Here is a 54084-nt window from a genome sequence, read left to right as displayed (position 1 = left end):
GCGGCAGCTCACAGGAGCGCCTTGCTGGGTTTATCTCCTTCCCCCTCCAGGAGCAGCGGTGGCAGCCACCAGGGGATGGAGGCGGCGGCGTAGCCAGACTGGCAGTCCCGCAGCGGGAGGGAAGGGCCACGGGGGGAGGGGAGGCGTGCCAAACAGTGGCACGTGCTGCAGGGGAGCTTGATGCTCTGGACACTGCGTGCCACAAGCAGCGGTCTTGGGTGCCTGCACAAAGCAGTAAGGGAGCTGCTTCCATGCTGGCTAGAGGGGGGGGATGGCGGTGCTGTTTGTAACTGGATCCCAACGGGTTTTCCGGGACATTTACCGGCTTTAGCGGGATACCGGGACAGAACCCTTAAATTCGGGACTGTCCTGGAAAAAAGGGGCGTATGGCCACTGAACTCCCCACAAGCTTCGCTTTTCCTGCCTGGCACCCGTGCCTCAGTTTCCTCCTCTGAAATCATTTTATTGCCTGCTGCCTCCCCCGATCCAGCCCCTGGTCTCCCCTCCCCGCCCATGGACTCAGGACTCAGGCTGCGCCTCGACCCACAGGAACCCCAAACTGCCAGAGCCCGCCCCGAGCTGCACAGTCACCGGGCGGGAAGGGAGCTCGGAGGGGCGGAGGGAGCCGGCCTCCGTCTCCCATCAGCCCCTGCGGGGCCAGCGACACGTGAGCAGGGCAGGGTCCGGCGCCTGCTGTCCCAGCGGCCAGTGCGGGCTCTGGCGCTTCCTGATTGGGCGGGGGAGCTTCTGTTTGCAAGGAAACTGAAGTGGGTGGAAGAGGAAATGACGTCAGTGGGCCAGACGCGTCCTGGGACTTGTAGTTTCTATAGTGCTACCTGCGCCGGTGAGTTTCTTCTTGGCACATCCCGGCCAGAGCCCGCTACCCCTCCCCCACCAGCCTGGGCCCCTCAGCCCCCCCGCCTGGGCCCCTCAGTCCTCCCGCCTGCTACCCCTCCCCCACCAACCCGGGCCCCTCAGCCCCCCGCCTGCTACCTCTCCCCCACCAACCCGGGCCCCTCAGCCCCCCGCCTGCTACCCCTCCCCCCCAGCCTGGAGTCCCTCCCCCACGGCCTGGCCCCTCAGCCCCTCCCCCACCAGCCCGGGCCCCTCAGTCCTCCCGCCTGCTACCCCTCCCCCACCAGCCCGGGCCCCTCAGTCCTCCCGCCTGCTACCCCTCCCCCACCAGCCCGGGCCCCTCAGTCCCCCCGCCTGCTACCCCTCCCCCACCAGCCCGGGCCCCTCAGTCCCCCCGCCTGCTACCCCTCCCCCACCAGCCCGGGCCCCTCAGTCCCCCCGCCTGCTACCCCTCCCCCACCAGCGTGGGCCCCTCAGTCCCACAAGTTGCCTCAGGAGCGGCAGGGCGGCGGAATGCAGCTGCCAGCATGCCGCACAGCGTGGCTGGGGCCATGGGACTCCAGGAGTGTGGCTCAGCTACAGGAGGAGGCAAGGCAGCAGGAGAGTGGGATGCGGAGCAGAAAAGAGGCACAGAGGAGAAAGAGATGGGGGAAAGGAGCCTGCAGGGGGGAGGGCATTAAGGACTGCACATGCCATGAAGGAACCCCAGGAGGGCAAGGAGTCTGGTGAGAAGGGGGGGAGGAAGCGACCCAGGGAAGTGAGGGTGGGTGGCCACACAAATTCGTTTAGCATTTTAGGGGGTGGTGGTATCACAAATGTTGAGAACCCCAGCTCTAATCCATGTTCCAGCAATCACCTGCGTGAGTTTAACATCACGTTTTTATGTATGTTTTACCCTAGAAACACTTTTTTAATTTTGAAATAAATCTAAATGCCTGGTGTTCTGTTGATATTCTTTTGAGCAGGTGTTGCAGGTTATTCATGTTTAACATCTTATGGTTTAATTTATTGCTCACCATTTTAGAGTAAGACATTATCACTGGCTTTTTAGCTGTTCTGTTCCCAGCACTTACCAGCTCAGAGGTATTGCTCGCTGCTGGCTGGTTAGGGCCTAAGCTCTCCACACCAGATTTAGTGGTTTTCCCTAGGAATGTCAATGTACAGACGACTACACGATTAACCAATAAGCCTAAACTTATTGGTCAATCCTGTCGATTACACGCATTCTCCCCTCTCACCCGCTGTCTCTGTCAGAGGCAGCAAGGAGGGAGGAGGCGTGAGCTGATACCTGTGGGAAGCCAGCTTTTTAGTCAGCTTGTCACAAAAGGGCACAGTTGTACAGTTGATCAGCGCCCCACAAGCATTGGATCGGCCTGTTCCCCCACCTCTGTGCTGCTGCCTCTGATACAGAGGAAGCAGTATGGTGGGAGGAGGCAGGCGGGAGCTGATATGCATGAGCACTGTGTGTGGTGGCTTCATGGACCCACCTGTCAATCCCCTTGCTGTCTCTTCTAGAGGCAAGAGGGGGAGACAGGAGCTGGTGCTGGCTTCGCAGAGCTGCCTGCCTGCCTGCCCACGCTGCTGCCCGTATCAGAGGCGGCGGGGGGGAGGGGGCAGGGGAAGCTGCTCCACATTCCATGGAGCCCAAGCGGCAGCAGCCCCTCTCAGGGGGTCTCTTGTTTTGACAGTTCACACATGGGAACCCCACTCGGTCTCCCATGATGCACTGATGCAGGTGGGGGGATTGTAACTCCCGTGGCGCGTTCTGGCATGAGGCAGGAGCTGTGCGTCTCGCATCCCTCACAGGGCCACAAACAGCAGTCACGTGGGGCTGTGAGCTCTCACAATGTAGTGTCATGCCAGCACATGTGGCGCGGTGGACACCCGCACCCTGTCCCATGGACTGGAAGTGACATTTGCTCGGTCCACGGCCTGACAGCAACCGACTGGGAACCGTGACCGGAAGGTGCCCAGGTACGTGCTCCAATCGCGTCCCTCGGGAACAGGGCCCGGAGTGGATTGGCTCCGGCGAGCGCTCAGCTGATGCCGGGTCTGCGAGTGACAGGCAGAGGGAGACACGGGGCCAGGCGGGACGGGTTCAGACTCGGGGTGCCTGGCTGGGACAGCGACTGGAGTCGGAGGTTTCCTGCGGCGGTGCAGCCAGTCTAGCCCCCTCAGCTCCTGTGGTATGGGGGGGTCGGAGGGGGGACACCAGAGACCGTAACCGAGCGGCTATGGAGGCTGGAATCACTCCGACAAGGCACCACTCTGCTTATGGTTGCCAGGTGACTGGCTTTGAACTGGACGGTCCAGTATTTCAGCTTTTTCTTCGGGAAACAAAATAAGCTCTTCCAGATGAGTTCCAAGCTGGGGACCAACCAGCTAAGTAGCAGTTCTGCAGAAAGGACCTGGGTGCTACAGTCAGTTTCCTTGCGCAAGCGCACGCGGCCAGTGTAGACAGGCAGCAAGTTTCTGCACAAGAGCAGCCGCTTTGGCGCCAGTTCGTGCCAGTGTAGACACAACCTCAGTGTTTTCAAACCGGATGCAGCAGAGGCAGCCCCCCCCAACCTGCCTGACGCTGCCCTTTGTAAGGCAACAGCAGCATCAGCCTGTCCCGCCTGTCCTGCACAAGCCGGCTGCCCCCGGTGCATTATACACCGTCAGCCCAACCCACACCCCCTTTCATCCCACCCCGAATCCATCACACCCCCAGTCCAACAGCACCCCCACTACCTCTACCTCAGCCCAACCTGACCCCCCCACTATCTATGCTTCAGCCGAACCGGCACCTCCCCTCCCTCACTTCCCCAGTGTATTACAACACCCCCAAGCCAATCTTATCCCCCATGCGTGCTCTCCCTCGCCTCAACCATATTTTATCCTTCTGGTCCCTCGGTTTCCTTCCTCTCCACAACGCCCAAACCAACATGTACCCCCCCACCCCGTTTCTCCATTCATGGGGTCTATCGGTCCCCCATTTTGCTCCCTACAACACCCCCAAGCTCACCCCGACCTGCGCCCTATTCCTTCCCATCCCCCGTACATGGGACCTCTCAGTTCCCTGTTGGCTTCCTTCCCAACCCACACACCCCTGTCTCGTCGGGCCTGGGACCTGTCAGCCTCTCTTATTCCTTCGTTCGCGCTCTCAAGTTGCACTCCTACCCCCTCAGTCCTCCTCCTTCCCAACACTGCCAGCCTGCCATATCCTTCCCTAATCTGCTCCCCGCCCCAGTTATCCCTCCATTCCTGGGATCCCTTAACCCCCAGCTCTCCCCAATTCCAATTATTGTTCTCCATGAACTTGCTGAGTTGGCTTTGCCCGCCAACCAGGGGCCCTCAAACACTCCTCCATGCTATTCTTCAACTTTGGGGCCTCTAAATCCCCCAAACTGTCAGTGTTCCTGGGATCCTCAGACCTCTCCCCTCCACAGTGCAGCCCCCAATATCATGTATTCAAGACAGTCATACTTAGGGGCTGCGTCTAGACTGGCATGATTTTGCGGAAGTACTTCTAACGGAAAAATTCTTCCATTAAAAGTATTTCCGCAAAAGAGCGTCTAGATTGGCACGGATGCTTTTGCACAAAAAGTGCTTTTAGCCATCGGGGCTTTCTTGCAGAAAAAAATACGGTGCCGGTCTACACTAGCCTTGTTGTGCAAGTATTCTTGCGCAAGAGGGCTTATCCCTGAGCGGTAGCGTCAAAGTGTTTGCACAAGAAGCACTGAATTTTTCCATTAGAACGTCAGTGCTCTTGCGCAAATTGAAGCGGCCAGTGTAGACAGCTGGGAAGTTTTTGCACAAAAGCTACCGCTTTTGCGCAAAATCTTGCCAGTCTAGACGCACCCAGGTAGAGACCAAAATAGGAAATGAACTTCTCCACTGACCAGCCCTTTTGAGACTCTATTCTTCGCAGTCCTGCTGTCTCCCTCCACAGCACATGGGCAGATCTGCTGGGTGAGCATCTCCACAGATGTGGTCTTGGGAGCCTTCAAAAAAGTAGGGGACAACTAGTAGTCGGTTTCATCACAGGCCATGAGCTTCCTTTTGGATACGACGAATTCTACTGGATCTGCTCTGTAAGGAGACTATTTGGATGTCGGCTCAAAGTGCTCTTCTCCACTGGTATTTCTGCAGTGCCAGGGAGAGGCGGAGTGGGAGGGTAGAAGACAACAGCATAATTTATATGTGAGAAGAGGTTACGTGACATTACGGACTGAGATACCAACATATTCCCTTTTACAGTATCAGTGGTTTGCCTGGTACACGGAGACTGAAACGTAAGTTGTTTGTTTGGTTTCCCACCACTGCTGGGTTGGGTAGCGAGCGATAAGAAGTCAACCCTCCCGGAGTCCTCCCGTCTGGGGATGGAACGAAAACAAGAACAGCGAGCTCGGGAGCTTGGTCGAAGCGAGGCGAGAACCGTCCCGCTGGGAGCGGAGCAGCCGTCGCTGACACGGAGATAAGTGTCGGGTCTGGAAATCTCTCGGCTTCCGGCCCACTCGGCTCCAGGAAGGGAAGTCACGTTTGCTTAGACAGCGAGTCCGAGCGGAGGTTCCCGAGGTGCTTCCTTGGTGATGGGAGAAACAGGGCTCCCGTTTGTCAGGGGTGCTGGTTTCTGTGGAACACGGTGTCCTTCTCAGCAGACGCTTGGCTGGAGGAAGAAGACGCAAGGTGGTAAGGTTTCTGGCTGCCTCTCATGGGTTTCTCTCTTGTTGCTCTCTCGTATTGGCCAATACGTTCTGTCTGTCTGTTTCTGTCTGTGTCTTTGTCCTTGCTCTGCTTCTGCCGTGTCCTTGTACAGCACACGTGCAGGCATTCCAGGTGAGCATCTCCACGGGTTAAGGGCTCAGGAGCCAACGGGAATTGTGCAGGTAAGCCAGTCGCGCAAGGGAGAGCGGTGGTGCGTCATGGCTGACTGACTCAGAGTTCTTGTAGAGGGCCCGATACAGAGGGCAGAGGGGGGAAAAGGGCTAAAGGATAGAATACCCACAGCCACAGACCTTAGTGAGTGAGAGCTCACGCTGGGCTTATTTTGCCGCCCTCGTAGAGGAATCAGTGCGGGGCCGTGGGCGGAGAAGAAACCGTCCGAGATGGACTTGAGCTTCCTGGACGTGATTCTCCGGACACGTGAAGGGTCTTCAGCGTTCGGCCTTCCCGTGGCTCCGTGTGAGTAGGAGATGCGTGCTTTGAAATCTTCAAGCGTCCTGGCAGTAGGTTTCTTCTGAGGCGGAGAGCTGCTTGCTGGTGCACGGAGCCTGGTGGCTTGGGGACCGGTGAACGGGGAATTGGCGGTTCAACAGAGCGCGGATAGAGATTCAAGGCCTCCTTTCTCTCCGCGTTCCTGTAGTGGCAGCGGGAGGGGGTGGCCGATGGTGGGAGGCTGCGGTGCGATGGTGGGAGGAGAAGCGATGCTGCGTCCTTGCGGACTGAAACGCTAAGTTGTTTGGTTGGTTTTCCCTCTCTGCTGTGTTCGGTAGCGAGCGATAAGAAGTCAACCCTCCCGGAGTTCTCCCGTCTGGGGATGGAACGGAAACGAGAACAGCGAGCTCGGGAGCTTGGTCGAAGCGAGGCGAGAACCGTCCGTCTGGGAGCCGAGCAGCCGTCGCTGACACGGAGATAAGTGTCGGGTCTGGAAATCTCTCGGCTTACGGCCCACTCGGCTCCAGGAAGGGAAGTCACGTTTGCTTAGACAGCGAGTCCGAGCGGAGGTTCCCGAGGTGCTTCCTTGGTGGTGGGAGAAACAGGGCTCCCGTTTGTCAGGGGGGCTGGTTTCTGTGGAACACGGTGTCCTTCTCAGCAGACGCTTGGCTGGAGGAAGAAGACGCAAGGTGGTAAGGTTTCTGGCTGCCTCTCATGGGTTTCTCTCTTGTTGCTCTCTCGTATTGGCCAATACGTTCTGTCTGTCTGTTTCTGTCTGTGTCTTTGTCCTTGCCCTGCTTCTGCCGTGTCCTTGTACAGCACACGTGCAGGCATTCCAGGTGAGCATCTCCACGGGTTAAGGGCTCAGGAGCCAACGGGAATTGTGCAGGTAAGCCAGTCGCGCAAGGGAGAGCGGTGGTGCGTCATGGCTGACTGACTCAGTGTTCTTGTAGAGGGCCCGATGCAGAGGGCAGAGGGGGGAAAAGGGCTAAAGGATAGAATGCCCACAGCCACAGACCTTCGTGAGTGAGAGCTCACGCTGGGCTTATTTTGCCGCCGTTGTAGAGGAATCAGTGCGGGGCCGTGGGCGGAGAAGAAACCGTCCGAAATGGACTTGAGCTTCCTGGACGTGATTCTCCGGACACGTGAAGGGTCTTCAGCGTTCGGCCTTCCCGTGGCTCCGTGTGAGTAGGAGATGCGTGCTTTGAAATCTTCAAGCGTCCTGGCAGTAGGTTTCTTCTGAGGCGGAGAGCTGCTTGCTGGTGCACGGAGCCTGGTGGCTTGGGGACCGGTGAACGGGGAATTGGCGGTTCAACAGAGCGCGGATAGAGATTCAAAGCCTCCTTTCTCTCCGCGTTGCTGTAGTGGCAGCGGGAGGGGGTGGCCGATGGTGGGAGGCTGCGGTGCGATGGTGGGAGGAGAAGCGATGCCGCGTCCTTGCGGACTGAAACGCTAAGTTGTTTGGTTGGTTTTCCCTCTCTGCTGTGTTCGGTAGCGAGCGATAAGAAGTCAACCCTCCCGGAGTCCTCCCGTCTGGGGATGGAACGGAAGCGAGAACAGCGAGCTCGGGAGCTTGGTCGAAGCGAGGCGAGAACCGTCCGTCTGGGAGCCGAGCAGCCGTCGCTGACACGGAGATAAGTGTCGGGTCTGGAAATCTCTCGGCTTACGGCCCACTCGGCTCCAGGAAGGGAAGTCACGTTTGCTTAGACAGCGAGTCCGAGCGGAGGTTCCCGAGGTGCTTCCTTGGTGGTGGGAGAAACAGGGCTCCCGTTTGTCAGGGGGGCTGGTTTCTGTGGAACACGGTGTCCTTCTCAGCAGACGCTTGGCTGGAGGAAGAAGACGTAAGGTGGTAAGGTTTCTGGCTGCCTCTCATGGGTTTCTCTCTTGTTGCTCTCTCGTATTGGCCAATACGTTCTGTCTGTCTGTTTCTGTCTGTGTCTTTGTCCTTGCTCTGCTTCTGCCGTGTCCTTGTACAGCACACGTGCAGGCATTCCAGGTGAGCATCTCCACGGGTTAAGGGCTCAGGAGCCAACGGGAATTGTGCAGGTAAGCCAGTCGCGCAAGGGAGAGCGGTGGTGCGTCATGGCTGACTGACTCAGAGTTCTTGTAGAGGGCCCGATGCAGAGGGCAGAGGGGGGAAAAGGGCTAAAGGATAGAATACCCACAGCCACAGACCTTAGTGAGTGAGAGCTCACGCTGGGCTTATTTTGCCGCCCTCGTAGAGGAATCAGTGCGGGGCCGTGGGCGGAGAAGAAACCGTCCGAGATGGACTTGAGCTTCCTGGACGTGATTCTCCGGACACGTGAAGGGTCTTCAGCGTTCGGCCTTCCCGTGGCTCCGTGTGAGTAGGAGATGCGTGCTTTGAAATCTTCAAGCGTCCTGGCAGTAGGTTTCTTCTGAGGCGGAGAGCTGCTTGCTGGTGCACGGAGCCTGGTGGCTTGGGGACCGGTGAACGGGGAATTGGCGGTTCAACAGAGCGCGGATAGAGATTCAAGGCCTCCTTTCTCTCCGCGTTGCTGTAGTGGCAGCGGGAGGGGGTGGCCGATGGTGGGAGGCTGCGGTGCGATGCCGGGAGGAGAAGCGATGCCGCGTCCTTGCGGACTGAAACGCTAAGTTGTTTGGTTGGTTTTCCCTCTCTGCTGTGTTCGGTAGCGAGCGATAAGAAGTCAACCCTCCCGGAGTCCTCCCGTCTGGGGATGGAACGGAAACGAGAACAGCGAGCTCGGGAGCTTGGTCGAAGCGAGGCGAGAACCGTCCGTCTGGGAGCCGAGCAGCCGTCGCTGACACGGAGATAAGTGTCGGGTCTGGAAATCTCTCGGCTTACGGCCCACTCGGCTCCAGGAAGGGAAGTCACGTTTGCTTAGACAGCGAGTCCGAGCGGAGGTTCCCGAGGTGCTTCCTTGGTGGTGGGAGAAACAGGGCTCCCGTTTGTCAGGGGGGCTGGTTTCTGTGGAACACGGTGTCCTTCTCAGCAGACGCTTGGCTGGAGGAAGAAGACGCAAGGTGGTAAGGTTTCTGGCTGCCTCTCATGGGTTTCTCTCTTGTTGCTCTCTCGTATTGGCCAATACGTTCTGTCTGTCTGTTTCTGTCTGTGTCTTTGTCCTTGCCCTGCTTCTGCCGTGTCCTTGTACAGCACACGTGCAGGCATTCCAGGTGAGCATCTCCACGGGTTAAGGGCTCAGGAGCCAACGGGAATTGTGCAGGTAAGCCAGTCGCGCAAGGGAGAGCGGTGGTGCGTCATGGCTGACTGACTCAGAGTTCTTGTAGAGGGCCCGATGCAGAGGGGGGAAAAGGGCTAAAGGATAGAATACCCACAGCCACAGACCTTAGTGAGTGAGAGCTCACGCTGGGCTTATTTTGCCGCCCTCGTAGAGGAATCAGTGCGGGGCCGTGGGTGGAGAAGAAACCGTCCGAGATGGACTTGAGCTTCCTGGACGTGATTCTCCGGACACGTGAAGGGTCTTCAGCGTTCGGCCTTCCCGTGGCTCCGTGTGAGTAGGAGATGCGTGCTTTGAAATCTTCAAGCGTCCTGGCAGTAGGTTTCTTCTGAGGCGGAGAGCTGCTTGCTGGTGCACGGAGCCTGGTGGCTTGGGGACCGGTGAACGGGGAATTGGCGGTTCAACAGAGCGCGGATAGAGATTCAAGGCCTCCTTTCTCTCCGCGTTGCTGTAGTGGCAGCGGGAGGGGGTGGCCGATGGTGGGAGGCTGCGGTGCGATGCCGGGAGGAGAAGCGATGCCGCGTCCTTGCGGACTGAAACGCTAAGTTGTTTGGTTGGTTTTCCCTCTCTGCTGTGTTCGGTAGCGAGCGATAAGAAGTCAACCCTCCCGGAGTCCTCCCGTCTGGGGATGGAACGGAAGCGAGAACAGCGAGCTCGGGAGCTTGGTCGAAGCGAGGCGAGAACCGTCCGTCTGGGAGCCGAGCAGCCGTCGCTGACACGGAGATAAGTGTCGGGTCTGGAAATCTCTCGGCTTACGGCCCACTCGGCTCCAGGAAGGGAAGTCACGTTTGCTTAGACAGCGAGTCCGAGCGGAGGTTCCCGAGGTGCTTCCTTGGTGGTGGGAGAAACAGGGCTCCCGTTTGTCAGGGGGGCTGGTTTCTGTGGAACACGGTGTCCTTCTCAGCAGACGCTTGGCTGGAGGAAGAAGACGCAAGGTGGTAAGGTTTCTGGCTGCCTCTCATGGGTTTCTCTCTTGTTGCTCTCTCGTATTGGCCAATACGTTCTGTCTGTCTGTTTCTGTCTGTGTCTTTGTCCTTGCTCTGCTTCTGCCGTGTCCTTGTACAGCACACGTGCAGGCATTCCAGGTGAGCATCTCCACGGGTTAAGGGCTCAGGAGCCAACGGGAATTGTGCAGGTAAGCCAGTCGCGCAAGGGAGAGCGGTGGTGCGTCATGGCTGACTGACTCAGAGTTCTTGTAGAGGGCCCGATACAGAGGGCAGAGGGGGGAAAAGGGCTAAAGGATAGAATACCCACAGCCACAGACCTTCGTGAGTGAGAGCTCACGCTGGGCTTATTTTGCCGCCCTCGTAGAGGAATCAGTGCGGGGCCATGGGCGGAGAAGAAACCGTCCGAGATGGACTTGAGCTTCCTGGACGTGATTCTCCGGACACGTGAAGGGTCTTCAGCGTTCGGCCTTCCCGTGGCTCCGTGTGAGTAGGAGATGCGTGCTTTGAAATCTTCAAGCGTCCTGGCAGTAGGTTTCTTCTGAGGCGGAGAGCTGCTTGCTGATGCACGGAGCCTGGTGGCTTGGGGACCGGTGAACGGGGAATTGGCGGTTCAACAGAGCGCGGATAGAGATTCAAGGCCTCCTTTCTCTCCGCGTTGCTGTAGTGGCAGCGGGAGGGGGTGGCCGATGGTGGGAGGCTGCGGTGCGATGCCGGGAGGAGAAGCGATGCCGCGTCCTTGCGGACTGAAACGCTAAGTTGTTTGGTTGGTTTTCCCTCTCTGCTGTGTTCGGTAGCGAGCGATAAGAAGTCAACCCTCCCGGAGTCCTCCCGTCTGGGGATGGAACGGAAACGAGAACAGCGAGCTCGGGAGCTTGGTCGAAGCGAGGCGAGAACCGTCCGTCTGGGAGCCGAGCAGCCGTCGCTGACACGGAGATAAGTGTCGGGTCTGGAAATCTCTCGGCTTACGGCCCACTCGGCTCCAGGAAGGGAAGTCACGTTTGCTTAGACAGCGAGTCCGAGCGGAGGTTCCCGAGGTGCTTCCTTGGTGGTGGGAGAAACAGGGCTCCCGTTTGTCAGGGGGGCTGGTTTCTTTGGAACACGGTGTCCTTCTCAGCAGACGCTTGGCTGGAGGAAGAAGACGCAAGGTGGTAAGGTTTCTGGCTGCCTCTCATGGGTTTCTCTCTTGTTGCTCTCTCGTATTGGCCAATACGTTCTGTCTGTCTGTTTCTGTCTGTGTCTTTGTCCTTGCTCTGCTTCTGCCGTGTCCTTGTACAGCACACGTGCAGGCATTCCAGGTGAGCATCTCCACGGGTTAAGGGCTCAGGAGCCAACGGGAATTGTGCAGGTAAGCCAGTCGCGCAAGGGAGAGCGGTGGTGCGTCATGGCTGACTGACTCAGTGTTCTTGTAGAGGGCCCGATACAGAGGGCAGAGGGGGGAAAAGGGCTAAAGGATAGAATGCCCACAGCCACAGACCTTCGTGAGTGAGAGCTCACGCTGGGCTTATTTTGCCGCCCTTGTAGAGGAATCAGTGCGGGGCCGTGGGCGGAGAAGAAACCGTCCGAAATGGACTTGAGCTTCCTGGACGTGATTCTCCGGACACGTGAAGGGTCTTCAGCGTTCGGCCTTCCCGTGGCTCCGTGTGAGTAGGAGATGCGTGCTTTGAAATCTTCAAGCGTCCTGGCAGTAGGTTTCTTCTGAGGCGGAGAGCTGCTTGCTGGTGCACGGAGCCTGGTGGCTTGGGGACCGGTGAACGGGGAATTGGCGGTTCAACAGAGCGCGGATAGAGATTCAAGGCCTCCTTTCTCTCCGCGTTGCTGTAGTGGCAGCGGGAGGGGGTGGCCGATGGTGGGAGGCTGCGGTGCGATGCCGGGAGGAGAAGCGATGCCGCGTCCTTGCGGACTGAAACGCTAAGTTGTTTGGTTGGTTTTCCCTCTCTGCTGTGTTCGGTAGCGAGCGATAAGAAGTCAACCCTCCCGGAGTCCTCCTGTTTGGGGATGGAACGGAAACGAGAACAGCGAGCTCGGGAGCTTGGTCGAAGCGAGGCGAGAACCGTCCGTCTGGGAGCCGAGCAGCCGTCGCTGACACGGAGATAAGTGTCGGGTCTGGAAATCTCTCGGCTTACGGCCCACTCGGCTCCAGGAAGGGAAGTCACGTTTGCTTAGACAGCGAGTCCGAGCGGAGGTTCCCGAGGTGCTTCCTTGGTGGTGGGAGAAACAGGGCTCCCGTTTGTCAGGGGGGCTGGTTTCTGTGGAACACGGTGTCCTTCTCAGGAGACGCTTGGCTGGAGGAAGAAGACGCAAGGTGGTAAGGTTTCTGGCTGCCTCTCATGGGTTTCTCTCTTGTTGCTCTCTCGTATTGGCCAATACGTTCTGTCTGTCTGTTTCTGTCTGTGTCTTTGTCCTTGCTCTGCTTCTGCCGTGTCCTTGTACAGCACACGTGCAGGCATTCCAGGTGAGCATCTCCACGGGTTAAGGGCTCAGGAGCCAACGGGAATTGTGCAGGTAAGCCAGTCGCGCAAGGGAGAGCGGTGGTGCGTCATGGCTGACTGACTCAGAGTTCTTGTAGAGGGCCCGATGCAGAGGGGGGAAAGGGCTAAAGGATAGAATACCCACAGCCACAGACCTTAGTGAGTGAGAGCTCACGCTGGGCTTATTTTGCCGCCCTCGTAGAGGAATCAGTGCGGGGCCATGGGCGGAGAAGAAACCGTCCGAGATGGACTTGAGCTTCCTGGACGTGATTCTCCGGACACGTGAAGGGTCTTCAGCGTTCGGCCTTCCCGTGGCTCCGTGTGAGTAGGAGATGCGTGCTTTGAAATCTTCAAGCGTCCTGGCAGTAGGTTTCTTCTGAGGCGGAGAGCTGCTTGCTGATGCACGGAGCCTGGTGGCTTGGGGACCGGTGAACGGGGAATTGGCGGTTCAACAGAGCGCGGATAGAGATTCAAGGCCTCCTTTCTCTCCGCGTTGCTGTAGTGGCAGCGGGAGGGGGTGGCCGATGGTGGGAGGCTGCGGTGCGATGCCGGGAGGAGAAGCGATGCCGCGTCCTTGCGGACTGAAACGCTAAGTTGTTTGGTTGGTTTTCCCTCTCTGCTGTGTTCGGTAGCGAGCGATAAGAAGTCAACCCTCCCGGAGTCCTCCCGTCTGGGGATGGAACGGAAACGAGAACAGCGAGCTCGGGAGCTTGGTCGAAGCGAGGCGAGAACCGTCCGTCTGGGAGCCGAGCAGCCGTCGCTGACACGGAGATAAGTGTCGGGTCTGGAAATCTCTCGGCTTACGGCCCACTCGGCTCCAGGAAGGGAAGTCACGTTTGCTTAGACAGCGAGTCCGAGCGGAGGTTCCCGAGGTGCTTCCTTGGTGGTGGGAGAAACAGGGCTCCCGTTTGTCAGGGGGGCTGGTTTCTTTGGAACACGGTGTCCTTCTCAGCAGACGCTTGGCTGGAGGAAGAAGACGCAAGGTGGTAAGGTTTCTGGCTGCCTCTCATGGGTTTCTCTCTTGTTGCTCTCTCGTATTGGCCAATACGTTCTGTCTGTCTGTTTCTGTCTGTGTCTTTGTCCTTGCTCTGCTTCTGCCGTGTCCTTGTACAGCACACGTGCAGGCATTCCAGGTGAGCATCTCCACGGGTTAAGGGCTCAGGAGCCAACGGGAATTGTGCAGGTAAGCCAGTCGCGCAAGGGAGAGCGGTGGTGCGTCATGGCTGACTGACTCAGTGTTCTTGTAGAGGGCCCGATACAGAGGGCAGAGGGGGGAAAAGGGCTAAAGGATAGAATGCCCACAGCCACAGACCTTCGTGAGTGAGAGCTCACGCTGGGCTTATTTTGCCGCCCTTGTAGAGGAATCAGTGCGGGGCCGTGGGCGGAGAAGAAACCGTCCGAAATGGACTTGAGCTTCCTGGACGTGATTCTCCGGACACGTGAAGGGTCTTCAGCGTTCGGCCTTCCCGTGGCTCCGTGTGAGTAGGAGATGCGTGCTTTGAAATCTTCAAGCGTCCTGGCAGTAGGTTTCTTCTGAGGCGGAGAGCTGCTTGCTGGTGCACGGAGCCTGGTGGCTTGGGGACCGGTGAACGGGGAATTGGCGGTTCAACAGAGCGCGGATAGAGATTCAAGGCCTCCTTTCTCTCCGCGTTGCTGTAGTGGCAGCGGGAGGGGGTGGCCGATGGTGGGAGGCTGCGGTGCGATGCCGGGAGGAGAAGCGATGCCGCGTCCTTGCGGACTGAAACGCTAAGTTGTTTGGTTGGTTTTCCCTCTCTGCTGTGTTCGGTAGCGAGCGATAAGAAGTCAACCCTCCCGGAGTCCTCCTGTTTGGGGATGGAACGGAAACGAGAACAGCGAGCTCGGGAGCTTGGTCGAAGCGAGGCGAGAACCGTCCGTCTGGGAGCCGAGCAGCCGTCGCTGACACGGAGATAAGTGTCGGGTCTGGAAATCTCTCGGCTTACGGCCCACTCGGCTCCAGGAAGGGAAGTCACGTTTGCTTAGACAGCGAGTCCGAGCGGAGGTTCCCGAGGTGCTTCCTTGGTGGTGGGAGAAACAGGGCTCCCGTTTGTCAGGGGGGCTGGTTTCTGTGGAACACGGTGTCCTTCTCAGCAGACGCTTGGCTGGAGGAAGAAGACGCAAGGTGGTAAGGTTTCTGGCTGCCTCTCATGGGTTTCTCTCTTGTTGCTCTCTCGTATTGGCCAATACGTTCTGTCTGTCTGTTTCTGTCTGTGTCTTTGTCCTTGCTCTGCTTCTGCCGTGTCCTTGTACAGCACACGTGCAGGCATTCCAGGTGAGCATCTCCACGGGTTAAGGGCTCAGGAGCCAACGGGAATTGTGCAGGTAAGACAGTCGCGCAAGGGAGAGCTGTGGTGCGTCATGGCTGACTGACTCAGTGTTCTTGTAGAGGGCCCGATACAGAGGGCAGAGGGGGGAAAAGGGCTAAAGGATAGAATGCCCACAGCCACAGACCTTCGTGAGTGAGAGCTCACGCTGGGCTTATTTTGCCGCCGTTGTAGAGGAATCAGTGCGGGGCCGTGGGCGGAGAAGAAACCGTCCGAAATGGACTTGAGCTTCCTGGACGTGATTCTCCGGACACGTGAAGGGTCTTCAGCGTTCGGCCTTCCCGTGGCTCCGTGTGAGTAGGAGATGCGTGCTTTGAAATCTTCAAGCGTCCTGGCAGTAGGTTTCTTCTGAGGCGGAGAGCTGCTTGCTGGTGCACGGAGCCTGGTGGCTTGGGGACCGGTGAACGGGGAATTGGCGGTTCAACAGAGCGCGGATAGAGATTCAAGGCCTCCTTTCTCTCCGCGTTGCTGTAGTGGCAGCGGGAGGGGGTGGCCGATGGTGGGAGGCTGCGGTGCGATGCCGGGAGGAGAAGCGATGCCGCGTCCTTGCGGACTGAAACGCTAAGTTGTTTGGTTGGTTTTCCCTCTCTGCTGTGTTCGGTAGCGAGCGATAAGAAGTCAACCCTCCCGGAGTCCTCCTGGCCGGGTGATGCAACGGAAACGAGAACAGCGAGCTCGGGAGCTTGGTCGAAGCGAGGCGAGAACCGTCCGTCTGGGAGCCGAGCAGCCGTCGCTGACACGGAGATAAGTGTCGGGTCTGGAAATCTCTCGGCTTACGGCCCACTCGGCTCCAGGAAGGGAAGTCACGTTTGCTTAGACAGCGAGTCCGAGCGGAGGTTCCCGAGGTGCTTCCTTGGTGGTGGGAGAAACAGGGCTCCCGTTTGTCAGGGGGGCTGGTTTCTGTGGAACACGGTGTCCTTCTCAGCAGACGCTTGGCTGGAGGAAGAAGACGCAAGGTGGTAAGGTTTCTGGCTGCCTCTCATGGGTTTCTCTCTTGTTGCTCTCTCGTATTGGCCAATACGTTCTGTCTGTCTGTTTCTGTCTGTGTCTTTGTCCTTGCTCTGCTTCTGCCGTGTCCTTGTACAGCACACGTGCAGGCATTCCAGGTGAGCATCTCCACGGGTTAAGGGCTCAGGAGCCAACGGGAATTGTGCAGGTAAGCCAGTCGCGCAAGGGAGAGCGGTGGTGCGTCATGGCTGACTGACTCAGAGTTCTTGTAGAGGGCCCGATGCAGAGGGGGGAAAGGGCTAAAGGATAGAATACCCACAGCCACAGACCTTAGTGAGTGAGAGCTCACGCTGGGCTTATTTTGCCGCCCTTGTAGAGGAATCAGTGCGGGGCCGTGGGCGGAGAAGAAACCGTCCGAAATGGACTTGAGCTTCCTGGACGTGATTCTCCGGACACGTGAAGGGTCTTCAGCGTTCGGCCTTCCCGTGGCTCTGTGTGAGTAGGAGATGCGTGCTTTGAAATCTTCAAGCGTCCTGGCAGTAGGTTTCTTCTGAGGCGGAGAGCTTCTTGCTGGTGCACGGAGCCTGGTGGCTTGGGGACCGGTGAACGGGGAATTGGCGGTTCAACAGAGCGCGGATAGAGATTCAAGGCCTCCTTTCTCTCCGCGTTCCTGTAGTGGCAGCGGGAGGGGGTGGCCGATGGTGGGAGGCTGCGGTGCGATGGTGGGAGGAGAAGCGATGCCGCGTCCTTGCGGACTGAAACGCTAAGTTGTTTGGTTGGTTTTCCCTCTCTGCTGTGTTCGGTAGCGAGCGATAAGAAGTCAACCCTCCCGGAGTCCTCCCGGCCGGGTGATGCAACGGAAACGAGAACAGCGAGCTCGGGAGCTTGGTCGAAGCGAGGCGAGAACCGTCCGTCTGGGAGCCGAGCAGCCGTCGCTGACACGGAGATAAGTGTCGGGTCTGGAAATCTCTCGGCTTACGGCCCACTCGGCTCCAGGAAGGGAAGTCACGTTTGCTTAGACAGCGAGTCCGAGCGGAGGTTCCCGAGGTGCTTCCTTGGTGGTGGGAGAAACAGGGCTCCCGTTTGTCAGGGGGGCTGGTTTCTGTGGAACACGGTGTCCTTCTCAGCAGACGCTTGGCTGGAGGAAGAAGACGCAAGGTGGTAAGGTTTCTGGCTGCCTCTCATGGGTTTCTCTCTTGTTGCTCTCTCGTATTGGCCAATACGTTCAGTCTGTCTGTTTCTGTCTGTGTCTTTGTCCTTGCTCTGCTTCTGCCGTGTCCTTGTACAGCACACGTGCAGGCATTCCAGGTGAGCATCTCCACGGGTTAAGGGCTCAGGAGCCAACGGGAATTGTGCAGGTAAGCCAGTCGCGCAAGGGAGAGCGGTGGTGCGTCATGGCTGACTGACTCAGAGTTCTTGTAGAGGGCCCGATGCAGAGGGGGGAAAGGGCTAAAGGATAGAATGCCCACAGCCACAGACCTTAGTGAGTGAGAGCTCACGCTGGGCTTATTTTGCCACCCTTGTAGAGGAATCAGTGCGGGGCCGTGGGCGGAGAAGAAACCGTCCGAAATGGACTTGAGCTTCCTGGACGTGATTCTCCGGACACGTGAAGGGTCTTCAGCGTTTGGCCTTCCCGTGGCTCTGTGTGAGTAGGAGATGCGTGCTTTGAAATCTTCAAGCGTCCTGGCAGTAGGTTTCTTCTGAGGCGGAGAGCTTCTTGCTGGTGCACGGAGCCTGGTGGCTTGGGGACCGGTGAACGGGGAATTGGCGGTTCAACAGAGCGCGGATAGAGATTCAAGGCCTCCTTTCTCTCCGCGTTCCTGTAGTGGCAGCGGGAGGGGGTGGCCGATGGTGGGAGGCTGCGGTGCGATGGTGGGAGGAGAAGCGATGCCGCGTCCTTGCGGACTGAAACGCTAAGTTGTTTGGTTGGTTTTCCCTCTCTGCTGTGTTCGGTAGCGAGCGATAAGAAGTCAACCCTCCCGGAGTCCTCCCGGCCACGTGATGCAACGGAAACGAGAACAGCGAGCTCGGGAGCTTGGTCGAAGCGAGGCGAGAACCGTCCGTCTGGGAGCCGAGCAGCCGTCGCTGACACGGAGATAAGTGTCGGGTCTGGAAATCTCTCGGCTTACGGCCCACTCGGCTCCAGGAAGGGAAGTCACGTTTGCTTAGACAGCGAGTCCGAGCGGAGGTTCCCGAGGTGCTTCCTTGGTGGTGGGAGAAACAGGGCTCCCGTTTGTCAGGGGGGCTGGTTTCTGTGGAACACGGTGTCCTTCTCAGCAGACGCTTGGCTGGAGGAAGAAGACGCAAGGTGGTAAGGTTTCTGGCTGCCTCTCATGGGTTTCTCTCTTGTTGCTCTCTCGTATTGGCCAATACGTTCTGTCTGTCTGTTTCTGTCTGTGTCTTTGTCCTTGCTCTGCTTCTGCCGTGTCCTTGTACAGCACACGTGCAGGCATTCCAGGTGAGCATCTCCACGGGTTAAGGGCTCAGGAGCCAACGGGAATTGTGCAGGTAAGCCAGTCGCGCAAGGGAGAGCGGTGGTGCGTCATGGCTGACTGACTCAGTGTTCTTGTAGAGGGCCCGATACAGAGGGCAGAGGGGGGAAAAGGGCTAAAGGATAGAATGCCCACAGCCACAGACCTTCGTGAGTGAGAGCTCACGCTGGGCTTATTTTGCCGCCCTTGTAGAGGAATCAGTGCGGGGCCGTGGGCGGAGAAGAAACCGTCCGAGATGGACTTGAGCTTCCTGGACGTGATTCTCCGGACACGTGAAGGGTCTTCAGCGTTCGGCCTTCCCGTGGCTCCGTGTGAGTAGGAGATGCGTGCTTTGAAATCTTCAAGCGTCCTGGCAGTAGGTTTCTTCTGAGGCGGAGAGCTGCTTGCTGGTGCACGGAGCCTGGTGGCTTGGGGACCGGTGAACGGGGAATTGGCGGTTCAACAGAGCGCGGATAGAGATTCAAGGCCTCCTTTCTCTCCGCGTTGCTGTAGTGGCAGCGGGAGGGGGTGGCCGATGGTGGGAGGCTGCGGTGCGATGGTGGGAGGAGAAGCGATGCCGCGTCCTTGCGGACTGAAACGCTAAGTTGTTTGGTTGGTTTTCCCTCTCTGCTGTGTTCGGTAGCGAGCGATAAGAAGTCAACCCTCCCGGAGTCCTCCCGTCTGGGGATGGAACGGAAGCGAGAACAGCGAGCTCGGGAGCTTGGTCGAAGCGAGGCGAGAACCGTCCGTCTGGGAGCCGAGCAGCCGTCGCTGACACGGAGATAAGTGTCGGGTCTGGAAATCTCTCGGCTTACGGCCCACTCGGCTCCAGGAAGGGAAGTCACGTTTGCTTAGACAGCGAGTCCGAGCGGAGGTTCCCGAGGTGCTTCCTTGGTGGTGGGAGAAACAGGGCTCCCGTTTGTCAGGGGGGCTGGTTTCTGTGGAACACGGTGTCCTTCTCAGCAGACGCTTGGCTGGAGGAAGAAGACGCAAGGTGGTAAGGCTTCTGGCTGCCTCTCATGGGTTTCTCTCTTGTTGCTCTCTCGTATTGGCCAATACGTTCTGTCTGTCTGTTTCTGTCTGTGTCTTTGTCCTTGCTCTGCTTCTGCCGTGTCCTTGTACAGCACACGTGCAGGCATTCCAGGTGAGCATCTCCACGGGTTAAGAGCTCAGGAGCCAACGGGAATTGTGCAGGTAAGCCAGTCGCGCAAGGGAGAGCGGTGGTGCGTCATGGCTGACTGACTCAGAGTTCTTGTAGAGGGCCCGATGCAGAGGGGGGAAAGGGCTAAAGGATAGAATACCCACAGCCACAGACCTTAGTGAGTGAGAGCTCACGCTGGGCTTATTTTGCCGCCCTTGTAGAGGAATCAGTGCGGGGCCGTGGGCGGAGAAGAAACCGTCCGAAATGGACTTGAGCTTCCTGGACGTGATTCTCCGGACACGTGAAGGGTCTTCAGCGTTCGGCCTTCCCGTGGCTCTGTGTGAGTAGGAGATGCGTGCTTTGAAATCTTCAAGCGTCCTGGCAGTAGGTTTCTTCTGAGGCGGAGAGCTTCTTGCTGGTGCACGGAGCCTGGTGGCTTGGGGACCGGTGAACGGGGAATTGGCGGTTCAACAGAGCGCGGATAGAGATTCAAGGCCTCCTTTCTCTCCGCGTTCCTGTAGTGGCAGCGGGAGGGGGTGGCCGATGGTGGGAGGCTGCGGTGCGATGGTGGGAGGAGAAGCGATGCCGCGTCCTTGCGGACTGAAACGCTAAGTTGTTTGGTTGGTTTTCCCTCTCTGCTGTGTTCGGTAGCGAGCGATAAGAAGTCAACCCTCCCGGAGTCCTCCCGGCCACGTGATGCAACGGAAACGAGAACAGCGAGCTCGGGAGCTTGGTCGAAGCGAGGCGAGAACCGTCCGTCTGGGAGCCGAGCAGCCGTCGCTGACACGGAGATAAGTGTCGGGTCTGGAAATCTCTCGGCTTACGGCCCACTCGGCTCCAGGAAGGGAAGTCACGTTTGCTTAGACAGCGAGTCCGAGCGGAGGTTCCCGAGGTGCTTCCTTGGTGGTGGGAGAAACAGGGCTCCCGTTTGTCAGGGGGGCTGGTTTCTGTGGAACACGGTGTCCTTCTCAGCAGACGCTTGGCTGGAGGAAGAAGACGCAAGGTGGTAAGGTTTCTGGCTGCCTCTCATGGGTTTCTCTCTTGTTGCTCTCTCGTATTGGCCAATACGTTCTGTCTGTCTGTTTCTGTCTGTGTCTTTGTCCTTGCTCTGCTTCTGCCGTGTCCTTGTACAGCACACGTGCAGGCATTCCAGGTGAGCATCTCCACGGGTTAAGGGCTCAGGAGCCAACGGGAATTGTGCAGGTAAGCCAGTCGCGCAAGGGAGAGCGGTGGTGCGTCATGGCTGACTGACTCAGAGTTCTTGTAGAGGGCCCGATGCAGAGGGGGGAAAGGGCTAAAGGATAGAATGCCCACAGCCACAGACCTTAGTGAGTGAGAGCTCACGCTGGGCTTATTTTGCCACCCTTGTAGAGGAATCAGTGCGGGGCCGTGGGCGGAGAAGAAACCGTCCGAAATGGACTTGAGCTTCCTGGACGTGATTCTCCGGACACGTGAAGGGTCTTCAGCGTTCGGCCTTCCCGTGGCTCTGTGTGAGTAGGAGATGCGTGCTTTGAAATCTTCAAGCGTCCTGGCAGTAGGTTTCTTCTGAGGCGGAGAGCTTCTTGCTGGTGCACGGAGCCTGGTGGCTTGGGGACCGGTGAACGGGGAATTGGCGGTTCAACAGAGCGCGGATAGAGATTCAAGGCCTCCTTTCTCTCCGCGTTCCTGTAGTGGCAGCGGGAGGGGGTGGCCGATGGTGGGAGGCTGCGGTGCGATGGTGGGAGGAGAAGCGATGCCGCGTCCTTGCGGACTGAAACGCTAAGTTGTTTGGTTGGTTTTCCCTCTCTGCTGTGTTCGGTAGCGAGCGATAAGAAGTCAACCCTCCCGGAGTCCTCCCGGCCGGGTGATGCAACGGAAACGAGAACAGCGAGCTCGGGAGCTTGGTCGAAGCGAGGCGAGAACCGTCCGTCTGGGAGCCGAGCAGCCGTCGCTGACACGGAGATAAGTGTCGGGTCTGGAAATCTCTCGGCTTACGGCCCACTCGGCTCCAGGAAGGGAAGTCACGTTTGCTTAGACAGCGAGTCCGAGCGGAGGTTCCCGAGGTGCTTCCTTGGTGGTGGGAGAAACAGGGCTCCCGTTTGTCAGGGGGGCTGGTTTCTGTGGAACACGGTGTCCTTCTCAGCAGACGCTTGGCTGGAGGAAGAAGACGCAAGGTGGTAAGGTTTCTGGCTGCCTCTCATGGGTTTCTCTCTTGTTGCTCTCTCGTATTGGCCAATACGTTCTGTCTGTCTGTTTCTGTCTGTGTCTTTGTCCTTGCTCTGCTTCTGCCGTGTCCTTGTACAGCACACGTGCAGGCATTCCAGGTGAGCATCTCCACGGGTTAAGGGCTCAGGAGCCAACGGGAATTGTGCAGGTAAGCCAGTCGCGCAAGGGAGAGCGGTGGTGCGTCATGGCTGACTGACTCAGTGTTCTTGTAGAGGGCCCGATACAGAGGGCAGAGGGGGGAAAAGGGCTAAAGGATAGAATGCCCACAGCCACAGACCTTCGTGAGTGAGAGCTCACGCTGGGCTTATTTTGCCGCCCTTGTAGAGGAATCAGTGCGGGGCCGTGGGCGGAGAAGAAACCGTCCGAGATGGACTTGAGCTTCCTGGACGTGATTCTCCGGACACGTGAAGGGTCTTCAGCGTTCGGCCTTCCCGTGGCTCCGTGTGAGTAGGAGATGCGTGCTTTGAAATCTTCAAGCGTCCTGGCAGTAGGTTTCTTCTGAGGCGGAGAGCTGCTTGCTGGTGCACGGAGACTGGTGGCTTGGGGACCGGTGAACGGGGAATTGGCGGTTCAACAGAGCGCGGATAGAGATTCAAGGCCTCCTTTCTCTCCGCGTTGCTGTAGTGGCAGCGGGAGGGGGTGGCCGATGGTGGGAGGCTGCGGTGCGATGGTGGGAGGAGAAGCGATGCCGCGTCCTTGCGGACTGAAACGCTAAGTTGTTTGGTTGGTTTTCCCTCTCTGCTGTGTTCGGTAGCGAGCGATAAGAAGTCAACCCTCCCGGAGTCCTCCCGGCCGGGTGATGCAACGGAAACGAGAACAGCGAGCTCGGGAGCTTGGTCGAAGCGAGGCGAGAACCGTCCGTCTGGGAGCCGAGCAGCCGTCGCTGACACGGAGATAAGTGTCGGGTCTGGAAATCTCTCGGCTTACGGCCCACTCGGCTCCAGGAAGGGAAGTCACGTTTGCTTAGACAGCGAGTCCGAGCGGAGGTTCCCGAGGTGCTTCCTTGGTGGTGGGAGAAACAGGGCTCCCGTTTGTCAGGGGGGCTGGTTTCTGTGGAACACGGTGTCCTTCTCAGCAGACGCTTGGCTGGAGGAAGAAGACGCAAGGTGGTAAGGCTTCTGGCTGCCTCTCATGGGTTTCTCTCTTGTTGCTCTCTCGTATTGGCCAATACGTTCTGTCTGTCTGTTTCTGTCTGTGTCTTTGTCCTTGCTCTGCTTCTGCCGTGTCCTTGTACAGCACACGTGCAGGCATTCCAGGTGAGCATCTCCACGGGTTAAGGGCTCAGGAGCCAACGGGAATTGTGCAGGTAAGCCAGTCGCGCAAGGGAGAGCGGTGGTGCGTCATGGCTGACTGACTCAGTGTTCTTGTAGAGGGCCCGATACAGAGGGCAGAGGGGGGAAAAGGGCTAAAGGATAGAATGCCCACAGCCACAGACCTTCGTGAGTGAGAGCTCACGCTGGGCTTATTTTGCCGCCGTTGTAGAGGAATCAGTGCGGGGCCGTGGGCGGAGAAGAAACCGTCCGAAATGGACTTGAGCTTCCTGGACGTGATTCTCCGGACACGTGAAGGGTCTTCAGCGTTCGGCCTTCCCGTGGCTCCGTGTGAGTAGGAGATGCGTGCTTTGAAATCTTCAAGCGTCCTGGCAGTAGGTTTCTTCTGAGGCGGAGAGCTGCTTGCTGATGCACGGAGCCTGGTGGCTTGGGGACCGGTGAACGGGGAATTGGCGGTTCAACAGAGCGCGGATAGAGATTCAAGGCCTCCTTTCTCTCCGCGTTGCTGTAGTGGCCGCGGGAGGGGGTGGCCGATGGTGGGAGGCTGCGGTGCGATGGTGGGAGGAGAAGCGATGCCGCGTCCTTGCGGACTGAAACGCTAAGTTGTTTGGTTGGTTTTCCCTCTCTGCTGTGTTCGGTAGCGAGCGATAAGAAGTCAACCCTCCCGGAGTCCTCCCGTCTGGGGATGGAACGGAAGCGAGAACAGCGAGCTCGGGAGCTTGGTCGAAGCGAGGCGAGAACCGTCCGTCTGGGAGCCGAGCAGCCGTCGCTGACACGGAGATAAGTGTCGGGTCTGGAAATCTCTCGGCTTACGGCCCACTCGGCTCCAGGAAGGGAAGTCACGTTTGCTTAGACAGCGAGTCCGAGCGGAGGTTCCCGAGGTGCTTCCTTGGTGGTGGGAGAAACAGGGCTCCCGTTTGTCAGGGGGGCTGGTTTCTGTGGAACACGGTGTCCTTCTCAGCAGACGCTTGGCTGGAGCAAGAAGACGCAAGGTGGTAAGGTTTCTGGCTGCCTCTCATGGGTTTCTCTCTTGTTGCTCTCTCGTATTGGCCAATACGTTCTGTCTGTCTGTTTCTGTCTGTGTCTTTGTCCTTGCTCTGCTTCTGCCGTGTCCTTGTACAGCACACGTGCAGGCATTCCAGGTGAGCATCTCCACGGGTTAAGGGCTCAGGAGCCAACGGGAATTGTGCAGGTAAGCCAGTCGCGCAAGGGAGAGCGGTGGTGCGTCATGGCTGACTGACTCAGTGTTCTTGTAGAGGGCCCGATACAGAGGGCAGAGGGGGGAAAAGGGCTAAAGGATAGAATGCCCACAGCCACAGACCTTCGTGAGTGAGAGCTCATGCTGGGCTTATTTTGCCGCCCTTGTAGAGGAATCAGTGCGGGGCCGTGGGCGGAGAAGAAACCGTCCGAGATGGACTTGAGCTTCCTGGACGTGATTCTCCAGACACGTGAAGGGTCTTCAGCGTTCGGCCTTCCCGTGGCTCCGTGTGAGTAGGAGATGCGTGCTTTGAAATCTTCAAGCGTCCTGGCAGTAGGTTTCTTCTGAGGCGGAGAGCTGCTTGCTGGTGCACGGAGACTGGTGGCTTGGGGACCGGTGAACGGGGAATTGGCGGTTCAACAGAGCGCGGATAGAGATTCAAGGCCGCCTTTCTCTCCGCGTTGCTGTAATGGCAGCGGGAGGGGGTGGCCGATGGTGGGAGGCTGCGGTGCGATGGTGGGAGGAGAAGCGATGCCGCGTCCTTGCGGACTGAAACGCTAAGTTGTTTGGTTGGTTTTCCCTCTCTGCTGTGTTCGGTAGCGAGCGATAAGAAGTCAACCCTCCCGGAGTCCTCCCGGCCGGGTGATGCAACGGAAACGAGAACAGCGAGCTCGGGAGCTTGGTCGAAGCGAGGCGAGAACCGTCCGTCTGGGAGCCGAGCAGCCGTCGCTGACACGGAGATAAGTGTCGGGTCTGGAAATCTCTCGGCTTACGGCCCACTCGGCTCCAGGAAGGGAAGTCACGTTTGCTTAGACAGCGAGTCCGAGCGGAGGTTCCCGAGGTGCTTCCTTGGTGGTGGGAGAAACAGGGCTCCCGTTTGTCAGGGGGGCTGGTTTCTGTGGAACACGGTGTCCTTCTCAGCAGACGCTTGGCTGGAGGAAGAAGACGCAAGGTGGTAAGGTTTCTGGCTGCCTCTCATGGGTTTCTCTCTTGTTGCTCTCTCGTATTGGCCAATACGTTCTGTCTGTCTGTTTCTGTCTGTGTCTTTGTCCTTGCTCTGCTTCTGCCGTGTCCTTGTACAGCACACGTGCAGGCATTCCAGGTGAGCATCTCCACGGGTTAAGGGCTCAGGAGCCAACGGGAATTGTGCAGGTAAGCCAGTCGCGCAAGGGAGAGCGGTGGTGCGTCATGGCTGACTGACTCAGTGTTCTTGTAGAGGGCCCGATACAGAGGGCAGAGGGGGGAAAAGGGCTAAAGGATAGAATGCCCACAGCCACAGACCTTCGTGAGTGAGAGCTCACGCTGGGCTTATTTTGCCGCCCTTGTAGAGGAATCAGTGCGGGGCCGTGGGCGGAGAAGAAACCGTCCGAGATGGACTTGAGCTTCCTGGACGTGATTCTCCGGACACGTGAAGGGTCTTCAGCGTTCGGCCTTCCCGTGGCTCCGTGTGAGTAGGAGATGCGTGCTTTGAAATCTTCAAGCGTCCTGGCAGTAGGTTTCTTCTGAGGCGGAGAGCTGCTTGCTGGTGCACGGAGCCTGGTGGCTTGGGGACCGGTGAACGGGGAATTGGCGGTTCAACAGAGCGCGGATAGAGATTCAAGGCCGCCTTTCTCTCCGCGTTGCTGTAGTGGCAGTGGGAGGGGGTGGCCGATGGTGGGAGGCTGCGGTGCGATGGTGGGAGGAGAAGCGATGCCGCGTCCTTGCGGACTGAAACGCTAAGTTGTTTGGTTGGTTTTCCCTCTCTGCTGTGTTCGGTAGCGAGCGATAAGAAGTCAACCCTCCCGGAGTCCTCCCGGCCGGGTGATGCAACGGAAACGAGAACAGCGAGCTCGGGAGCTTGGTCGAAGCGAGGCGAGAACCGTCCGTCTGGGAGCCGAGCAGCCGTCGCTGACACGGAGATAAGTGTCGGGTCTGGAAATCTCTCGGCTTACGGCCCACTCGGCTCCAGGAAGGGAAGTCACGTTTGCTTAGACAGCGAGTCCGAGCGGAGGTTCCCGAGGTGCTTCCTTGGTGGTGGGAGAAACAGGGCTCCCGTTTGTCAGGGGGGCTGGTTTCTGTGGAACACGGTGTCCTTCTCAGCAGACGCTTGGCTGGAGGAAGAAGACGCAAGGTGGTAAGGCTTCTGGCTGCCTCTCATGGGTTTCTCTCTTGTTGCTCTCTCGTATTGGCCAATACGTTCTGTCTGTCTGTTTCTGTCTGTGTCTTTGTCCTTGCTCTGCTTCTGCCGTGTCCTTGTACAGCACACGTGCAGGCATTCCAGGTGAGCATCTCCACGGGTTAAGGGCTCAGGAGCCAACGGGAATTGTGCAGGTAAGCCAGTCGCGCAAGGGAGAGCGGTGGTGCGTCATGGCTGACTGACTCAGAGTTCTTGTAGAGGGCCCGATGCAGAGGGGGGAAAGGGCTAAAGGATAGAATACCCACAGCCACAGACCTTAGTGAGTGAGAGCTCACGCTGGGCTTATTTTGCCGCCCTTGTAGAGGAATCAGTGCGGGGCCGTGGGCGGAGAAGAAACCGTCCGAAATGGACTTGAGCTTCCTGGACGTGATTCTCCGGACACGTGAAGGGTCTTCAGCGTTCGGCCTTCCCGTGGCTCTGTGTGAGTAGGAGATGCGTGCTTTGAAATCTTCAAGCGTCCTGGCAGTAGGTTTCTTCTGAGGCGGAGAGCTTCTTGCTGGTGCACGGAGCCTGGTGGCTTGGGGACCGGTGAACGGGGAATTGGCGGTTCAACAGAGCGCGGATAGAGATTCAAGGCCTCCTTTCTCTCCGCGTTCCTGTAGTGGCAGCGGGAGGGGGTGGCCGATGGTGGGAGGCTGCGGTGCGATGGTGGGAGGAGAAGCGATGCCGCGTCCTTGCGGACTGAAACGCTAAGTTGTTTGGTTGGTTTTCCCTCTCTGCTGTGTTCGGTAGCGAGCGATAAGAAGTCAACCCTCCCGGAGTCCTCCCGGCCGGGTGATGCAACGGAAACGAGAACAGCGAGCTCGGGAGCTTGGTCGAAGCGAGGCGAGAACCGTCCGTCTGGGAGCCGAGCAGCCGTCGCTGACACGGAGATAATTGTCGGGTCTGGAAATCTCTCGGCTTACGGCCCACTCGGCTCCAGGAAGGGAAGTCACGTTTGCTTAGACAGCGAGTCTGAGCGGAGGTTCCCGAGGTGCTTCCTTGGTGGTGGGAGAAACAGGGCTCCCGTTTGTCAGGGGGGCTGGTTTCTGTGGAACACGGTGTCCTTCTCAGCAGACGCTTGGCTGGAGGAAGAAGACGCAAGGTGGTAAGGTTTCTGGCTGCCTCTCATGGGTTTCTCTCTTGTTGCTCTCTCGTATTGGCCAATACGTTCTGTCTGTCTGTTTCTGTCTGTGTCTTTGTCCTTGCTCTGCTTCTGCCGTGTCCTTGTACAGCACACGTGCAGGCATTCCAGGTGAGCATCTCCACGGGTTAAGGGCTCAGGAGCCAACGGGAATTGTGCAGGTAAGCCAGTCGCGCAAGGGAGAGCGGTGGTGCGTCATGGCTGACTGACTCAGTGTTCTTGTAGAGGGCCCGATACAGAGGGCAGAGGGGGGAAAAGGGCTAAAGGATAGAATGCCCACAGCCACAGACCTTCGTGAGTGAGAGCTCACGCTGGGCTTATTTTGCCGCCCTTGTAGAGGAATCAGTGCGGGGCCGTGGGCGGAGAAGAAACCGTCCGAGATGGACTTGAGCTTCCTGGACGTGATTCTCCGGACACGTGAAGGGTCTTCAGCGTTCGGCCTTCCCGTGGCTCCGTGTGAGTAGGAGATGCGTGCTTTGAAATCTTCAAGCGTCCTGGCAGTAGGTTTCTTCTGAGGCGGAGAGCTGCTTGCTGGTGCACGGAGCCTGGTGGCTTGGGGACCGGTGAACGGGGAATTGGCGGTTCAACAGAGCGCGGATAGAGATTCAAGGCCGCCTTTCTCTCCGCGTTGCTGTAGTGGCAGTGGGAGGGGGTGGCCGATGGTGGGAGGCTGCGGTGCGATGGTGGGAGGAGAAGCGATGCCGCGTCCTTGCGGACTGAAACGCTAAGTTGTTTGGTTGGTTTTCCCTCTCTGCTGTGTTCGGTAGCGAGCGATAAGAAGTCAACCCTCCCGGAGTCCTCCCGGCCGGGTGATGCAACGGAAACGAGAACAGCGAGCTCGGGAGCTTGGTCGAAGCGAGGCGAGAACCGTCCGTCTGGGAGCCGAGCAGCCGTCGCTGACACGGAGATAAGTGTCGGGTCTGGAAATCTCTCGGCTTACGGCCCACTCGGCTCCAGGAAGGGAAGTCACGTTTGCTTAGACAGCGAGTCCGAGCGGAGGTTCCCGAGGTGCTTCCTTGGTGGTGGGAGAAACAGGGCTCCCGTTTGTCAGGGGGGCTGGTTTCTGTGGAACACGGTGTCCTTCTCAGCAGACGCTTGGCTGGAGGAAGAAGACGCAAGGTGGTAAGGCTTCTGGCTGCCTCTCATGGGTTTCTCTCTTGTTGCTCTCTCGTATTGGCCAATACGTTCTGTCTGTCTGTTTCTGTCTGTGTCTTTGTCCTTGCTCTGCTTCTGCCGTGTCCTTGTACAGCACACGTGCAGGCATTCCAGGTGAGCATCTCCACGGGTTAAGGGCTCAGGAGCCAACGGGAATTGTGCAGGTAAGCCAGTCGCGCAAGGGAGAGCGGTGGTGCGTCATGGCTGACTGACTCAGAGTTCTTGTAGAGGGCCCGATGCAGAGGGGGGAAAGGGCTAAAGGATAGAATACCCACAGCCACAGACCTTAGTGAGTGAGAGCTCACGCTGGGCTTATTTTGCCGCCCTTGTAGAGGAATCAGTGCGGGGCCGTGGGCGGAGAAGAAACCGTCCGAAATGGACTTGAGCTTCCTGGACGTGATTCTCCGGACACGTGAAGGGTCTTCAGCGTTCGGCCTTCCCGTGGCTCTGTGTGAGTAGGAGATGCGTGCTTTGAAATCTTCAAGCGTCCTGGCAGTAGGTTTCTTCTGAGGCGGAGAGCTTCTTGCTGGTGCACGGAGCCTGGTGGCTTGGGGACCGGTGAACGGGGAATTGGCGGTTCAACAGAGCGCGGATAGAGATTCAAGGCCTCCTTTCTCTCCGCGTTCCTGTAGTGGCAGCGGGAGGGGGTGGCCGATGGTGGGAGGCTGCGGTGCGATGGTGGGAGGAGAAGCGATGCCGCGTCCTTGCGGACTGAAACGCTAAGTTGTTTGGTTGGTTTTCCCTCTCTGCTGTGTTCGGTAGCGAGCGATAAGAAGTCAACCCTCCCGGAGTCCTCCCGGCCGGGTGATGCAACGGAAACGAGAACAGCGAGCTCGGGAGCTTGGTCGAAGCGAGGCGAGAACCGTCCGTCTGGGAGCCGAGCAGCCGTCGCTGACACGGAGATAAGTGTCGGGTCTGGAAATCTCTCGGCTTACGGCCCACTCGGCTCCAGGAAGGGAAGTCACGTTTGCTTAGACAGCGAGTCTGAGCGGAGGTTCCCGAGGTGCTTCCTTGGTGGTGGGAGAAACAGGGCTCCCGTTTGTCAGGGGGGCTGGTTTCTGTGGAACACGGTGTCCTTCTCAGCAGACGCTTGGCTGGAGGAAGAAGACGCAAGGTGGTAAGGTTTCTGGCTGCCTCTCATGGGTTTCTCTCTTGTTGCTCTCTCGTATTGGCCAATACGTTCTGTCTGTCTGTTTCTGTCTTTGACCTTGCTCTGCTTCTGCCGTGTCCTTGTACAGCACACGTGCAGGCATTCCAGGTGAGCATCTCCCAAATTTTAGGGAATATCCACTGCCACCACCCAAGTAGTCCAAGAAAACTAGGGATGAGATCACTTGGGAAACCTCCTCCTTAAAACCTCAGGGGTACCTCAAGCTCTTTGTCCCCTCCAAGCTTGAAAAAGAAAAGAGAAAAACAAGCTGCAGTCTGTGGTAGCTGACTCCCAGTCAGTCAGACAGACAGAGAGCTTACAGATAAAACTAGGACACCAAAATAAACCTATAGCAGCTTAATTAGAAAAGAAAACAAACTTTTTATTATCAAAACAATACTACCGTTGCAAGTATAGTTAAGGTGGCTAGATGGTAAGGGCTACCAATTTGTATACTCAGAGGCTGTGTCTACACTGGCCAGTTATTCCGGAAAATCAGCCGCTTTTCCGGAATAACTTGCCAGCTGTCTACACTGGCCGCTTGCTTTTCTGGAAAAGCACTGACGATCTCATGTAAGATTGTCAGTGTTCTTGCGGAAGTACTATGCTGCTCCCGTTCGGGCAAAAGTTCTTTTGCGCAAAAGGGCCAGTATAGATAGCTCAGCTTTGTTTTCCGCAAAAAAGCCCCGATCGCCAAAATGGCGATCGGGGCTTTTTTGCGGAAAAGCACGTCTAGATTGGCACGGACACTTTTCCGCAAAAAGTGCTTTTGTGGAAAAGTGTCCGTGCCGATCTAGACGCTCTTTTCCGAAAATGCTTTTAACAGAAAACTTTTCCATTAAAACCATTTCCGGAAAATCATGCTGGTCTAGACGTAGCCAGAGACAATTCCGTGGGTTAGAAAGCTTCATTACAAAAGAGAAAAAAAAACTTTTAACATCAATTTGAAATTGCCGAACCATAAAACTATTAAAAACCTGATAGATTAATTAAACTTTGCCCTACTTACATATTGTGAAAAGACTTTTCTTAGAGTGAGACGGCCTCACAGATCCCTGTTACCTGGAAGAACCCACTCTGCCTCAGACAGAGGAGGAAAAAGTTAAAAATTCCTTTGTTCCCAGTTTGAAATCCCTACCTGCATTGTTATTGGCTGACCAAATATCTGGCTAGGATACCCCCTTAACCATGAGGGCTGACCAGCAGCCTGGTGGCTATGACAGGGAGAGTAGGAATGAGTGTTATGCTTTTGGGATCTGCATTTGGACCACTGCTATTAAACGTCTCACAAATGTTCTTGAAAAATGAGAGACTAAAGGGATAAATAGTGACTAAATCAAAGTAGGGATGTTAAATGCAGTTAATTGACTAGTTGAGTAGTCTATGGAATTTCCATCGACTGCTCAACTAGTCGATAGGCACTTCCCCATTCCTCCTTTGAAAAGTACAAGAGCACAGCAGGGACTCTTGTGCATTTCAAAGTAATGGAGCTTGGGTTCGGCTGGGGACTCTGAGTCCCCCACTGACCCCAGGCTCCATGCCGTGCTGCATGCCATGAGGAGCCCTGGGTCATGCCGTGTGGAACCTGGGGCTAGCTGGGGAAATGCCACGCAGAGCTGGGGATCAGCTGGGGAGTTCTCAGCTGACCCCGGGTTCCATGACTGCCCCTTTAAACGCGTGGAGGTGGCTTTTCAAAGGGGCAGCTGCCGCACAGCTGATCTCCAGCTCAGCCATGCAGTGCTGCCACTTAGAAAGCGGGGGCGGGGGGGAAGGAGTACTCCTATCTCATAGAGGCAGCAACGTGGGGGGAATCGACTAGCTGACTAGTCAACAGACTACCCCCATAAGCAAATGCTTATGGGATAGTTGACTCGTCTTTAACATCCCTAATCCAAAGCTGGTAGGAACGAGTTAAAAAGGGATCTCACAAAACTGGACGTTTGGGCAACACAAGGGCATATGAATCCATGTTAGCCAACACAACAGAAAAAAGAGAGGAAGCGGTATGTGAGGTGTGTTTGCATTCTTACTGGCTTGGACTCGAGTGCATGGAAGATGAGCGGGTCTCTTGGTATAATCCTGATGTCAGCGGGGAGCTACAGCCAACCGACCCATCGGTGTTCAGTCCGTGTCTTGTAGCGGAACAGCCATGTTATAGAAAGGGTTGGAGAGGGAGGCAGGTACTGGACAGTCTCATGCAGTTGTAGCATTGTTGGCAGTGATAGTTCTTCCATGGGTTATTTGCTGTTCTTGCAGAGGCCTGCTGTAGGCAATCGGAGCCACTCTGGAGATCCAGCTAGATGAGCATCTGCCTGAAGTGAGTCTGAGTCACCTGTTGTTCCTATTGACAGTGGAGCTGAGGAGCTCTCTCATGAGGGTGTAGGAGCTGGTGTATGTTTTGTGAAATTATCTTCAGCCAGTGTCTGTGCAGCGAGGTGCCTCCTTGCGAGCAGAGAGATGCTTGTGATTTCCATGGGACGGATCCTGGGGAAGCCAGAGCTCTGCCTGTGGCTGGTAATTGTCTGGGATTGTCCTTTCCTCTCCGTAAGTAGCTGCACGTGGGTCGCCGTCCTTCAAATACAACGATGTGGAGGAAGGGAGGGACGATAAACTACAGAGCATCTGTCTGTGTAATCACTGGACATCATCACATTGTTCTCCAGTTGCTTGCTCAATCATCACGTCCCTCAGAGGACCAGAGTATTCTGGGTAGGGTGTGAGTATAGTGGACTGAGGGTGTGGTGAGGTGGAGATGGTCGTAGTTTCTTATAAATTATGAGCATTTTAGGACCTGGATAGGCCAGAGAGGAATAAAGAAGGGGTCTCCAGTGACCAGCAGTTAGGTGATGCACATGTTTATGTCTGTGTTTTGACCACTAGTGGTGGTCGAGTTTACAAGTCTCCTCTCGTTCTCTTTTCAGTTCTCAGTGGCATTGGATTCATGAAAGAATGGCTGACTTGTGGCAGAGACTAAAGCCTTGAGCCCATCACTAGGGCTGGAAGCCAGCTAGCGCAATGTAAACTAAGAGCAAATGGAAATTTGCAGTTTTCCCTCAGTACTTATGTCAGAATAAGCTAAGTGTGTAACGTAGACATTATTCCAAATAACTTTAAAAGATTCAAGGTATAACTACTTTGAAATAGAACATCCAAACTACAGGGAAGCCTTGAAATCAGTCGGAGTCAGGCTCCCCTAATGTTGACGTACTACATTGATTTAGAGCCGTGGTCCCCAACACGGTGCCCGTGGGCGCCATGGCGCCCGCGGGGGCATTTCAATGCGCCCGCCAGGTGCTCGGGGCTGGCCTGGCCCCGGGCACATGGTGCACGGGCGCTTGCGGGGGGAGCGTCGGGCGCACGGCACTCGGCGGGGGGGAGTGCCGGGCGCACGGCACTCGGCGGGGGCGGGTGCCGGGCGCACGGCACTCGGCGGGGGGGGGGAGCGCCGGCCCCGGGCGCGCGGCCCTTGGAGGGGGCCCTGCCCCCAGGCACGCAGCTGGGGGGGCCCGCCCCCGGGCGCGTGGCAAGGGGGGGCCCGCCCCCGGGCATGCGGCAAGGGGGGGCCCGCCCCCGGGCGTGCTAGTGTCCCCGCCCCCTGGCGCCCGGCGGGCAAATGGCCACGCCCCTTGGTGCCCGACAACCTCAAAAGGTTGAGGTCCACTGATTTAGAGTCTCAGGAAGCACTGGGGAGTCATTACTTTGAATGACTCTGGGGAGTAGTTATTTCTAAATAAGAACAGCCGAGCATATATACTGAAGACATTTCAAAATAACAATTTCTAAATGAGGGTTATTCCTCATCACAAACAGGAGTCATTAGCCTGTTATTTCATAACTCCTAACTGCCTAGTGTAAAAATGCCACAACAGAGCAACAGTGATACTCGATGGCCACTTTTGGCAATGCATGCACAATTCTGTAATGCAGCAACTCTGACACTCGGGGTGTGTCTAGACTACAGGGATTGTTTGAAAAATGTGTACCTGCGTCTAGACGGCCGCCGCGTTCTGTCGACAGTAAATCAACAGAATGCAGCGGTTTGTCGACAGCGGTAAATCTCGTGTCACATTACCGAATTGGAGGGAAGCAGCCAGATCGCTGCTGCACCCCTAGGTGGGGGTGTTGGCCCCAGAAATTGGTATAAAAGGGAGCCATGTGGGGTATTGAATGGGAGCTTATTGTTTGCTGATCTTATGCACGCTATTTATGTGAGTGTATAATGTCTGTGTGTGTAGGTAGGAATCTGTAATCTGTGTGGAAGCTGAATATTTCTCTGAATGTGGTTAAGCATTGCTATGGACAGGCTGATTAGCCAGGCCCTGTAGGACAATGGCACTTGATGGGCCAAGGACACACCCAAAGAATGGGGGCTGTCACCTGAGAGCAGCCAGCAGGAAACACGGAGATTGGCCTCTGACCAGGTGACCTGCTGCATATAAGAAGGAGCCAGGAAGGAGGTATAAAGAGGCCATGTGGTCGATGCCATTTGGTTCTCAGCTCAGCACTTCATCCCAGAGGCAGCAGTGCAGGGATCGAAGAGCCCGGAAGACCTGTGAACCCATCCTGATCTTAGGATGCGCAATAAGAACTTTTAAACCAGCAGCTGTAACATCTCTGCTAGAGCCTGCATCGAGGGCTGGGAGATTCGGTGCATGTAACGTACTATTCTTTAACAACCTTACTCTCATGCTTTTCTTTATTGTAATAATAATAAACCTTTAGATATAGATTCTAAAGGATTGGCCCAGCGTAATTTGTGGGTAAGGTCCAGAGGGTAAATTGACCAGGGATCTGTGGCTGGTTTTTTGGAACCGGACAGAACTTGTTCGGGGTAGGTGGGATTGGGTGCTAGGACCCCCCCACCTGTGTATAGGCCCGGGGCCATCTGGGGCACGGATATTGCTGGGGTGTCGGAGGGGTTTTGCTCAGGAGGCTTCAGGCAGGTTGCTGAAGCGCTCTGTGGGACTGGTTTGTGGCCTGTTTGGAGAGGTCACCAGTCTGGGGGCTGTAAGGAGCCCCGGATTTGAGCAATTCGCCCTGAGCGGACGCCCTCAGCTATGCCCAGACACGGCCCGGTCCGTCACATCTCGTTTTAGGTTTTATGAGGAATAACACTATTTTTGACAGAGATCTGTCAAAAAAAGGGAAGTGTGGACGCGGGGAAGATTTTTTTGTCGAAAATAAAGGCTTCCGGGTAGAAGCCCTGGTGGACACTCCTGCCAGACCTTTCATCTCTATTGTTCCTGCCCAGACAACTTTGGGCACCGGGGAGGGAACATCAGGTGAGTGCTGTGAGGGTCCAACACACACAGGGCAGGGGAGACGGGAGCAAAGTGGATGGTGCAGTACTGTGACATGTCATGCTGATCACATCCTGGGGGGAGGGGGGCACACACATGGCCGACCTCAGGGAGGGCCGTCCTTCCCCTGCACCCGCATGGCTGCAAGGAACCACCTGCTCCTACAGACACTGATGCCAGGTACAGGCAGGGGTTTGGGACCCTGGGAATTGCCACACAGCTTCAGGCCTCTTAGCAACCTGCGGGAACCCCAACTGTGGCCTGGCACTTGTCTGTGCTGCTTGGCCATGGGGTGGGGGGAGGGAGGGCAGGATGGCAGCCTGCACACTGTCTGGGCTTCAGGGAGGCCGTGGCTGCTGTTCAGTGTTGCTGAGACCACATGAGCATCTGCTGATCCTAGAGGACAGGCACTGATTGCTGAGGAGGACATGCCGTCTCTCAGGGAAAGTGTGAGCATGCATGACTGATGACTTTTCCCTCTTGTCCTCCACATCCAGACCAGCTGTCCAGGAGGGTGGGGGGCCACACCTCTCCCACCTCCCAGATGGCTGCAGGAAACCCATCGGCACTGGTGCACGTATTTGGACCTGGTGCGCCAGCACATCTCGGCCCTGCAAGGGATGCAGGAGACATTTAATCAGAGGATGCAGGCAGAGTGGCGCAGTCGCTTGCTGGACGAGTTTGTGCAGCAGCTATGGGAGAAAAATCCAATAACTCCAATTGTGTCTAAGGGGGGACTGTGCAGGAAATCAAAACTCTCTAAAAGAAAACTGCTGTAAGGGTTAAAAGTTTTCCAGGCCTCTCTCCCTGTAACAGAGAGAAATCATCTTAACTCTAATCAAGACCCTTACAATGCCTATCTCAAGTTCATGGAGACTCCTAGTCTGTCACAAATAGTCATGTAAACTCTTATCTTTGTCACAGTTTGCCTTGTAGACTCCTCACTCAGGTTCTCATGTGCCTTTGTACTGTAAACTTACTTCTAGCACTTCTGGTGTGAACAGAAATGTCTCAGAGTACTTCTGCTGAGACTGTTTTCTTTAACATATCAAAATCAACAACTAAACTGTCTGAACACACTGTATAAAGGATTCCTGTAACTCTCTCTCAGGGCTGCTGCTGCTGCTCTCACTCTGGTAGCTGTCAGCCTGCATGCATAATAAAATTTTCCTTTTGGATTTCTCTCCTGCCTCGCTGCTTTGACCTCCAGCCTCGGACCCTTCTGGGGACTCTGTACCCCAGGGGAGTGAGATTTCCCCAACACAGCGCACTGCTATCCGGGAGGCCACAGCCTTCCCCGGTCCTGTGTCTGTTCCTGCTCCTTCTGCTCAGCCTGCCCTCCCCTCCACCGCCTCCCCCACCCCTCCCTTCACCCCCTGCCATCCCAGACTCAGGTACAGCCATACCTCCTGCCCAGCCCCAGCCTGCATGCACAGCCATCTCCAAGCAGGTCTCCGCAGCCAAGGTGGCAGGGGCTCGTCATCCAGGTGGCACCCTCAGCCCTGAGCCTCCCTCCTCCCTTCCAGGTTGACATCCCCCTTCCCACGTGTGAGAGTCAGTAAGGGAAGCACTTTACTTTGTTAACAAACAATTTATTTTTGGGACTGGTTTGTGGCCTGTTTGGGAAGGTCACCAGTCTGGGGACTGTAAGGAGCCCCTAGTTTGAGCAATTTGCCCAGAGCGGACGCCGTCAGCTGTGCCCAGACCCGGCCCGGTCCGTCACAACCTGTCTCTGTTCTCAGTGTGAATGTGGGGCCGGGAGGGGCTTTGGACGGGGGGGGAGGGGGGGGGAAGGCACTGGAGGCATGGGACAATCCCACATTTGGAAGGCCCTGGGGAAACTCATTGGGCTCCTTGGGAGAATCGCTCCCTCAGGGCTTCCCGAATGTGCAATCCCAGCTGGTGGGCTTGCCGGATGGCAGCTGTCCGGGGCTGCTCAAAGTGCCTCCCCTCCACAGCAGCCCGTGTCCCCCATGCTGGGAGGAAGGCCTCCTCTTTTCTCTCCACTAGGTTGTGCAGCACATAGCATGCAGCAACCACATAAGGGATGTTGTGTTCCCCCGTGTCCAGCCGAACGAGAAGGCATATAAACCTGCCCTTCAGACGGCCAAAGGCGCACTCCACCTCCAAGCGAGCCCGATTCAGGCGGGAGTTAAAGAGGTCCCTGCTCGCATCCAGGTGTCCAGTGAATGGCTTCATGAGCCAGGATATAAGGGGGTTCGCTGCATCAGCCACAATGCACGTAGGCATCTGCACATCCCCGAATGCATAGTTTCGCTCCGGAAAGAATGACCCAGCCTGCAGGCTGCGGTACAGGTATGAGTTCCGGAAGATGCGGGCATCGTGTGCCCGGCCTGACCACCCGACGCAAATGTCTGTGAATTCTCCCCAATGGTCGACTAGGGCCTGCAGCACCATAGAAAAGTAGCCCTTTCTGTTAATATACTGGGCTGCTCTATGGGGCGGGGTGCGGATCGGGATGCGTGTCCCGTCGAGTGCTCCATCGCAGTCCAGAAATCCTAGCCCTGAAAATCCGGCCATGATGGTATCCAGGACTCCGAGGCGGACAGTCCCGTAAAGCAGCTCTGAATTGATGGCCGTCACCAACTGCAGAAAGGGACAAATAGAAACACACAGAACAAGATATTAGAGGAGTTGCATGAGCCGATGAAAGGTACTTCCCCACCCCTCCCCTCCCAGACCCCAGGAAGCCCCCCCCCCCCACCATGGCAGGGTGAAGCCAGGAGGTCTTCTAACTTCTACCGCTGCCACCCCATTCCCTCTGCCCGGTCCTGACTGCCCCCCTTATCTGTCCCCCCCCCATGGACTGTCCCCAGAGAGTGACTTACCTCCATCAAGACGGCCCCAACAGTAGATCTCCCCACGCCAAACTGGTGTCCCACGGAGCAGTAGCTGTCGGGGGTGCCAGCTTCCAGAGGGCAATAGCGACCCACTTCTCCAGGGGGGATGGCGGGCCACAAGAGGGTGTCCTGGCATTGTAGGGCAGGGCGAGCCAGGCACACAGCTCCTAGAAGGTAGACTTACGCATAAAGAAGTTTCAGAGCCAAGCCTCGTGGTCCCACTGCTCCATAACAAGCCGGTCTCACCAGTCTGAACTGGTGTCCAGACTCCAACTCGCCTCTGCAGGAATAAGTTCGGCGGAAAGGGCAGTGGGACTGCAGCCTGAGTAAGGGGCTCAAAGCTGGGCTCTGAATCCAGCTCTGCCACAAACATCATGATGGTCTCATGAAGATGCAGCAGAACTTCCAGCATCACAGTGTGGAGCCATCGCCTGCCCGGGGCAGCTCAGGCTCCATGGCCAAAAACACAGTGAAAAGCAGAAAAAAAACCCTGAAAATAAACTGCTGTGGTGTCCGAGGAAGCAGGGCAACCAGAGCAAGCACTGCAACAGCTTTGCTTTCCCTCCAGGAGGAAGACAAGCCAGAAGCAGGAGCAGAGCAGCGGCTTTCCGGGGATCCCTTTAAGCATGCATCTCTGCAAAGGGCATGCAGCAGCACCTGGAAATAAAGGCTACCCCCATGCCCTGCCAGAAGCACTTCCGGCTGCCTTTTTTTTTTTTTTGAAAGAGCATCCGGCAGTCTGGACGCTCTTTTTTGAAAAAGCTCATTGATTATTTTGCTCTGCATCATGCTATCTAAAAGCTTTTTCAACAGAGGCTTTTTTGAAAAATACTTTAGAACAAGCCTGTGTTGAAAAAGGCGTGTAGTCTAGACGCACCGTCAGCGGCCATTTGCTGATCGACAGGCACAAATCTCTAAGGGTGTGTCTCCACTACAAAGTTAATTCGAACTAACAGCCGTTAGTTGGAATTAACTTTAATAGCGGCTATACATACAAACCGCTAGTTCGAATTTAAATCGAACTAGCGGAGCGCTTAATTCAAACAAGGTAAACCTCGTTCTACGAGGAATAATACCTAGTTTGAATTAAGCAGTTTGAATTAAGGGCTGTGTAGCCCCTTAATTCGAACTAGTTGGAGGCTAGCCCTTCCCAGATTTCCCTGGTGGCCACTCTGGGCCAAACCAGGGAAACTTTTCTTCTCCCCTCCTGGCCCCGGAGCCCTCTGCCTCTTCCCAGGACCAGGCTGGCGGCTCCCAGGAGCCTGTCTGGGGCCATAAGAGGCGGGCGCCCGCCTGGTCTAGTGCGGAGATCGTGGACCTCATCAAGGTTTGGGGGGAGGCCTCCAACATCCACAACCTCCACACTAGGCACAGGAATGTGGCCATCTAGGGCAGGATAGCTGTCAGCCTGGCCACCAAAGGTCACATGCGAACCCAGGAGCAGGTTTTCATGAAAATCAAGTTGGTCCAGTGAGATTCCTGGCCCTGAGCCCTGAGCTTAGAACATAAGAACGGCCGTACTGGGTCAGACCAAAGGTCCATCTAGCCAAGTAGCCTGTCTGCCGACAGGGGCCAGCACCAGGTACCCGGAGGGGATGGACCTAAGACAATGACCAAGCGATTTGTCTCGTGCCATCCATCTCCAGCCTTCCACAAACAGAGGCCAGGGACACCGTTTCTACTCCCTGGCTAATACCACTCCATGGACCCAACCTCCATGAATTTATCTAACTTCTCGTTAAACTCTGTTATAGTTCTAGCCTTCACAGCCTCCTGCGGCAAGGAGTTCCACAGGTTGACTATGTGCTATGAGAAGAAGAACTTTTGCTTATTAGTTTTAAACCTGCTGTTCATTCATTTCATTTGGTGTCCTCTAGTCCTTCTATTATGAGAACTAATGAAGAACTTGTCTTTATTCACCCTCTCCACACCACTCATGATTTTATAGACCTCTATCATATCCCCCTCAGTCTCCTCTTTTCTAAGCTGAAAAGTCCCAGTCTCTTTAGCCTCTCTTCATATGGGACCAGTTCCAAACCCCTGATCATTGTAGTTGCCCTTTTCTGAACCCTTTCCAAGGCCAAAATATCTTTTTGAGGTGAGGAGATCACATCTGTACACAGTACTGAAGATATGGTGTACCATAGTTTTATACTTCCCCTCCTCCTCCTCTCTTGGCTTCCCCCTTCCAGCTCCCTCCTCCCAGGTTTCCACCTCCCCTCTCCCACCCTCTCTCTTCCCCTCTCCCACCACCTTTTCCCAGTTTCCCCAGAGGTTAATCCCCACCCCTCAGTTTTCAAAAATAGAAACTCTCTTTATTTAACAGCCCACGTGTCATTTATTTTTTACATCAGGAAGGGGGACTAGGGAGGGGTAAGTGGAAGGAGGTGAGGGAGGAATGGGGCACGAGCCCCCGATGGGGAGAACTGGGGTGGCTCTGCGGGCTCCTCGGGATGGAAGCTCTCCTGCAGGGCCTCCTGGATCCCCCCAATTGATCCCCTTGGATGGCAGCCTGCGGCAAGTGCAGCCGGGCTGATGGCCGAGTGCTGTGATGTGCCGAGTGCGGGCACTCAGGGCACTGCAAGACAGGACTGCTTTGCTGTCCCTCATCGAGGTAAACAAGCAAGCGGGGAACCCTGAGAACTGTCTGTCCGGGGTGGGGGTCGGGTTCCTTTAAGCACAGCCCTCGGCTAGCCGGAGGCAGCAGCTCCACACTCTAAGTCCTAACCTGATGCCCTACAGGCACTCATTCTGGCCAGCCTTAACTTCGATTCAGGGTCCACTCAATGTGGACATGCTATTTTGAATTAGCAAAATGCTAATTCAAATTAGTTAATTCTAATTAAGCTAATTAATTCGAATTAGTGCATCTAGACTTAAAAACTAATTCTAAGTTAGTTCCAATTAGTGCTGTAGTGTAGCCATACCCTAAGGGTGTGTCTACACTGTGCCATTTTTCTGGAATAAGGGACGTTATTCTGGCAGAACAACAATAGCATCCACACAGCAATTGCATTATTTCAAAAGAAAATTGAAACAACGGAGGGCTTATTCCTCATGGAATGAGGTTTACCAGTGTCGGAAAAATGCCTCTTCTGAAAAAGCTTTTTCAGCAGCGGGTGAGCGAGTGGGCGCTCCACTGCCGCTATGTCAAAATAGCGCCTCATTCTAAAGTTAGTCCTGTCCAGTGCATCCTGGGGCGCTAAATCGAGATAGAGCGTCCACACTACCGGGAAGCCTCAAAATTAGTCTGCGATAAGCTCCCCTAATGTGGATGTGCTATTTCCAAAATCAGCTTTTCCAGAAGATATCTTCCAGAATAGCTTTTTCTGAAGGAAACTTGCAGTGTAGACGTACCCTTAGGGTACGTTTACACTGCAGGCTTATTTCGAAAAGCACTTAGCTATTTCAAACTAAAGCGTCCACACTGATTGGATGCAGAATTGCATTTAAGGCCACGCAGAACCACTTCAGGCAGGGCATCGGGTCAGCAATTACTGCTGGGAGCTGCTGCTTGAGGCTATCTGAGACCCTTTCGCCTGGGCAGGGCAGGCCAGTGGGCCCAAGTCCCACCCACCCTGGGAGCAGCCAAACAGCCAACATAGACACCCCAGGGATGGAGCTGGCTCCCACATTAGGAAGGCAGGAGAAGGGACCCACTGAAGGCAGGAAGACAGACAAAATTAAGTATTGGGGGAGGCAGTGGGGTCTAGAGGAGATGGGAGGAGGGAGCCTGAAAGGAAGCGGTGGCCAGTGCCGAACCTCACATCATCAAAGTTCTCACAGGTTGCCATTTGCCCATCATATTGGCTCTGGGGGGGCATGGTGGGTTTCATGTTGTATCAGGTGGCCTGGCACTACAACAGGGAACGACCCCCCCCCGCTTCATCTTGAGAATGAGGCAGTGTGTATCCTCTCTGGCACCAGCCAAGTAATGTTTCCTACACTCTGCATATACTCCGGTTCAAACATCCCCTTCACTACATCTAAAGTAGCATTTCAGCACCCAGTAGCTACATACGCCCTGAGAACCCCCCCTTTCTGGGGGCAAGGTTTTCCTTTTAGAAACCTGAAATAGGATGACTGTAGCCTCACCTGGTCACAGAGTTTGAGTCTGTGGAGAATAGTATTTGTTAGGAGAACAGATGATAAATGCTTCAGCATGAGCAGCTCTTGCCGCCGCTAATGTAGAAATGAAGTAAAGGGAGTCTGCGGCCTATGAGTCTGCATTTATACCTTCCTTTGGCCTGCAAGGCATGCTGGGATATTGAGGGGCGGAGCTTATGGTAGCATTTAAGCTGGGCATCTAGGCCCAGGGAGTCATTCAGCTTTGGGTTGCTCTGAGGAGGTGTAGCTAGGCACTCCTACGATCATGGTGAGTGTTGATATAGGGTAACGCCGGGCTGTATTTTTGGGTAAAGTACCATTCTTCTGTTCTCATTTTTGTAATGTGATTTAATTGCATTTTATGTTATTTGTAGCGTATTTAATTCACGTGGGAAGATGATACGGGGAATTGTTTCCGATCGCTGTTCTGCAAAACACACATCATTAGCATCGATAGGATTTCTATAGTGTCTGCTGCAGAAGCATAGCAGTTTTCTGGCTGGGTTAGGCAGGGGCTGCTCTGAGACTACTCTAATGTGTAATGCAAGTTCTCTCTGCTAACTTCAGCTCTATTTTTTTTCCTTTTCTTTCACGTTCAGTTATCTAAAGCCCCACGAGTAGAACGAATCAATCAGGTTTGTAGGTGGGTTTTATTTGCATTTGCGAGTATCATCCAATTTTGTACGGATCGGTGTCATCATTTTCAAGAAGCGTGAATATTTTTATGCGTTTTTCTCGTAGCGCCATAGGTCCGTGAGTCCTCCACTACCGAGGGGAACGTGACGTCGAGAGGGGAAACGCCCATCAAATCATCCTAGTTAAGTATCTGCCGAAGGGTTTGACGACGACGAAGCGTTCCTGCGGTCGCGTCTTCTCGTTTTTGTACAGGAGCTCTCTAAACAGTGACCGTCGCTAACGGGAGTAAGAAAGGCATGCGGGTAGGAAAGGCGTGCGGGTGGAAGGTCATTGTACAAAGGGACCGTGCATTTCCTCTGGAGGAAAGGGCGTTTCTGGGCCAGTGACCCATCTGTAGCTAGAGATGCTCCACTCTCTGTTTCCTGCGTGTTACACTGCACTGGGCTCGCATAATCGGTCACCGCTACTTTCTTCTTTCATCCTCTTCCGGGTGTCTGTTTTCTGCAGAGCACGAGAGCATCTTAGTTAACGATGGGCTACTGTGGCAGCGAGAGAGGGAGGACGAGCAGGAGCATGTAGAAGCGTAGCCATTTTCCATGTCCTCAAAAGCGATCGAGGGGGAAGGGGTGCGGCAGCGGGGCACGGGTAGTCTACTTTGTAGGAGAAATGTCTTTTGTTAACGAAGCGGTAGGCGGTCGATGTTTGCTCGTGGACAAGGAAGGTACCGGATGCGGATGCCGGTCGTCACGTTCCACAGAGGATCGTGACCATTCGTTCATTCGTCCGGGAAGACGTCACAGACCGAGGGCCATCGCTCCCGTACGTCAAAGGAAAAGAAGACCTTGAGAGCAGGAGGGGACGTCAAAGTTAAGCGTCTTTCCGAGAGTCGGACGGTCAGAAGGATTCGTGAGGCTGAGGTTCATTGTTTAGGAACGGAAGTCCTGTCACACGTGGCTATTGTCAAGAGGGATGGGGGGCGGGGGGGTCGTTTCTCCCGAGAGAGCGATGCGCATGTTGTAGTAAAAACTAAGCGTGCTTCTTCCCCTCCGTTGCTTAAGCTCGAAACAGCACGTATCATTTCGGTGATTGCGCATGTCTTAGAAGCTGCTAAACTTTCTGCCAGGGAACTGAGTAAATTTGCAGCGACCGATCACGTTGCGACACGCTGACCGGAAGGAATGTGAAATCTATAAAAGTTTCAGCTCAGGCGATGCTCAAGGTCGACCTTGCTTTGAGCACCGAGCTCCTCGGCCGAACTTGTTTGCAAACAATAAAATAGAGTTGGACCCGGCCTGAAAGCGTGACTCTCTTCATGAGGCAAATTGAACTAGCCTGCAGGGGACAAAACTAGCAATTTATGCAACAATGTCACTAGAGATGCACTGGGTTTGCACGAGCGGTCACCGCTATTTCTGTCTTTGGTTCTATACGCAGTTGTGGTTTTCTGAAGCGGACGCGAGCGTCCTAGTTAGCGAGAGGCCCCAGCGGGGCGGGAAAGTGGAGAGCTACGTTCAGGAAGCGAGTTGCGTCTTTGTCACGGATACGTACGCGTCAGTGGTCTTTCGGGCATCGGATCGGTTATTTTAGCAAACGGAGAGCGATAACTTAGCATCGTCGCTTTTAGCGATAACGCGGCATTTGTTGTTGACGTGCCACAGGAGGATTCGAGCACAGAGCCGAGGGAACGAGGCATGGCAAGTCCATCCCGTTCGGTCCACGCGGTTTGCAGCAACGGAGACGCAAGCGGAAGCGGCATAACCGGCGGCATCCGTGAGGTAAGTGTTAAGTTAGAGCTTTGAGCGCAGCCTCGACCAAGGGACCGTGGCCTTTGCCGCATTAGGCGAGGTGGGCTAATTGCGAAAGGGTCCTCGGCCAATTACATAAATTAACTCGGATGCTGTTTTTCCAGGCACGTCGTCGCTTCTAAGGCGGCGTGCCGTCGTTGGGCCGTTAGCGAGGTCGTCGTCACGTACGATCAAACGTGTCGCATTTTGTCATTTTCTTCGAACGGATCGCGGACGTGCGATGTAGGCGTAGAGATGCATCGGTATTATCGGAAGCATAAGAATAACGGCAACGAGGGCCGTGCGGAACGTGCGTGGCGGGGGGTGAGCGTCGCGATACTAGCTTGGCGAGGGGTCTCATGATGTGCGATTGTCGATGTAGTTAATTAAGGGTTTGTGGAGGAATGGGACAGAGTCATGTTGAAATAGATGCCATTTACATAAAATGTAACTGGCTTACAATAGTCTTTAGCGCATAGGCCATTTGTCACGTTAAGTTTTTGTCATCGTCGTAGGTTCTGCATCCAGAAGATATCTAATTTGGAGCACCGGCGATGTAGTTGGCGAGCGGAAGAATTTTTTCCCTCACGGAAGTGGATTCGATTTCACATTTGCGAGTTAAGTATGGCCATCGATCGGGGTGTTTGTTTGTCGTGCGCTGTCTGCGTTTCACTTGGGAAACGCGGTTCACCGGGCACACGTCACTGGGGAAATTCACGTGTGTTTTTTGGAAGCGAAGGTTTGCATTTGTCGTACGTGCCTTAACCGTGAGAATTGGTTTTCATTTCCACAGGAAGCGTTCCCCGTCGGTGCGATGTGAAGATTTCGCCACGACCGGAGAAGAGTTTGGCGTGTGTTTGTCGGTTTGGAAGATGAAGAGTTTGCATAGGATTCTTTCAGATTTGCAAGTTAAGTACGGTCCCGATCAGGGTTTTGTTTGTTGTGCGCGCTCTGCGTTTCGCTCGGGAAACGTGGTTCACCGGGTGCATGTCACTGGGGAAATTCACATATATAATGTAGCACGTGTGTTTTGGAAGCAAAAGTTTGCGTTTGTTATACGTGCCTTAACTGTGAGAATTGTTTTTCATTTCAATAGGAAGCGTTCTCCATCGTCGTGATCTGAAGATTTCTCTGTGAATGGAGAAGAGTTCCATGTGACTGCCATTTTTGAAGATTCGATTTCATATTCTCAAGTTAAGTACGGTTCTCGATCGGCGGTTGGATTTTGTCGCGCGTGCTCTGCGTTTCACTCGAGCAATGCGGTTCACCGGGTGCGTGTCACTTGGGGAAATTCACCTGTGCTACGTCGAAATGTACGTGCACGTTTTGGAAGCTGAGGTAATTTGCGTTTGTCGTGTGGGCCTTAACCGTGAGAATTGTTTTTCATTTTCATAGGAAGTGTTCCGCATCGGTGCGCTCTGAGGATTTCTCTGTGAACGAAGAAGAGTTTGGCTCGTCTTTGCCGGTTTGGAAGATGAAGAGTTTGCATAGGATTCGCTTTCAGATTTGCAAGTTAAGTACGGTCCCGATCAGGGTTTTGTTTGTTGTGCGCGCTCTGCGTTTCGCTCGGGAAACGTGGTTCACCGGGTGCATGTCACTGGGGAAATTCACCTGTGCTACGTCGAAATGTACGTGCACGTTTTGGAAGCTGAGGTAATTTGCGTTTGTCGTGTGGGCCTTAACCGTGAGAATTGTTTTTCATTTTCATAGGAAGCGTTCCGCGTTGGTGCGCTCTGAGGATTTCTCTGTGAACGAAGAAGAGTTTGGCTCGTCTTTGCCGGTTTGGAAGATGAAGAGTTTGCATAGGATTCGCTTTCAGATTTGCAAGTTAAGTACGGTCCCGATCAGGGTTTTGTTTGTTGTGCGCGCTCTGCGTTTCGCTCGGGAAACGTGGTTCACCGGGTGCATGTCACTGGGGAAATTCACCTGTGCTACGTCGAAATGTACGTGCACGTTTTGGAAGCTGAGGTAATTTGCGTTTGTCGTGTGGGCCTTAACCATGAGAATTGTTTTTCATTTTCATAGGAAGCGTTCCGCATCGGTGCGCTCTGAGGATTTCTCTGTGAACGAAGAAGAGTTTGGCTCGTCTTTGCCGGTTTGGAAGATGAAGAGTTTGCATAGGATTCGCTTTCAGATTTGCAAGTTAAGTACGGTCCCAATCAGGGTTTTGTTTGTTGTGCGTGCTCTGCGTTTCGCTCGGGAAACGTGGTTCACCGGGTGCATGTCACTGGGGAAATTCACGTACATAACGTAGCACGTGTGTTTTGGAAGCAAAAGTTTGCGTTTGTTATACGTGCCTTAACTGTGAGAATTGTTTTTCATTTCAATAGGAAGCGTTCTCCATCGTCGTGATCTGAAGATTTCTCTGTGAATGGAGAAGAGTTCCATGTGACTTTGCCATTTTTGAAGATTCGATTTCACATTCTCAAGTTAAGTACGGTTCTCGATCGGCGGTTGGATTTTGTCGCGCATGCTCTGCGTTTCACTCGAGCAATGCGGTTCACCGGGTGCGTGTCACTTGGGGAAATTCACCTGTGCTACGTTGAAATGTACGTGCACGTTTTGGAAGCTGAGGTAATTTGCGTTTGTCGTGTGGGCCTTAACTGTGAGAATTGTTTTTCATTTTCATAGGAAGTGTTCCGCGTCGGTGCGCTCTGAGGATTTCTCTGTGAACGAAGAAGAGTTTGGCTCGTCTTTGCCGGTTTGGAAGATTTGCTTTCAGATTCTCAAGTTAAGTACGGTCCTCGATCAGGGGTTTTGTTTTGTTTTTGTATTTCACTGGGTGCATGTCACTGGGGAAGTTTACCTGTGCTAGATTATATAGAGGCCTTTTGAAAGCTGAGGTGGTTTGTGATTTGTTGTATAGGCCTTAACTGTAAGAATTGTTTTTCATTTCCATAGGAAGTGTTCTCCAGTGGTACCATCTGAAGACTTCTCTCTTATTGGAGAAGAGTTGGGTGCGTCTTTGCCGGTTTGGAAGATGTAGAGTTTGCATACGATTCGCTTTCAGATTTGCAAGTTAAGTACGGTTCCGATCAGGGGTTGTGCGTGCTGTGTATTTTGCTTGGGAAATGTATTTCACCGGGTGCATGTCACTGGGGAAATTCACTTGCACTACACTGTATATGTGTGTTTTTGGAAGCGGAAGCGGCTCGAGTTTGTCGTACGGGCATTAACCGTGAGAATTGTTTTGTCTTTCTCTAGGAAGTCTTCCTCTTTGGTGCGATCTGAAAATTTATACGTGTCCGGAGAAGAATTTGGCGTGCCTTTGTTTGGAAGTTTGTGTATTTCTTGCTTTGTGATTTGCAGCGTCCTCTTGTCTTGATGGCTAGTACCAAAGTTCTGAGTTGGCATTGTTAATATCTACCGATTCGGATTGTGAAAATATGTCAAGTTCATTTACCAAAAAGTGAAAAGTAATGAAATTGGTAGTTATTTTGTGCGTTCTAGCCATCAAAGTAATGAGAGGGCACTGTAATGTGCTGTATGTGTTTTTGTTTTGGGGTGCTATATCATTTGCTGTATTGGAGTGCCATATCATTTGCTGTATTGTCATGCATTTGCTGTATTGTCGTGCCATAGCATTTGCTGTATTGTCGTGCCATAGCATTTGCTGTATTGTCATGCATTTGCTGTATTGTCGTGCCATATCATTTACTGTATTGGAGTGCTATATCATTTGCTGTATTGTCATGCATTTGCTGTATTGTCGTGCTATATCATTTGCTGTATTGCCATGCATTTGATGTATTGTCATGCTATATCATTTACTGTATTGTTGTGCTATAGCATTTGATGTATTGTCATGCATTTGATGTATTGTCGTGCTATATCATTTACTGTATTGGAGTGCTATATCATTTGATGTATTGTCATGCATTTGATGTATTGTAAGTGCTGTAACATGTAGTTTAGGTTTTGGTGGGATGACTTATTTTGTCATCCCAGTCAAAGTACATCATCACTGCAGTGATGATAAACCCTGATGCAGTGCAGTCAAACAGCCGCAAGGCTGACTTTTTTTCAAACTGTCAGCCTTCTGGCTGTTTCGCTGCACTGCACCAGGGTTGGGACTGTCCCGGACAGTCTTTGACTTAACTTTTTTGACAAGATGGTGCTAAGGAGGAACCATGCTGCCCGTTTGCCAGGCAACATGCAGTTGACTTTTGATCATGAAGGCTAGAGATGCGGGCCAAAATATTGTAGAGGAGAGGTTTTGATATGAGATAGTATTGCTTGAAGTGTATACTCACCATGTCATGTATGATTGAAAATGGAACATGAACAATAATAATGTCACAAACTTGTCCAGTATTGGTCACAGTCCAAAATGTGTAAGCTGTTGCTGTAAAAGGAAGCAATTTTGTTGCCAAATAAACTTGATGTGAAATCCTGCTGTGGTGGTGGTGTCATTTTCTGTAGCCTGGAAATGTAGAAAAGGTGGTTTGTAGACCCAGCAAAAGCTATCTTGGGCTTTAGGGTTTGGGCTTTAGGGTTTGGGCTTTAGGGTTTGGGCTTTAGGGTTTGGGCTTTAGGGTTTGGGCTTTAGGGTTTGGGCTTTAGGGTTTGGGCTTTAGGGTTTGGGCTTTAGGGTTTGGGCTTTAGGGTTTGGGCTTTAGGGTTTGGGCTTTAGGGTTTGGGCTTTAGGGTTTGGGCTTTAGGGTTTGGGCTTTAGGGTTTGGGCTTTAGGGTTTGGGCTTTAGGGTTTGGGCTTTAGGGTTTGGGCTTTAGGGTTTGGGCTTTAGGGTTTGGGCTTTAGGGTTTGGGCTTTAGGGTTTGGGCTTTAGGGTTTGGGCTTTAGGGTTTGGGCTTTAGGGTTTGGGCTTTAGGGTTTGGGCTTTAGGGTTTGGGCTTTAGGGTTTGGGCTTTAGGGTTTGGGCTTTAGGGTTTGGGCTTTAGGGTTTGGGCTTTAGGGTTTGGGCTTTAGGGTTTGGGCTTTAGGGTTTGGGCTTTAGGGTTTGGGCTTTAGGGTTTGGGCTTTAGGGTTTGGGCTTTAGGGTTTGGGCTTTAGGGTTTGGGCTTTAGGGTTTGGGCTTTAGGGTTTGGGCTTTAGGGTTTGGGCTTTAGGGTTTGGGCTTTAGGGTTTGGGCTTTAGGGTTTGGGCTTTAGGGTTTGGGCTTTAGGGTTTGGGCTTTAGGGTTTGGGCTTTAGGGTTTGGGCTTTAGGGTTTGGGCTTTAGGGTTTGGGCTTTAGGGTTTGGGCTTTAGGGTTTGGGCTTTAGGGTTTGGGCTTTAGGGTTTGGGCTTTAGGGTTTGGGCTTTAGGGTTTGGGCTTTAGGGTTTGGGCTTTAGGGTTTGGGCTTTAGGGTTTGGGCTTTAGGGTTTGGGCTTTAGGGTTTGGGCTTTAGGGTTTGGGCTTTAGGGTTTGGGCTTTAGGGTTTGGGCTTTAGGGTTTGGGCTTTAGGGTTTGGGCTTTAGGGTTTGGGCTTTAGGGTTTGGGCTTTAGGGTTTGGGCTTTAGGGTTTGGGCTTTAGGGTTTGGGCTTTAGGGTTTGGGCTTTAGGGTTTGGGCTTTAGGGTTTGGGCTTTAGGGTTTGGGCTTTAGGGTTTGGGCTTTAGGGTTTGGGCTTTAGGGTTTGGGCTTTAGGGTTTGGGCTTTAGGGTTTGGGCTTTAGGGTTTGGGCTTTAGGGTTTGGGCTTTAGGGTTTGGGCTTTAGGGTTTGGGCTTTAGGGTTTGGGCTTTAGGGTTTGGGCTTTAGGGTTTGGGCTTTAGGGTTTGGGCTTTAGGGTTTGGGCTTTAGGGTTTGGGCTTTAGGGTTTGGGCTTTAGGGTTTGGGCTTTAGGGTTTGGGCTTTAGGGTTTGGGCTTTAGGGTTTGGGCTTTAGGGTTTGGGCTTTAGGGTTTGGGCTTTAGGGTTTGGGCTTTAGGGTTTGGGCTTTAGGGTTTGGGCTTTAGGGTTTGGGCTTTAGGGTTTGGGCTTTAGGGTTTGGGCTTTAGGGTTTGGGCTTTAGGGTTTGGGCTTTAGGGTTTGGGCTTTAGGGTTTGGGCTTTAGGGTTTGGGCTTTAGGGTTTGGGCTTTAGGGTTTGGGCTTTAGGGTTTGGGCTTTAGGGTTTGGGCTTTAGGGTTTGGGCTTTAGGGTTTGGGCTTTAGGGTTTGGGCTTTAGGGTTTGGGCTTTAGGGTTTGGGCTTTAGGGTTTGGGCTTTAGGGTTAGGGCTTTAGGGTTAGGGTTAGGGTTAGGGTTAGGGTTAGGGTTAGGGTTAGGGTTAGGGTTAGGGTTAGGTTAGGGTTAGGGTTAGGGTTAGGGTTAGGGTTAGGGTTAGGGTTAGGGTTAGGGTTAGGGTTAGGGTTAGGGTTAGGGTTAGGGTTAGGGTTAGGGTTAGGTTAGGGTTAGGGTTAGGGTTAGGGTTAGGGTTGGTTAGGGTTAGGGTTAGGGTTAGGGTTAGGGTTAGGGTTAGGGTTAGGGTTAGGGTTAGGGTTAGGGTTAGGGTTAGGGTTAGGGTTAGGGTTAGGGTTAGGGTAGGGTTAGGGTTAGGGTTAGGGTTAGGGTTAGGGTTAGGGTTAGGGTTAGGGTTAGGGTTAGGGTTAGGGTTAGGGTTAGGGTTAGGGTTAGGGTTAGGGTTAGGGTTAGGGTTAGGGTTAGGGTTAGGGTTAGGGTTAGGGTTAGGGTTAGGGTTAGGGTTAGGGTTAGGGTTAGGGTTAGGGTTAGGGTTAGGGTTAGGGTTAGGGTTAGGGTTAGGGTTAGGGTTAGGGTTTGGTTAGGGTTAGGGTTAGGGTTAGGGTTAGGGTTAGGGTTAGGGTTAGGGTTAGGGTTAGGGTTAGGGTTAGGGTTAGGGTTAGGGTTAGGGTTAGGGTTAGGGTTAGGGTTAGGGTTAGGGTTAGGGTTAGGGTTAGGGTTAGGGTTAGGGTTAGGGTTAGGGTTAGGGTTAGGGTTAGGGTTAGGGTTAGGGTTAGGGTTAGGGTTAGGGTTAGGGTTAGGTTAGGGTTAGGGTTAGGGTTAGGGTTAGGGTTAGGGTTAGGGTTAGGGTTAGGGTTAGGGTTAGGGTTAGGGTTAGGGTTAGGGTTAGGGTTAGGGTTGGGTTAGGGTTAGGGTTAGGGTTAGGGTTAGGGTTAGGGTTAGGGTTAGGGTTAGGGTTAGGGTTAGGGTTAGGGTTAGGGTTAGGGTTAGGGTTAGGGTTAGGGTTAGGGTTAGGGTTAGGGTTAGGGTTAGGGTTAGGGTTAGGGTTAGGGTTAGGGTTAGGGTTAGGGTTAGGGTTAGGGTTAGGGTTAGGGTTAGGGTTAGGGTTAGGGTTAGGGTTAGGGTTAGGGTTAGGGTTAGGGTTAGGGTTAGGGTTAGGGTTAGGGTTAGGGTTAGGGTTAGGGTTAGGGTTAGGGTTAGGGTTAGGGTTAGGGTTAGGGTTAGGGTTAGGGTTAGGGTTAGGGTTAGGGTTAGGGTTAGGGTTAGGGTTAGGGTTAGGTTAGGGTTAGGGTTAGGGTTAGGTTAGGGTTAGGGTTAGGGTTAGGGTTAGGGTTAGGTTAGGGTTAGGGTTAGGGTTAGGGTTAGGGTTAGGGTTAGGGTTAGGGTTAGGGTTAGGGTTAGGGTTAGGGTTAGGGTTAGGGTTAGGGTTAGGGTTAGGGTTAGGGTTAGGGTTAGGGTTAGGGTTAGGGTTAGGGTTAGGGTTAGGGTTAGGGTTAGGGTTAGGGTTAGGGTTAGGGTTAGGGTTAGGGTTAGGGTTAGGGTTAGGGTTAGGGTTAGGGTTAGGGTTAGGGTTAGGGTTAGGGTTAGGGTTAGGGTTAGGGTTAGGGTTAGGGTTAGGGTTAGGGTTAGGGTTAGGGTTAGGGTTAGGGTTAGGGTTAGGGTTAGGGTTAGGGTTAGGGTTAGGGTTAGGGTTAGGGGTTAGGGTTAGGGTTAGGGTTAGGGTTAGGGTTAGGGTTAGGGTTAGGGTTAGGGTTAGGGTTAGGGTTAGGGTTAGGGTTAGGGTTAGGGTTAGGGTTAGGGTTAGGGTTAGGGTTAGGGTTAGGGTTAGGGTTAGGGTTAGGGTTAGGGTTAGGGTTAGGGTTAGGGTTAGGGTTAGGGTTAGGGTTAGGGTTAGGGTTAGGGTTAGGGTTAGGGTTAGGGTTAGGGTTAGGGTTAGGGTTAGGGTTAGGGTTAGGGTTAGGGTTAGGGTTAGGGTTAGGGTTAGGGTTAGGGTTAGGGTTAGGGTTAGGGTTAGGGTTAGGGTTAGGGTTAGGGTTAGGGTTAGGGTTAGGGTTAGGGTTAGGGTTAGGGTTAGGGTTAGGGTTAGGGTTAGGGTTAGGGTTAGGGTTAGGGTTAGGGTTAGGGTTAGGTTAGGGTTAGGGTTAGGGTTAGGGTTAGGGTTAGGGTTAGGGTTAGGGTTAGGGTTAGGGTTAGGGTTAGGGTTAGGGTTTAGGGTTAGGGTTAGGGTTAGGGTTAGGGTTAGGGTTAGGGTTAGGGTTAGGGTTAGGGTTAGGGTTAGGGTTAGGTTAGGGTTAGGGTTAGGGTTAGGGTTAGGGTTAGGGTTAGGGTTAGGGTTAGGGTTAGGGTTAGGGTTAGGGTTAGGGTTAGGGTTAGGGTTAGGGTTAGGGTTAGGGTTAGGGTTAGGGTTAGGGTTAGGGTTAGGGTTAGGGTTAGGGTTAGGGTTAGGGTTAGGGTTAGGGTTAGGGTTAGGGTTAGGGTTAGGGTTAGGGTTAGGGTTAGGGTTAGGGTTAGGGTTAGGGTTAGGGTTAGGGTTAGGGTTAGGGTTAGGGTTAGGGTTAGGGTTAGGGTTAGGGTTAGGGTTAGGGTTAGGGTTAGGGTTAGGGTTAGGGTTAGGGTTAGGGTTAGGGTTAGGGTTAGGGTTAGGGTTAGGGTTAGGGTTAGGGTTAGGGTTAGGGTTAGGGTTAGGGTTAGGGTTAGGGTTAGGGTTAGGGTTAGGGTTAGGGTTAGGGTTAGGGTTAGGGTTAGGGTTAGGGTTAGGGTTAGGGTTAGGTTAGGGTTAGGGTTAGGGTTAGGGTTAGGGTTAGGGTTAGGGTTAGGGTTAGGGTTAGGGTTAGGGTTAGGGTTAGGGTTAGGGTTAGGGTTAGGGTTAGGGTTAGGGTTAGGGTTAGGGTTAGGGTTAGGGTTAGGGTTAGGGTTAGGGTTAGGGTTAGGGTTAGGGTTAGGGTTAGGGTTAGGGTTAGGGTTAGGGTTAGGGTTAGGGTTAGGGTTAGGGTTAGGGTTAGGGTTAGGGTTAGGGTTAGGGTTAGGGTTAGGGTTAGGGTTAGGGTTAGGGTTAGGGTTAGGGTTAGGGTTAGGGTTAGGGTTAGGGTTAGGGTTAGGGTTAGGGTTAGGGTTAGGGTTAGGGTTAGGGTTAGGGTTAGGGTTAGGGTTAGGGTTAGGGTTAGGTTAGGGTTAGGGTTAGGGTTAGGGTTAGGTTAGGGTTAGGGTTAGGGTTAGGGTTAGGGTTAGGGTTAGGGTTAGGGTTAGGGTTAGGGTTAGGGTTAGGGTTAGGGTTAGGGTTAGGGTTAGGGTTAGGGTTAGGGTTAGGGTTAGGGTTAGGGTTAGGGTTAGGTTAGGGTTAGGGTTAGGGTTAGGTTAGGGTTAGGGTTAGGGTTAGGGTTAGGGTTAGGGTTAGGGTTAGGGTTAGGGTTAGGGTTAGGGTTAGGGTTAGGGTTAGGGTTAGGGTTAGGGTTAGGGTTAGGGTTAGGGTTAGGG

General features: G+C 54.5%; 3 long non-coding RNA genes across 4 annotated transcripts; all 3 read left to right on the top strand.

Annotated features, from left to right (window-relative positions):
* The first annotated feature begins 7368 nt into the window (after positions 1 to 7368).
* Positions 7369 to 14134, top strand: LOC149521931 (uncharacterized). Its single transcript, XR_016347532.1, has 4 exons — positions 7369 to 8335; positions 8647 to 10642; positions 10954 to 12948; positions 13260 to 14134. It is a non-coding gene; the product is annotated as an uncharacterized LOC149521931 (long non-coding RNA).
* A 1462-nt stretch (positions 14135 to 15596) lies between these two features.
* Positions 15597 to 23340, top strand: LOC149521930 (uncharacterized). The gene is made up of 5 exons (XR_016347531.1): positions 15597 to 16412; positions 16724 to 18720; positions 19032 to 21019; positions 21331 to 22177; positions 22489 to 23340. It is a non-coding gene; the product is annotated as an uncharacterized LOC149521930 (long non-coding RNA).
* Positions 23341 to 24712: 1372 nt separating this feature from the next.
* LOC142825866 (uncharacterized) lies at positions 24713 to 35115 on the top strand. 2 transcript variants are annotated; one of them, XR_016347535.1, is made up of 6 exons: positions 24713 to 25650; positions 25962 to 26800; positions 27112 to 27958; positions 28270 to 29108; positions 29420 to 32321; positions 32729 to 35115. It is a non-coding gene; the product is annotated as an uncharacterized LOC142825866 (long non-coding RNA). The 2 variants fall into 2 exon arrangements; XR_016347536.1 differs by having other exon boundaries at positions 24717 to 25650; positions 29420 to 29774; positions 32064 to 35113.
* The last annotated feature ends 18969 nt before the right edge of the window (positions 35116 to 54084 follow it).

This window comes from Pelodiscus sinensis, chromosome 20 (assembly GCF_052426305.1).
Source record: "Pelodiscus sinensis isolate ZL-2025 chromosome 20, ASM5242630v1, whole genome shotgun sequence".
Taxonomy (NCBI): Eukaryota; Metazoa; Chordata; order Testudines; family Trionychidae; genus Pelodiscus; species Pelodiscus sinensis.
The sequence above is the reverse complement of the archived record's forward strand: the minus strand, read 5'-3'. Positions and strand labels throughout refer to the sequence as shown.